This window comes from Schistocerca americana, chromosome X, assembly GCF_021461395.2.
Source record: "Schistocerca americana isolate TAMUIC-IGC-003095 chromosome X, iqSchAmer2.1, whole genome shotgun sequence".
Classification (NCBI taxonomy): Eukaryota; Metazoa; Arthropoda; class Insecta; order Orthoptera; family Acrididae; genus Schistocerca; species Schistocerca americana.
The window spans coordinates 213,714,522-213,786,610 of NC_060130.1; the positions used below are offsets into that span (position 1 = coordinate 213,714,522).

Genomic DNA, 72,089 nt, shown 5'->3' on the forward strand with positions numbered 1-72,089 from the left:
ATCAAAGCTTGACCACTCTCACGCTCTAAATAAAGTAACAACAACATCCATTAGATAATAAAAGTTAAATTCTTTTACATAAAACCAGTACAATTTCCTTCTTAACTTTGAATGTCACGGCCAGTAGCCTTGCAGCAGTGTGCTTTCTAATAGACAAATAAAGAAAAAAAGTAACTATTACGCACTAAACATCGTTCAATGTGTTTTGTGTGGAGGAAATGATGCTCTAATGCTTAACAGAAAATACTGATAATTTAAATTTATTATATCTTTTAAAAAAATGAAGTTACAGAGATGATATTTACAACATTCATCGTTTTAATGATGCTCTTTTATATGAAATGTCGATCGTTAAGATCGACCAAAGCGTTCAGATTTTAGCATTCAGGTCATTGTCACAAAATTGGTTAATTTCAGTTTAACAGTAAATACTAAACTATTATCGATATGATCAACATTCAAGTTTTATTGGGATCACCATGAAAATTTAAGAAAGATGGTAGATTAAAATTACTGTGGCTTCATCCCCTGAACTACTACGGAACTAAATAGTTTTCATAGTTTTTCCCTTTATGGCCGATCTTAGGTCCGCCATATTTAACACTGCTACACCTCTATGGGCACAAACAGCTCCTACAGGGTTTCCCTATGATGTAGGTTCTCGCCTGTCTCACTGGCACACTACAGCGCTGAGGCCTGATCAGCCTTGCCTCATTCAGCACAATAGACGCCTGTGAATTTCCCCATCTCGTGGCGAATCTGCGCTCTTTGTAGCACACGGTCCTGGACGACAGGATTCGTTTCACAATTCTTGGAAGGCTGTCTCTTTCGGCCATTTACTTAAATGAGAGCGAAATGTTCTTTAACTCACAATTCTTATCCCGAAATTAATATGCAGGGCAGTCAGAGACAGTCTGGAGAGCTTGTAAGGGTGTTGCAAGGTACGGTGTGCTGAGAAATAATTGTTAAGAAAAAAATTCGATGTGTTGAACGCTTTCCGATTTAATTAGCATACTAGACGCTAGCCAATCAGGCCGTCGTGCTGGCAAATAAAGCACCCCACCAGGCACAATTAATGTCAGTTGTTCTCATAGCGTAGATGATCAGCACACGAGTCTGCTGCCTTTGGCCTTGTTTCGCTCCTTACTACTGCCCCATGTCCAATTTTTGTGTCTCTCTCTTGTCTTGTTTTAGGAAACCAACCGAAGTACACATTTGGAGACCACCGTCTCTGGCGGGCCGCTTGAATTTACGCACGCAACGGCCTGATTGACCAACTTCAATGCTATTTAACTCGGAAGCAACGCAGTGTATCGAATTTTTTTCTTGACAATTATTCCTTAGCACAATATACCCTGCAACAAACTTCTCAGGCTATTTCTGACCACCCTGTATATGGTACGACTGATTTCAGCAGTGACAGGCTAATTTTGGACAGGATAATTTACTTTCTTGTTTTTTTAATTACATTAAAGTCCACTTATTTACATTATTGTACTTTTAATCTTGGCTAGAAATCCTATCATCAGGCTAACATCTTGTGATGAACTGTCAGAACGCTTGCGCCAGGTTTCATCTCATACCATAGTGTCATAACGAACTGTGTTTCCTAGAAAAAGGCTGAGTTTACAACTTATACTATCATCCAGATCGGTAATGTATACTTGAGTAATGTAGTTGAACAGTAATGGTACTAAAACACATCCGTGAGGCATATCCGAAATCTACTTTCACTGTTTTCCGGTGAGCAGTCCTTCGTCCTCTCACTCCTGCGCTCTGTCTCTCAAGAAATGATTCGCTCGGTAGCAAATGTGGATGGTTATCGTCAGACCAGTATTTAGGAAATATTACACTCGTGGAGCTAATAACTTTTTCTGCCCCTGCAACAACAAACTTAGGCAATTCTGTAAAACACTTTGCAGTATAATTGTAAACAGGTTATTTAAAATAGTTATATATTGTTTAAGGAATAAATAATAGAAAAGGGAAAATATTTTGTTCGGAGTAGAAATATAGGTCGCAGCATATCCAAATTTCAGGATTCAGAACCCGAACATATATTATTAACTACACACACATACACACAAAGCATAACTCAGTAGAAACAAAAAATCGATTAGTATATCAACAAAGAATGCTGATAATGCAAGAAGAAATCCATTGAACTACTGACAAACACGTTTATCACATTCTCGGTTTCACAGACAGGTCATTTTCTACTACAATTACACCTTCCAAAATGCTATCCCACATTGTAGCCATGAATGCGCTATCTTTAAAGCTAAGCTTTAGCAGTATTCTTGTTGCTTCTGATTTAATCACAGCTTTCTCTCTTTTCTCTTGAGAAATTCACTTAAATTTGCCACTCCCAAGAATTTGTCGCTCTGGGCCCTGGTCCATGTGGCCCGTGCCTAAATACGGGACTGGTTATTGTACATTAACCAATTTTCTTTGAATGATGTGGTTCTACCTCTGAATTAAATTTTTTTGTATTTGTGAGATCCACAGCCTCCAGATGTTTAATAAAAATAAACATTTTCCGTAGTAGGCTGTAATGCGATTTTTATTTAATCATGAAATTAGCTAATTTCGGTTACTCGTCACTAACAAGCACCTGTAAAGCGAACATGGAAGGACACTACATTGTCTCCATACATCACCGTGTATAAATAACACTTTACACATTTCACATCAAGATAAAACATTACTACATACATTTCTTACTTACATTTGTAACATCTGTACATCAGGCGCAGGCGCGCTTTTTTTTATAACACGAATTGTCGCGTGCTGTACTTTGTACACATATAAAGAGTAGCTGACTTCGTGTTACCAAGCTAAAAATGTATGAGCAAAATCACAGTTTAATCTTAGTTTAATTGAACAACGATAAAATAAACTTACATTTTACGAGCTGAATCGCTGTTTCATTAAACAGTATTAAAATAAACATTCATTATATCACTTTGCTGCCGCATACAAGTGTTACCCACAGTAATCGCCCACTCGAAGCATTAAACAGCGCAGTTGCATGAGATCCCAGCCAACCGCTTATTCGATTGCTAATTATCTCGTAGACAGCTGCCTCATTGTGGGAGTGCGCTGGTAGCTCGGAATGTGGCTCATTTTCTGGCACGATTTTGTAAATTTTTTCTCACGTAGCTCGCCGTTTATTTTGCATTACTGTTGCTCACTTGAAGGTATGACATCACAGCTTATCACAGCGTTAGCTGAAACAATAATGCAGAAATAGATAGAGATTCGCAATGTTATCTGTGGTTGACGCTCTTCGTACATAGGAGCGCCCGCTCGAGGGTTAAACATCATATTAACAAAAATATACATGAGGTACAAACAAACAATAGAAATAGAATACTCCATCAGCTGCTGGCGTGCCAGGTATAACGAGTGCCTTATATCGTAAGTCATCAGTGTCTGAAGGCTATTTCTAGACATACAGAAGCCAGAGCTGACTATTTGTACGGAAAGATAACCCACAGTAACAACCAATATACAATGCTTGAAAGGGTGCTAAGCAAATGTCACCTGTGCTATAAAATGGATCATCCGGTATTGGGAACATCAAGTACTTCATTACTTACAGTGTACGGTACTATCATAATATAAAATACATTAAAAACCATGGGATCGATTCAATTGTTGTTGTTATGGTCTTCAGTCCTGAGACTGGTTTGATGCAACTCTCCGTGCTACTCTATCCTGTGCAAGCTGTTTCATCTCCAAGTACCTACCGCAACCTACGTCCCTCTGAATCTGCTTAGTGTATTCATCTCTTGGTCTCCCTCTACGATTTTTACCCTCCACGCTGCCCTCCAATACTAAATTGGTGCTCCCTTGATACCTCAGAACATGTCCTACCAACCGATCCCTTCTTCTAGTCAAGTTGTGCCACAAACTTCTCCTCTCCCCAATCCTCAACAATACCTCCTCGTTAGTTATGTGATCTACCCATCTAATCTTCAGTATTCTTCTGTAGCACCACATTTCGAAAGCTTCTATTCTCTTCTTGTCCAAACTATTTATCGTCCACGTTTCACTTCCATACATGGCTACACTCCACACAGATACTTTCAGAAACGACTTCCTGACACTTAAATCTATACTCGATGTTAACAAATTTCTCTTCTTCAGAAACGCTTTCCTTGTCATTGCCAGTCTACATTTGATATCCTCTCTACTTCGACCGTCATCAGTTATTTTGCTCCCCAAATAGCAAACCTCCATTACTGCTTTAAGTGTCTCATTTCCTAATCTAATTCCCTCAGCATCACGCGACCTAATTCGACTACATTCCATTATCCTCATTTTTCTTTTGTTGATGTTCATCTTATATCCTCCTTTCAAGACACTATCCTTTCCGTTCAACTGCTCTTCCAGGTCCTTTGCTGTCTCTGACAGAATTACAACGTCATCGGCGAACCTCAAAGTTTTTATTTCTTCTCCATGGATTTTAATACCTACTCCGAATTGTTCTTTTGTTTCCTTCACTGCTTGCTCAATATACAGATTGAGTAACAGTGGGGAGAGGCTACAACCCTGTCTCACGCCCTTCCCAACCACTGCATCCCTTTCATGTCCCTCGACTCGTATAACGGCCATCTGGTCTCTGTACAAATGGTAAATAGCCTTTCGCTCCCTGTATTTTACCCCTGCCAGCTTCAGAATTTGAAAGAGAGTATTCCAGTCAACATTGTCAAAAGCTTTCTCTAAGTTAGAGAGAAACGTAGGCTCAAAAATGGCACTGAGCACTATGGGACTCAACATCTGAGGTCATCAGTCCCCTAAGTCTTAAACCTAAGGACATCACACACACCCATGCCCGAGGCAGGATTCGAACCTGCGACCGTAGCAGCAGCGCGGTTCCGGACTGGACCGCCTAGAACCGCTCGGTCACCATGGCCGGCTAGAAACGTAGGTTTGACATTTCTTAATCTAGCTTCTAAAATAAGTCGTAGGGTCAGTATTGCCTCACGTGTTCCCATATTTCTACTGAATCCAAACTGATCTTCCCCGAGGTCGGCTTCTACCAGTTTTTCCATTCGTCTGTAAAGAATTCGCGTTAGTATTTTGTAGATGCGACTTATTAAACTGATAGTTCAGTAATATTCATATCTGTCAACGCCTGCTTTCTTTGGGATTGGAATTATTATAATCTTCTTGAAGTCTGAGGGTATTTCGCCTGTCTCATACATTTTGCTCACCAGATGGTAGAGTTTTGTCAGGACTGGATCTCCCGAGGCTGTCAGTAGTTCTAATGGAATGTTATATACTCCCGGGGCCTTGTTTCGACTTAGGTCTTTCAGTGCTCTATCAAACTCTTCACGCAGTATCGTATCTCCCATTTCATCTTCATCTACGTCCTCTTCCATTTCTATAAAATTGCCCTCAAGTACATCGCCCTTGTATAGACCCTCTATATACTCCTTCCACCTTTCTGCTTTCCCTTCTTTGCTTAGAACTGGGCTCCCATCTGAACTCTTGATATTCATACAAGTCGTTCTCTTTTCTCCAAAGGTCTCTTTAATTTTCCGGTAGGCAGTATCTATCTTACCCCTAGTGAGATAAGTCTCTACGTCCTTACATTTGTCTTCTAGCCATGCTTGCTTAGCCATTTTGCACTTCCTGTCGATCTCATTTTTGAGACGTTTGTATTCCTTTTTGGCTGCTTCATTTACTGCATTTTTATATTTTCTCCTTCAGAATTTGAAAGAGAGTATTCCAGTCAACATTGTATCGATTCAATATAAAGAGAAATATCGTGGAAAATAAATAAATGAGGAGAAACGAACCCTCAGAACAGGAAGGGTTATGTGGGGACGTAAAAATCGCACTACAATCTACTACGGACCATGTTTACGTGTACTAAACTGAATGAAATGTTACTCGATAGCAGTGAATGAGAAGTATTTTCTTCTTAGAGAAGAAAAGGTCTCAGTTTTAGAGACGCGGGGCCATAGAAGAGGCATTGGGGAGACGTGACCATAGTCGGTGACGTGACTGTTGGTGTGTAGCATTGTTGTAGACATAGGACGGAGAGTCCGGCGGGTCTCCAGCGGGAGCGCCAGGGCGCGCGCGCCTCGCGCATCGTAAGTGCGCATTAGCGGCCCCGCTGCTCCACTTGGGCCTTTAAAACCGCCGGCAGCGGCTCACACCGGCAGTTCGCTCCGACGCTCCGCAGCAACCGACACAGTGAGTGTTCCGCCGCACGGACGGCCTTAGCCGTGCTTCTTTCGCTGCGTAACTTGTCCTTTAACAGTGTGTTCGGCAAAGTGTGTGTCTTCTTTCACTCTAGAGAAGTTCCTGTACCGTTTGTGATCGCGTGGGTCTGGTCTTTTCAGTAAAAAGTCAGCAGCAACAATCCGCTGAAGGGACTTCGCGTCCTAGTCGCGATCTGTTCAGATTGTGAGTTTGTAAAATGTGCGTTAGGCCTGTTTCTGGAATACCGTCAAAATCAGTGCTCGGTTTATATAACTTATATCAACATACGCGTAACAGCAGCAGAAGCTGATATTAGGAAGTGCTGAAATATTTCTGGTTGCGGTTTAGAGTAACAATGGATTTAGGGATGGGTGCTGTAAGATGATAACCTCTCTTGTTTACGGAACGTAGCGTCAACTCTCGAAACTCATAAATGACACGGTTCGACAGTTCTTATATAAGAAGTCAAGGAAAAAGGATAGTTGCATTATAATGCCCTGTAGACATCGAAGATTTCAAGAGATGGAATAGTAGATCGGATCAGGCAGGCGATATCAAGGAATTTAACTGTGCTCCTGTGAAACATTCGACTTTAGCTTTTTGGAGAAATGAGGAAAAACTAAATTAAGATGGTCGGGGCGCGGATTTGGATATTAATTCATGCGCACGGAAGTCCAGTGTCTTAACCACCGTGACGCTTCGTTTGCCGTATTACATGTGTCAGTTTACATATTTTATCCTTCCGTACTTTATGCTCCATAGCTATCGTATACTTCGTCTCGTTATTGTACAAAAGGATGTGGAGAGTTCTTCGCGAAACTTACACCCATGTCCGCACTGTGCGACTTTACAGGAAACGTATGATTGTTCCGAAAATAAGCAGAAACAGAGACAAAGAAGGCACACACAAGCTGATACGCATTGTCTATCAGCAAATGAAAACTTAACTGCTACTAATCATGCATACTGATGATTTTACATGCTTCGTGTTGCTTGTCTACTTAACAATACCCTTTGCAATTTTTACCGATACCAGCTAAATAACTTTATATTTTTTTTCTCTCTCCCAAGGTTTAGTCTAATAGCTAGATTTGATACGTTTCTTGCTCCTAGAGCGGCGATGTATAGCAATGATTAATTCAACGTCTGTGAAAAGTTATCTTCATTACAATACCATCTATACTACATGAAAACAATAAATCAGTGTTTCAGACAAAGTTGCTTACGTTCGGTAGTATTACATCTCTAGTAGTGTCACTTGTACATTCCGTGCAACACGATACGAATACAGCGCTTTTTGCCTTTTTGAAGAGAAACTGTTGCCAGAAAATTTCAACTGTAGTATCACTTTACACCTCAAAGCGCTGGTATCATAAGTTTTACGTACGAAGTTATTTGACTTCGTTATTGAGCTCCGTATACATGGTTCCATGTTCTCTTGTAGTTTGGTTATATTCACACAGCAAAGTTGTGAACTGTGCAGCATTGCCTATGGTATGAATATACTTCTAATATTTCATCATATGCTTCTCCAGTCCGAATGAGTTAATTTTTGGAAAATCGAACATTGTACAAGGTCTCTACAGAAAAGGGCAATGCGTTTATATTTTGCTAAGGCCAGGGCAAATATCAATGATCTTCCTTATCTTTAAATTGCATTTGTTTATTACGTGAATTGTTTCACCATGAACCATGTCCTTCGCGTGTTTTGAGTCCATGAGTGTCAAAATAAAGTGCCGGTAACTCTAAAATCTCAGGGCACTTCACCTGCTAATATTTTAAATTTGCTGACTCTGTGGAAGCATATACACTTCAATATCACCTGTGGATGTCTAGCTAGTATCTGTTATGGCGGCAGCGCATAGCACTCCGCACCCCTTGGCGTATGACCTGCGACTCAAATTCCACACTGATCTTCACGTGGAGTGATTTCAGTGGTGCAAGCCAAGAAAGACTATCTTGGTTTTTTACAATATAATCTTTGTGTTGCTTCGCTTTGTAAACTTAGTTAGTAATTTTAACTTTAATTCCCGGTTAACTCACATTTTAATTGATTATTTCCTGCCGCGCCTGGATTGGGCTACTCATTTTCTCTGTTAAATGCTAAAATCTAGCAGTGCTAGTTTTCTTTATGCTCTTTAGGCCATTCCTTGGTTTTCTGACACTCTTCCTTTAGTCTCTTCTACATTGCTTGAGTTTCCCTTTCGTCTGCACTACATTCCTTGAGTAATTCGTGCACGGCTTTTTCGATGCCTGAACAGACTGCGCGATTCTATGTCTAACAAATGACGAGAGATTTTAGCATTACATGTTACGTACCTGTGCTGCTGAATGTGCTGATTATCTAAATGCTTATATGAAACCCTACAGGCTTTACGTCTGCCAGATGACGGTGTTTTACTAAAGCTAATTGCAGAAATTAAGACTGAATCATACGGCAGCTTTTGGGCTAAGTATTATATCGTTTTTAAGACTTATAGAAGCTGTGGAGCACAAAAAGGGGAGGCCTTGTTTGAAGTGATTTACTTTTTCATTCACTCATCCTTGTGCCATTTACCAGGAAAATCGTAATTTTATCCCATTAGGCGTTTCATTAGGAACTGGGGATAAATGGATAAAACTGAAGCGAGAATGTTTTAAGTTTTATTAATGACAATAAAGTGAAAACGAGGATAAGATATGTTCATATATACTGGCTTATGGGCACGTTAAAATTAATATACATGTGCAGAATGCAGTACCAGCTATCTCTTGAAGATAGGAAAGATGTTAAGAGTTGAAGATGCGATTGGAGAAGAGAAACATTCTACCATATGATACGTTACTCTTTACAGACAGAAGCACTTGTGTGCGTCATCTCTTAGCTCAGAGATGCACCCTGTAGAAATGCAAAAAAACATCCAGTAATTTTTTCGGACGAATGAGGAAGGCCGTAAATGCCTAGAAGTCTGCTTGCCCTCACGAAGTGAGGATAACCTGACATACAGATATGTACGCACAGGGAACATCTCTTTTCAAATGGTTCAAATGGCTCTGAGCACTATGCGACTTAACTTCTGAGGTCATCAGCCGCCTAGAACTTAAAGCTAATTAAACCTAACAAACCTAAGGACATTATACACATCCATGCCCGAGGCAGGATTCGAACCTGCGACCGTAGCGGTCGCTCGGTTCCAGACTGTAGCTCCTAGAACCGCACGGCCAATCCGGCCGGCCATCTCTTTTCAACTTAAGCGGAGCCATGATTAGGTTATACTTTCAGGCACTCTGTGCTAGGACCTTGGCGTACACGAAACCTTCCACTAACGCTGAGGCAATTCCGTAGCTACTCAACGTAGTACAAATTAAAAAAAAAAGATAAATAAGGCAGACTCTACTTGAGGCGCGCGTATGTACAGTCCCACAGTTTCACCTGTGTTCACTTGATCGTTTCAATTAAAATGTACCATCGATTCGATTCCACAGCGTGGATTTTGCACTAGTTTAGCTCGGCAGGGACGAGACAGCAAACTGCTTGGCTTTGTATGAAACATCGTTTTGGTATTCGCTTGAATTGACAGCAGAAACTTAACCACACCTTCAAGGTCAGGGCTTGAATCCATTTCATTCCAAACATTAATCCAATCTTATAATCATGGTTTCGCCTGGTTCTATCCCCGCCAGTTGTAAGCTAATAATTCAGCAAACAACACACGTTTTCGTAAATAACTAAGAGATGGTGCTTCGATCTGTAGTATGTAGGATTAGTGCTAGATATCTAAGAGGATTAAAATGCCAGTAAGCTATAAACGGTAGTCCAACATACGTAATCAAACTGAATACTAGGGTAGGTAAAAGAATTCCTCAGTCCCTAGTCTCAATAGGAGGCACTGTAGATCTTCTTAACGAAGATTCAGTCCAAGTACCGTAAACGAGGCTAATTTAGATGCGTCTGTATCAGTTCTGAAGTGAAAACACGTGAAGGCGCCGATGCAGCATTGACCCACAGCAGTCCGGAACATGGGAGCGGTTCTCTTAGGAAACCTTGAAACCAGTTCCGGCGGCTGGACTCACGAAAGCTTTATTCCGATGGCAGCAGAGACTCTCGTTCCACATACCTAAGGATCGAGTTTTTGATGGTACAACCGCTAGCTCTCTCTCCGGAACACTGTCCAGATTTATACACTGTGTCCACCTGCGCCCCTTAACCTCTAATCCGAGTTACGTTATTGATGTCACATTGGGCACACTAATTTCTCGTACTTCCGTAGGTGCGTGGGAATGAATCTTGAATGCAACACATCAACTACGCGACTAATTTCGGAAGGTGACGGTTTTAGCAACTAACTTTATGTTGGAATTCAGTGTTCCAATGGAAGCAATTTCATCAGAGTTCTGTATCTCAGTTTTATCAGCATAGAGACAATTAACTGGTTACTTCCTTGCCTGCAATGAGGAACTATATGGAAACGGCGGAGATCTGAAGTAGGACTGAAATGTTTCATGTCTACATAACTATCTTTGTCACAGATGAATTTTGTTTTAAGGGTCACATCTACCGCTCACTTCACAGAGGATAGAGCCAGCAGCTTTGTAAACACGATACAGGACCTTTTTCCATTAAGGACGTATCCAGACAGACATCCTGTTTCTCAAAGCTGCTTTGGGGCGTCACAGACGTCGAATATACGGTTTTGACCCTCTATTGGAACTCTGATGCTTATTATGACTACTCGCCATGATAATCATCCAGACATCCAGAAAGAGAATGGTCGAGTTTGACGTCCCGTCAACGACGGGGGTCATTATAGACGGAGTACAGGTCCGAATTGGAGAATGATGAGGACAAATGTCAGCCGAGTCACTTCCAAAGGAATCATCGCGGCATTTACCTTGAGCGATTTAGGGTAATCATGAGAAACCTAATGGTTGATGGCGGAACTGGAATTTGAACCCCGCTCCTTCCAAATTTGAGATCAATGCCTTAACCACTGAGCCATCTCTCTCCGTAGCGTTGTAGACACGATTGTTTCACTTATTACATCGTGGAATCCACCTGTTGCCACACTCGTGGCAGAAGTCTGTGTGTGTGTGTGTGTGTGTGTGTGTGTGTGTGTAGCTGTGAAGAGATACTATTTCCACTGATCAGATGCTGATTAATTCGTATAGATAGCATCTGAAGACAATACGCGTGTGCTGCGCGTGATAGACGCAGCAGTACTCGACACGGTGAACTTCGGAGTCCATGCACTTTTCTAAAACTTTACTTTGATGCCCTCCAAGGTGCAGAGTGACAAATTACTCAAAGCATCGTCCTCCAATATTCGGTGGCTTAGCTCCCTCTTGCTCACATCTGTTCGTGGCCACTTCGTTACTATTCTTGTACTTCTCTGTTCTTGTACACTCAATTATTGACAAATTTTTTCCAGGTGTTTCCATATGCTACAAAATCAGAATTGTTGATACACTCCTAGCTTGTACCTTATTCATTTTTCAGACCATTACATGGGATTACGAGGCTAAAGTGGTACAAGATTTTACGAAATTTTTATCGCACCACGGGCATATCTATCGCGACTTAGCTACAGGCACTGTGCGTTTTTACCTAACTCTTTTGTGATACAGACTACACAATTTTTGGAAAGCCTAGGGAGAAAAGTAATTATGGGTAAGAAGAATTAGGTGGATGTGAATTACCACGTTTCCAGACAAACATTCGATTCTGTCGTCATCGTTATCCTCCAATACATTTCTCTGTAAGTTTGCTAACGTCCTATTAAATGTATTGCACTATACTGCATCCTCTGAGTGAAGCGATCTTGAACCTATACGCAACTAAATCCCCTAAGATACGGATCTCGAAAAATTTCGCCAGTCAGCTCTCTGACACATTTTTATGATGACAGTATCAACTGAGAGCACAAACAGCGTGATTTGTTAGAAAAATTAAAATATCATGAAACGTAAATCTTTTTTGTATGTTTTGGTAATGGAGTAGGTGAGGCAGAATCCACATGTCTTGCCGGGAATGTGTGATGAATGATCTGCTGAACATCACCCTATAAATAGGCGAAGACATCCACAGTATTGGCGACTAATCACTGGAGACTGTAACTACAGTACGATACGTAGGCGAACCGTCTGGATTGACCTATAGTGGAGTGTTCACATAAAACAAATAGTGGGTAAAGCAGATGCCAGGCTGAGATTCATGGGGGTAATCTTAAGGAAATGTGATTCGTCCACGAAATAAGTGGCATACAAAACATTTGGCGACCGATTTTTGAGTACTGTTTGACACTCTGAGACCCTTACCAAGTTAGATTAATAGAAGGGATGGAGAAGATACAAGGAAGGGAGGCGCATTTCTTCACGAGGTCGTTTAGTTGACGTGAGAGCGTTACGGAGATGCATAGCAAACTCTAGTGGCAGATGCAACAAGAGAAGTGGTGTGCGTTACGGAGAGGTTTACTGTTGAAATTCCGAGAGCGTAAGTTTACAGAAGAGTCAGACTACAAATTACTTCCTCCCGCATACGTCTTCTGACTGACGAGAAAATATTAGAAATGAGGACTTACACGGAGGTTTTTTGAGAATTGTTATTCCCGCGTACCGTTCGAGAATGGAACAGAGAAGGCGGTAAGAGATTGTGGTACGAAAGTACACGCTGTAAGGTGGCTTGCAGTGTGAGTGGCTTGTATCACTCACAGAACCCGGTTCTCTCCTTATTACTCCTGTTACTTTTCACGTTACTGTTACTTACGCTTCTCCAATTCCTTACTCTGACAGAAATCTCGACATCCGTCAGCAAAATTATCACTCTGGCTCTCCAGTTACGCATCCGTTTCGACTGATGGTAGAGACAATCACCCTCTGTCATTTATAAACACTAAAAATCCTTCAGTTCACTGTTACGCTCGATCGCTAACTGTCGTCTGACTGACCGACCTCGTGACAGGAATAAACAATGGCTCGCTGTGAACTTGACACGATCACCCAACCAAGGTTAGAGACTGGTGAGGCGATCGTAGTCGAATGACCACTCAGTACAGGTCCTCCATGATGCAATGCTGGGTACGGGCAGGTCCCTAACTTCCAGCACTGAAGGCTGTTGAGGTACAAGAAATTCCAGTCGCTGAGGCGGGGAGAGGCGGGGAGGTTTCTGGAAGCTCAGCTTGCACTTTCCGCCGGCCGCGGCGTTCCGGCTGCGCCGGCTGACCTAGAAGCGTCCGTTAATCCCGTCTCATATCGCTCCCATGACCTCGAAAGCCAATTGCGCCTCCGGAAGCTGGACGCTCTCTCTCCATACCCTTTGCGTTACGCGTATTGTTTCCTCCGCCGTTCAGATTGCAGTGACAATGAATGCGATAAACTTTACTACTGAGGTAAGCGTTGCACACCCGTGGAGGGGCCAAACACAGCAGAAAGGAGTCGAAGTCGAAGAACTACACGGCAGTAAACGATACTAGTAAAACGGCTTAATAGGAACCCACATTACATCATAACTAAATAACGAGCCTCTTATTTGTAGCTATAAACGTGTCCTTGCATTTAGCCTTTTAATGTTTCCCGACACAATAATGAAACATCGCTTTGCGGCGTGTGTAACCTAAGTGATAACGCAATGCAAAAAGCTACAAAAAATATTCCGTGTTTCCACTTTCCTTACGTCTAAAATTTAAAACATTACTATGCCATCACACGTTAACACACAGCACACTTTTTACACGATCGTATCCAGTATAATAGATTTTAACGTTAGGAATTTTCCCTGTTTTCGGCATTAACTCTAACCGAGCTATGTAGTCGAAACTATCACACTAAGTTTATTATTCGAACTTCAGCCGATTTCCTCATTACGCTTCCCAGGATTTGTGACTGACGGAAACCTAAGCACTGGGAGACAATGATATCCACAAGTAAATCATTTGCTGAACCAAAACCAGGTCTAATCTTTTTCTGACATTCAGCACTAGACAACTGCTGTCACGTTTCAGAGGAGCTTAACTCGATTTCTTTCGCTGCTCCCACTCTAGACTTTCTATAGCCTTCTCACTGTCGACTGTCTCTTCCACGAAACACTGGGACGTATTTCCCCGATTTTTATAAGTCGTGGGCGGCAACATTTCCACTCCGGCGGTCTCAATGCCCAACCGTTGACTTTGCCACACCAACTATGAATTTCGAAGGCTTTTGTTTCTGGAAGACATCTGCACCTGCAGCTCTTCTCAGTAGCTTCTTTTCATTTTTTTTGTAAATCAGTAACTTTTTAAGTAGAGAAAATTGATGATCGGTAACGATAACTCCGTGGGTGGTGGCTATCATTATTGAATAACATATTGGGGTAAACGATTTGTATTACTGATAAAATAATTCTTCTGGCTGATATTTTACTGTCTAGAGCTCTTTACTGTACTACACTCGATTTTACTTTGTTTTCACTTCAGGTTGACTAAAGTGTACAGCATCCAAGAAAGTCTTCAATATTTCACAACCGCTTCTAGATTTATTTCATTTGCTTCCATAATATGACAGATGACTCAGTTTTATCGATGAATTTGTACGAACTAAATTAACTTGTTGCTAGCGATAGATGGCCAATTAAGTTAAAGAATAAGATAACGCACAAAAATTTCCCAAGACACTGATATATTGCAGAGACATTGTCTGGGAATAGTGCGGAAATTATGGTTGTTTTCTACTCGGAAATGTGTTATATCACATATTAATGGGCCATTCTATGGATGATATTATTGTGCAGGATTAAAATAATGATAATGATGATTAAAAATAATAACAACACTAATACTAATAAAATAATAATCTTACGGATGAGTAATAGTTAATGTTGTTATGGGCTGTAAAGGAAAGCTGTCTCAGTCTTTGAAATATAAGCGTGCAGAGAAAAACTGGCACTGATTTCAGAAGTAATATTTCTCACTAGTCAACTATGTTGTCACTTGAATGAATAAAATTTACGGATGATAGGGAATGTGTTGAAAACTAGTCTTCCAGGTCCTTGCTCTATTTATTAGGCAACTATTCTGCAGAAGTAGGATTAGCACCGTAGAAACCATCAGGAAATCTGTCAAACAACTAAACTATCAATGACGTATATCACTAAGTTATCACACTTGCAGTATTTTCGAATGAAATTTTAGCTCTCGGCAGCATTTCAACAGTGTTCATTATTCTTATATTTCTTGATAGCTTAATCAACAACAGTGACTCACACCACTACTGTTTGGGAAGTAGTTCTATGCATTAATTTGTGAACGCTAGTGCATTGAGACGTCATTCCAGTAGTGTTTTCCTTTAAATTCTATTCAGCTTTCTTCTGTACACGCTTGTGCTGACAAAAGTCTGAAAGAATCGCACATTTCCCCAGTGAATATTCTCTTTCTCTCTCTCTCTCTCTCTCTCTCTCTCTCTCTCTCTCTCTCTCTCTTGTGTTAATCTACCTTGGTAAACATTCCATACTGAAAAATAATACAAAACACTCGGTTGGAAGCGAGGTTCTTAAGTGGTCTTCTGCGTTGAAGAAACCCACTTACGGAGAATTATTCGCACTCCGATTAATTTCAGCCTAGCATCTGCCTGCGCCACAAGTAGAACTATATTTGTATTACATCCTAAACTTCTCCGGATCGTCGTAAGTACCAAAAAAGGAAGAAAAAGAATTTCGACGAAAGTTTATCTGCGAGTAGCCATTATCAGAATGTAACAGATGTCTTGGTCTTGGAGAGTTGCTGCCTCAAACGTAAAAGTTTACCGGAACCGACATTAGCTTATACTGAAGCGATGGAGATGCTTTGCCGTCATGTTCCATCACGGAACAAAATATGTGCTGACAAGTAACAGCGTGAGAAACTGTGTCAACACTATAAAGTCGTCAGTCACTATCTGTTTGCCGGCGATTGCTGCGCAAACACTGTCTCCACGTACGCGTACACCATAATTACTCTACTACGCAAGAATTGGAGTTACACTCGTCTGGTGTGAGACGTTCCCTGGGGGCCGAACCGCTCAATATCCCTGGGTTCGGTGTGGGGAGGCGGTGGGGTGACTGGACTGCTGTAACCTTTTGTGGGGTTGTGTACCACTGCGGGCTACGGCGGGGACGAAGCCTCTCCGCCGTTTCTAGGTCCACAGTTCTATACAATATTAACTGTTTCGTGTGTAAAGATGTCAAGTATCAGTTACTTCAAAACAAGAGCGCAGTGGTTCCCTGCGTTTCGCACTTCTATGGACTCTTTTCCATCTATATATGAGCGAAGGAAAGTAAATTTCTGGATACTCTGCTCTCTGCGAAGCAAGTAGCTTGCTCCCTCGCATTTGTCACAACATAGGAGCCCATTATCTCCTGTAGTTCAGATTTCAACTTTTTATTAAATAATTCCAGAGTAGTTTTTCTTTCCTCGGATATTCATTCGCTTAGGTCACTTATAAGATATACTGTTTCACTGCCAAACATATTTATTTCAAAATTTCCTTTTTTTTAGATAATATGTGCGTTACAATTGGCTCAATCGTTCTGCCATATTTTGCACTGAGACAAACAGTAACAAAAGTAATTTTCTAAACTATCTACTGCCTGAAGTAATTGCTGATAGATGTGAGAAGACATCTCCAAAATTCTTAGGTGAAGTAACTACGAATGCCTTTGAAACTAATAATTCGCGCGTAGAAAATATTTGGAAAAGGTGAATCCTTTTTCTGCCAGCCTACCATGTTTGACGATTGATGGTTAAGGCGAAGCACTTGCAGCGCACAACGGTTGCTCGGTCTACTAGACGATCGCTGGCAGTTGCGATGCTGAGGGAGATACGTGATTTCTCGAGGATAACACACGCTATCCTGTAGTTGTAGGAAAGACTATTTGTTTTGAGGCTTACAACAACCATATACAGCAACTTTTGTCTTACTCTACCGTTCATGATGTTACAAGTTATAGTCATTTACCAAATGGGTTCCTATATGGGCTTCTAGACTCTATTGTAAACAGAGTTCATAGAGGGTCGTAGTTTTTGTCACCCCATTAGACCCAAAGAGTCAGAGCAGCACAACAGTGGCTTGCATTCTTTTGTCGATCACTTTCTTCTCTAAGACTGGATCTGGTGTTTGCGTGCGATGTTCGATTCCAAAATGTAAACTTAATCGCTAACTACAAAGGTGAAATACCTTGAAGTGGTTCTGAAGTCAAACAACGTTTGTCCGTTATTAGAAAGCAAATCAAAATACACATTTTTAAAAACGTTTATCTTTTACAGGATGCTGTATAGACCAAATTAAGAACTCTGCTTTCCCGTGTCTCATCTGTCTAAAGTACCGAGCCAAATCAACTCATAAGACCCTCACACTTCTAAGGAGTTAGAAAATTCCGTGACCAGTGACTCTATTAGAATACAGGAACGCTACAACGATTGCAAGAATTCTCCTATTCGAGTAAAGTAACATCGTTTGCTATAGAGCAGCTGAAGAGCAGATGTTGCTCTCCATTCCTTCCCACCCACAAAAAAGCTGTAGAATAGTGGGAAGTCTTAAGTACACGGATTGGTAATATATAAGAAATAAATCTATTCTGTGCTGCGTCTTTTTTTTATTTTTTTTTATTTAGCAAGGCAACTGGGATGTACAAAAAGTAAAATCTAGTGAATATTCAAACTTTACATAAACCATGCGGCGGGAATCACCGATTATAAACCAACACAAGTTTCAAAAAATCGGAAAGCTGTCTTCGGAACGGTCTCGTGAGATGAGAAAAGTGGTATTTATCCTATGCTTGCAAACAGATCGCTTAGGAGAATGTCCACCGTTAACAGTAACGCACTATTCGACTAGACCATGACTCAATGTCCATCGTCACTTCTACATTCCAGTATTAGCATTAAGGTGTCCCTCCTTTTTTTTTATACCAACTTGTATTCAGACTCGTTCGTTACATTAAAGCTGGATAAATATGAAAATACTACCCTGGTCCCATGTTGTAACAGTCAGTAAAGTGCCCCAGTGACTTTAGAATATGCAGTTAGATACCGCTCTGTCATAGCAAAATTAATCCGGCGAAAACGTATGGAAGCATAAGCAAGATCTGAAGCAGTGGACCTGTTCCTCTTAGACAGTGACTAGCTTTCTTCAGTTATGGGACTATTGTTTTAATCATTCTCATTGCGCTTGTAACTGTGGTGCGACTTTTATCCATTTCAAGCTGACCAATTTCTCTTCCACGTCCACAGTAAAGCAGCAGACGGCTATAGACGTTCTCCGACAGGATGGTTCAGCGGAAATCGTAATATTACACAGTAAACAATTACTTCCTTCTTGGACAATTCCCAGGCGTCACGGCATACAAACTAACTGAAACACATTTGCTCTGATAAATGAAGTCCAATAATATTGTTACGTGTACCCCTTGGGCATATCGCTGAAAAAAAATAACAACGGGCGTGGAAATTTCGTTGATCCATGACGGTTGTTGTGTATCGTAAGTACTAGTATGGGTACTTCTGAGCTCTTGCACGGCAGTCTACATGTATATGACTAGTCTGCAGTTCATACGTAAGTGCCTGGCAGAGGGTTCTTCGAACCACCTTCAGACTATTTTTCTACCGCTCCACTCCTTAACTGCGGGTAGGAAAAATGAACACTTAAATCTTTCTGTACGAGCTCTGATTTATTTTATTACGATGATCATTTCTCGCTTTTTAGGTTTGTGACAGTAGCATTCAGGGGAGGAAGATGGTACTTGAAATTTCGTGAACTTGCTGCAACGAAAAACGCCTTTGTTTTAATGATTGACACACCAGCTCACTTATCATATCCGTTACACTCTCTCCCCAGTTCGCAGTAATACGATACGAACTGGCATTCTCCGGAGTTTTTCGATGTATCTGGTAAGGATCCCATATTGCACAGCAGTGTTCTAGCAGGATGGACAAGAGTAGAGTAGGCACTCTCTTTAGCAGACGTGTTGCATCTTGTAAGCACTCCGTCTTCAGGCAACGAGTGGCCTACCGGGACCATCCGACCGCCATGCCATCCTCAAGGAGGATGCGGATAGAAGGGGCGTGGGGTCAGCACACCGCTCTCCCGATCGTTATGATGATATTCTTGAACGTGATTCAATTGGCATCACGAGGCTGAGTGCACCCAAAAAAATGGCAACAGAGCATGGCGGCTGGATGGTCACCCATCCAAGTGGCGGCCACGCCCAACAGCGCTTAACGTCGGTGATCTCACGGGGACCTGTGTATCCACTGCGTCAAGGCCGTTGCCACGCATCTTGGAAGTGTTCATCCAATAAAATACAGTCTTTGATTTGCTTTCCAAAACATGATGTGATCGTGCCAATTTAAGATTTTCCCAGGTATTTAGTTGACTTGACATCCTTTAGATTTGTCCTATTCCTTATTGTCATACAATTGCCACTTTTCGCACCAATATGGTGTCTAAGTCATTCTGTAATTGATTTAAATCTTCTGACAACGGTTGATGACAGCATCAGTCACATTTGTCACTAGTCTAAGCTTCAAACTCCGTAATAACAGGCCTCGGAGGGTCCAACGGAGCCGACCGACCGCCGTCTCATCCTCACCGACAAGTGTTGCTGGATGCGGATATGGAGTGGCACGTAGTGAGCATACCGTCCTCTCGGCTGTTGTAAGTTTTCGTCACCGGAGCGGCTACTTCTCAGTCAAATAGCTCCTCAATTCTGGACTCGCATTCGGAAGGACGACGGTTCAATCCCGCGTCCGGCCATCCTGATTTAGGTTTTCCGTGATTTCCCTAAATCGCTCCAGGCAAATGCCGGGATGGTTCCTTTGAAAGGGCAAGGCCGACTTCCTTCCCTAATCCTATGAGACCGATAACCTCGCAGTTTGGTCTCTTTCCCCAAAACAACCAACCAACCAGATCCTCAATTGGCCTCACGAGGGCTGTTGCTCCCGGATTGCCAACAGCTTTCGGCAGACTTAAACGGACACTCTCCCACCCCCCTCCGATGTGCTAGCAAAGCCTGACAGCGCTTAACTTTGGTGATCCGATAGAAACCGGTATTACCACAGTGTCAAAGCCGTTGACAATCTAAGCTTAGTCACTTGCTAAATATTTTACCAAATTTAGTTGAGTACGATACGAGAGCATACTGTAATGCAGAGTTGAACGTTTGCAGATGTTCGTGTGGACAGCAGTAGTGACGCTGATGCTGGCTGGCGCCGGGTGGGCGCTGGAGCAGCCAGGCGCGACCGCGGTGCCAGCCGTGACGGCGACCGCCGACCCCGCCAAGGCGGGCGCTGCTGCGGCGGCGCCGGCCACGGAAGACGCCTGGAGCTACGTGCAGACCTGCGCCGACCGGCCAGACGTCGCTACTTGCCTCGAGGAGAGCGCCGTGCTCGCCCTCAAGCAGCACCTCCCAGCCGGAGGTCAGTGGCGCTCTAAACTACACACCAGGAAAGGGAAGCAGTAGTTGAGAAGGTTGTAGCCTACACCTTATTAAATATCTAGGTGCATCGTTGGGAAGCGATTTATAGTGGAACGAGCATGTAAAGATTGTTGTAGGGAAGGCGAATGGACGACTTCTGTTAATTGCAGAATTTACGGAAAGTGTGCTTGTCAGTAAAGGATACAGTATATACACTACTGGCCAATAAAATTTCTACACCACGAAGGTGACTTGCTACAGACGCAAAATTTAACCGACAGGAAGAAGTTGCTGTGATATGCAAATGATTAGCTTTTCAGAGCATTCACACAAGGTTGGCGCCGGTGGCGACACCTACAACGTGCTGACATGAGGGAAGTTACCAACCGATTTCTCATACACAAACAGCAGTTGACCGGCATTGCCTGGTGAAACGTCGTTGTGATGCCTCGTGTAAGGAAGAGCAATGCGAACTATCACGTTTCCGACTTTGAGAAAGGTCGGATTGTAGCCTATCGCGATTGCGGTTTACCGTATTGCGACATTACTGCTCACGTTGGTCGAGATCCAATGACTGTTAGCAGAATATGGAGTCGGTGGGATCAGGAGGGTAATACGGAACGCTGTGCTGGATCCCAACGGCCTCGTGTCACTAGCAGTCGAGATGACAGGCATCTTATCCGCATGGCAGTAACGGATCGTGTAGCCACGTCTCGATCCCTGAGTCAACAGATGGGGACGTCTGCAAGACACCAACCATCTGCACGAACAGTTCGACGATGTTTGCAGCAGCATGGACCATCAGCTCGGAGACCATGGCTGCGGTTACCCTTGACGCTGCATCACAGTCAGGAGCGCCTGCGATGGTGTACTCGACGACGAACCTGGCTGCACGAATGGCAAAACATCATTTTTTTCGGATGAATCCAGGTTATGTTTACATTATCATGACGGTCGCATCCGTGTTTGGCGACATCGCGGTGAACGCGCGTTGGAAGCGTGTATCCGTCGTTGCCATACTGGCGTATCACCCGGCGTGATGGTATGGTATGGGTGCCATTGGTTACACGCTTCGGTCACCTCTTGTTCGCATTGACGGCTCTTTGAACAGTGGACGTTATATTTCAGATGTGTTACGACCCGTGGCTCTACCCTTCATACGATCCCTGCGAAACCCTACATTTCAGTAGGATAATGCACGACCGCATGTTGCAGATCTTGACGGGCCTTTCTGGATACAGAAAATGTTCGACTGCTGCCCTGGCCAGCACATTCTCCAGATCTCTCACCAATTGAAAACGTCTGGTCAATGGTGGCCGAGCAACTGGCTCGTCACAATACGCCAGTCACTACTCTTGATGAACTGTGGTATCGTGTTGAAGCTGCATGAGCAGCTGTACCTGTACACGCCATCCAAGCTCTGTTTGACTCAATGCCCAGGCGTATCAAGGCCGTTATTACGGCCAGAGGTGGTTGCTCTGGGTACTGATTTCTCAGGATCTATGCACCCAAATTGGGTGAAAATGTAATCACATTTATTCTTGGTGTAGCAATTTTAAGTGCCAGTAGGGTAGCTACAGCTACATATATACTCCACAAGCCACCGTATGGTGCTTGGCAGAGGGTACCCTGTACCACTACTGGTCTTTACTTTCCTGTCCCACCCGCAAATACAGTGAGAGGAAAACGACTGGCCACATGCTTCCGTACGAGCTCTAATCTCTCTAATATTACCTTCGTGGTCCTTAGAAGAAATGTACGTTGGCAGCAGTAGAGTCGTTCTGCAGTCAGCCTCAAATGCCGGTTCTCTAAATTTTCTCAGTAGTGCTACTCGAAAAGAACGTCGCCTTCAGTCCAGTGATTCCCATTTGAATTCCCGAAGCATCTGCGTAATACTTATGTGTTCTTCGAACCTACCGGTAACAAATCTAGCAACCAGCGACTGAACTGCTTCGATGTCTTCCTTTAATCCCACCCGGTGCGGATCCCAAGCACTCGAGTAGTACTCAACAATGGGTCGCACTAATGTCCTATATGTGATCCTTTCTACAGACTTTCCAAAAATTATCACAATAAGCCGAAGCTGACCGTTCGCCTTCTCTACTACAATCCATACATGCTAATTCCATCTCATACTGCTTTGCAACGTTACGCCTAGACATTTAATCGACGTGACTGTGTCAAGCGGCACACTACTACTGCTGTACTCGAACATTACGGGTTTAATTTTCATACTCATATTCGTTAACTTACATTTTTATACATTTAAAGCTACTTGCCGTCCACCACACCAACTAGAAATTTTATCCTAATGCATGATATTATGTAGAAGTATGCTTTTAAAAGCATTCTTCCGGTTCAAGACCCTTGTAACTTTATATCTATTTAGGCGCAAGCCTTCAGTTCCTTGTTTCCTCCTCGAACTCATACATTTCGTAACAAAATGTCTCGAGAATACTGTTTCATTTTTGCTTGGCTTGCAGATATGGACTGACAATTTCTCCTTGTCACTGGAACAAATGTAGAATAAGTCACACATTGCTAGCGCGAAGGGAACTGTGTCCTCATTGTATCTATGCAGAAATACCTCACAAAAAAGACTGATAAACTCACTCAACCGCAAGATATACGATCATAACTAAATACAGTCTACACGCTTATTTTCGTGACTGTCTCTCTTAATTCACTTCCCAGGTTTCCTTGGACGAAAGCCAGTTGGATCATCAGATAATATGACTGCCTAGTAATAACACACAGAGAGCAATGCCATGTTGTTAGAGGCAGTAACTTAGCGGTTCTCAGACATCATAGTTATCTGAAATGTTTACCTGACAACTGTTAGACAATAAAATAACCAGAAGTAGAGATACAGTCGAAAATTCCCCTGCTTCAATGTGTAGGAGCGCTCAGAAGTTACTAGGCTAGTAGGAAAACATGTGCATGGTCTTCATCTTTTTGTTAATTCGAAATGAATGTTTTGTGGGTTCATCACTACAGTGTACGTAATAGTACTAGCCAAAAACAGAGTGTGTAAAAGGTTTTGTGAGCCAAATAAACATGAAAAGACTTATTTTGATAGTAACTGTCTTAACAAAGTCATATTTATGAATCAGAATTTCCCATTTTTTCTGAGGAGTTGAGAGGTCATTCTCGTACTAGTACACTGTTATAGACTTTCGAAATAGGGGATGACAAAGCAGCTTGTCACATGTTTCTGGTGCTGTCTTGTGTGGACGAAGCCCGGTAATTAAGCACAGTGTCACGCTTACAGCTCTTTAACTTTTTTTGCCTCACTTTACTGGACAGCCTCTCCATAATGAATCAAATATCATAATGTTCTCTTCGACCTATTTCAGCGGAAATAAGCAGCGCAGCGAAGAGATGCAGACGATGTAGCTGATGCCACCAGTCTCGCTGTTTGGTCAGGAATCAGACCGTGAAGCAACCGGATTCGTGGTAACCGTTTCGTTTGAGAGATCTTAACGTAACGAAACCTAGGATGTTAATGATATCGTTAAATCGACCCGACAGTATTGTAGTTAGCTCTGCTTGAAACAACACCGCTCGACACCACTGTGGACTTTTGAAGCAACATGTCGTAGAAGGAGTAGTTTGTGACGTAAGATTGTCTCAGCACACGACTGCCAAATAATACCATTACGTTCACGTTTCTTAGAAAACAAAAGCTAGAAAAAGTTTACAGCTTAACATAATTTTGTCTGCTACCGTACAGCACTCCCATGTGTCGTCATGGGATACTGCACATACGGTTACAAAGTCTATGATGGAACAATGCTTGTGCTCTGTTGATGAAGGTTTGAAGTTCTAACCAGCCGATAACATCGCCGTCGGCTTGCGGTTGCAAGTAGTGGAGATGAATGGCAGACGTTGCGCCAAGGACTCATTTCAAACGCCGCTAGACTCGTCACGACAGTACATTTATGCGTCTCTAACGTAGGCAGCTGCACTACTACTATCTACAGAGTACAACTGATGTCATAGTCTCAGTTTACTAGGCACCACGATGGCGAAGAAGTCGGTCGGCTGGTTTGTGGGAAAACTGGGTCACGAGTGGAAGAGGGCGAAAACTTTGCCTCAGCGAGGTCCACATTCACGTGAAAGTTTGCATAACGTGAAAGTGCAGCCACAGGTGTTTTCTTTTTACTATTATTTGTGCAGGGGCCTCACACCCTCGTTTTGGAGGAGCGACTCCTCTCCTCCGAGAGAAAGAGCGCCAGTGTTTGTCAACCTCAGAGGAACGATAACCGGTTGTGTGGCTAGCAGGCTTTTTTGCTCGCTGTCGGTGGTGCGCAGCCAGTACTGCTCAGCCCGTCTTTTCAACCAGTTCTTCCGGTGTGCGCAACCACCTACACTCGTCTCGCCGACTGTTTTCACTCCCGTATGCAACTTTTTCCGTGGAAAATATTTCTGTATGCATTTTTTAAACTGGTATTCAACAGGACAAATCTCTTCTCTTAAGACTTGCCTAGAATCTTACCTTTTTTAAAAATTAAGTTAACTGGAATTTATGTTGCCGATTATTTGCCGTTGCAGAGTGGTCGATAATTTCTCAGCTGTCTATGCCTTTACGAATAATGCTTTATCCCTGACTATTGAGGTTCCGATCTTCAGCAGACCATTGTGAAGAAATGGGTCAAAGCATTTCAGGGACATGGTTCGGTGTAATCTGTCCGTTTAGTCCATATAGGGTTCATACGGCAACATAGAGGTAGTCTACTCACACTCGCTAGCACAATGGACTCGCTTTCGGGAGGACGACGGTTCAAACCCGCGTCCGGCCATCCACATTTAGGTTTTCCGTTCAAAAAATGGTTCAAATGGCTCTGAGCACTATGGGACATAACATCTATGGTCATCAGTCCCCTAGAACTTAGAACCACTTAAACCTAACTAACCTAAGGACATCGCACAACACCCAGTCATCACGAGGCAGAGAAAATCCCTGACCCCGCCGGGAATCGAGCCGGGAACCCGGGCACGGGAAGCGAGAACGCTACCGCACGACCACGAGCTGCGGACAAAGTTTTCCGTGATTTCCCTAAATCGCTCCAGGCAAATACGGGGATGGTCCCTGTGAAAGGACACGGCCAATTACCTTCCACATCCTTGACACAATCCGAGCTTGTCATCCGTCTCTAATGACCTCGATGTCGACGGGACGCTAAATCCAGTCTACCTTTTCCTTCTTCTCACTCGCTCCATACACGAACGAGATAGAAAGGAAATATCGAAGAATATCGTATAAATAGCGCTTTGCCACTGGCTGTAGTGAACGACAATCTTATATTCCACAGTGGATCCAAATTGGAAATTTGTGGTAAGGTCTTATGGGGTCAAACTGCTGAGATCATCGGTCCCTAAGCCTTCACTCTACTTAATCGAACTTAAACTAACTTATGCTATGGACAACACACACTCCCATGCCCGAGGGAGGACTCGAACCTCCGATGTGGGGAGCCGCACAGACCGTGACAAGACGCCTCAGATCGTGCGGCTACAGAGGATGCCTAACGTACGACCTAGCCGTGGTATTCGTCAATGCATTCAACTGACCTGGTCGGGAAGGAGCTTCATTAACACAATATTTCACTACCGTAAGATGGTAAACAGAACTGTCACTATTTCATAAAAATCATAACAGTAAAATCATCACAAAGAGACGATATCTATATCAGTTTCGTCACCTTATGTCCTTCCTCATCTTACAAGGGAGCAGCACGACTGGAGCGGCTAAAACCGAATAAAAATGATTTTAAAATGCAGAGATGTTTCTGTTATATCAGAAGTCAAAGACATTTAGCTGTAAAACTCTGCATTTTTTGTACAATCGATGTCTGAAGGTTAACAATCTCAAGACTACAGAAGCCCATGTTGCCGAAGAAATGGTTCAAATGGCTCTGAGCACTATGGGACTCAACTGCTGAGGTCATTAGTCCCCTAGAACTTAGAACTAGTTAAACCTAACTAGCCTAAGGACATCACAAACATCCATGCCCGAGGCAGGATTCGAACCTGCGACCATGTTGCCGAAGAAACAACAATATCGTTTAACAGACATGTATGGCCAGCGGCTTCACAACAGCCATAAATGGGGTGGTATTTGGCAAGAAGCTAAAAATATGTTTGAAATATGCCAGTTAAGACACGCAGCACTTAAAGAGTCATACTTTCCAGCAAAAAAAAGGAAGTTTCTATGTTATACGTTCCCCCCTTACTCGTCACGGTAGTACCAATGTGGAGAGTCAATGAAATTTTTAAAACACACCTTAATGGAACAGGTTGAACACTCGAGAAAGGCGACGTGTGGACATACTACTTATTTTTTGGTGGCTTCGCACTGTAGTAGTCCAATATCGAAAGCCAGGTCTGTGCCACGAACTGTTGTATTCCGCAATTTTTTTTAATCATTTCATTGAAATTCCACCTTTTGGCGTACTATTGCCATACTAAAGTGAACCAAATGTCTTAGCTAGAAGCGCGAGAAATAACTATTAGTAATGGATGTAGCAAACCTTGGATTCTCTAGTTTCCATACCTGAGATTACTATTTAATTTCAAACAATTAAATATGGATTTATTTCCGTAACATATATTAACAAGTTTGTGTATATCGTACAATAAAAATTTCAATCCAGTTTCACTGGACTTCTTTCTCTAGGGACACATTAAGACTGTAGCTTAGCGAACACTCGAGGTCTTAAAGAAATATCTGTTTTTTTAGATTGTAATTGTGTCTCAAGAACTGCAGCTTACTGTATTTTACTGGTTCCGTAGAATCAAAAACGTGGCACAATGTGTGCAGTAGAGTATACGGGAGACATTCTGAATATGTTTCAGAAACCTACAGTAGGAGAATCGCGCAGTTACGGATTGCTGTTTGAAATACGTCCGTCCCACTACATTTTGAGTACATAAAATTTTGTAATTAAAAGCAGACTTTCATAATGTATATTCCCTAATTTCACGGGTTATACGAATCAGAAACAACAAGGAAGTTAGGCTGCTTTACTAAAGATTCAGAATACTTTTTCCGGACAGCGTTGTAAATGTTAAAGGCGTAGGACTTGGAGTGCTTCGATAAGACGCTACAGTCAGAAAACTAGCCGAGAACAGATTAAACAAAATGACGGTTTTTGTCAAAGCCATCAGTCTAACGTACCAGTAACTCAATAATATTCTTTATAGTTAAAATATCTAGAGGAATATTCCAGCAGCGGGCTTTACGCTATTTTATACGGTTGTAATGGTGGCTATCCGGTATATTTCTATAGGCCTCACCCAAGCAAACTGCAACAAGTGTATTTTGTAGCACTCTCTGGACATTCGATGTCACGGTCTGATAAATGGTAAAACAGCATGTTTAGGTTAATGTCTGTTACTACGCGACAGGGTGCATCTACGAAAGTAGGTATCGAGGAAACTTAGATGTAAAACACAACTAGTACTTTGGTGTCGATGAGCGTAAGTTGCAGAGCAGCATATCGCTATCTGAGCAACACCTAACTCTGTTCCGTGTTAATGGACTACCGGTGTTCTTTTTCCGCCGGTGCACCGAGCTGTAAGTGCAGCTTGCGAGCAGTTTCCTGTTACGGAAGGCAGTCCCTCCCAGTACGGCACGTCGGCCACGGAAGTGCTCCTGAGAGCGCCTTCTAGATTACAGGGACAGTCAAAGAGGTTAGCTTTCTTCTTCGTGTTGACACGCAGACTCTTCCGACTTCACACTTTGTAAGTACGTGTCCTTCCGACTCATAACCATGTCACTGTGCACCGTGTGTAGCGAGAATGACTTGCTTCTCTCTGAACAGCAGCCCACGGGGACAATGCGTCAGCGTAAAATGTTCGTGAAACGTGGCAACTTGTGCTGTTTTTCTGCAGGCTATTCGTCTGAGCGCCTACAGCGTAATGGCGTGTATTCTGTTTCATTCAAAGTCTGTTGTTGCCATAAACATTTTATGCCTGTGTAATGAGCCTCGTAGCGGTGGTGCCATAAGAAAAACTTTTCCAACTTTATAGCATGAATGAAAGTGGAAAACCTACCGCTTTACTGTAGAGACGAAAGTCTCACTGCGAAATGGATCGTTTATAAGCTGACTATATTTCCTCTTACAATAATGTGGACAGCAATTAAGTTTAAAATGAGGTGACAGAATGTTTAAGACAATAGACTCACGTTCGAAAGAGACGGGCTGAAAATCACCGCCCGGTCATCCATATTTAGGTTTTCCATGCTTTTCCTAAATTACTTGAGATAAATGGTAGGATGGTTCCTTTGCAATGGGCGCGACGGATATCTTGCACCAAATATTTGACTTCGTGATAACTTTAGAATGCGATAACCATACAGCGGATAATGTGGAGTGAGTATGTCCTTTGATTCAGAAGGGCAATAATCTGAAGGGAAGCGCAGAATGTTATAGGTATGGTGCTAGATGCCTGTTGAGAATAAAGACGTTACTGAAAACAATGATATCAGAGGAGAGCATTTACAATAGTTGTTCTGTCAAATTTCATTTGCTTCGATGCAGTACAAAATTCCACACTCTTACTTCCCGTATACTGACAAAGTATAAGACAGTCACTCATTTGTTTCTCTCTCACAGTAGATCGATATTAGCACAGGGTGGCGACAATTATACCACCTAGTCCTCCGAAGCTAAACACTTTTGAGCACTAAGGATGCTGTATCAGCTGTTCTAATATGATTCCCTAAAAAATAAACCACTTCCCGAGCAACATTAAACAGGTCGAATAGCAGTTTCAAGAACATTACGTCTAACAGAGTATGGAGAACAGAGTACGGAGAACTGTACTACTTTGTTCTTATTCGAAGCATGTTCCTTTTGTCGACTATGTGACACGTTTCATCTACTGCTTTGAGAAAATCACGGACAAAATTTGACCATTCTCAGTCATTCGACAATTAGTTTTGCTGGTGGCACATTCAGATTTTGATTATTGGCATAGTTGCAGGCTTGCCAAGCCGCTGTCGTATAGCCGTCTATTAACGGCAGCCAAAATTTTAGCACCCTGTTGTACATCTCTTCTAGTTATTTTCATCATCTTACGACTTCGTTTGTAACCTGCACACAAAGCAAAAGCAGGCAACAAATCCAACATTTGGCTCTCTCTGTATTGATTCTCCTGTTTAAATTCAGCAACAAGCATTTGACGTTCTGCACTCGCCGATCACAAATTCTAAATATTTCCTAAATTCTAAAAAAAAAAAAAAAATTATTTACCTTTGTCAGTGATAATATGAATACCATAAAAAGTGTTCTTCAGTGATGTAACTAGCATGCTCAAAATTTTAAGAAATAGGTATGAAATGATAATGTGTGTACATACGTGAATAATTCTACCCAACCGTTGAAGCGAAATCATTATAAATGGGAAACAGGCTCATCAAGTAAAGTAATTATGACCCGTCTTTAGAGGGACCGCGGCCATTCGGAGCTGATTTAGGTAGGTCATCCATGGACCACCGTAGAGGGTACGACGTACTGTTCGGCTGGTGAGCCGTGGTTGGAAATTGAATCTAAGTAATATTAGGTATTTACACGTGGCCCAGGCTTCTTCACATTTTGAGGGAAATGATTCAGATAGGATCATCCATTCAGTAAGATGGGAGCATCTGGTCTCGCCGTACGACAATACCTGAGTTGATGGTGTATTGCGCAGGCTTTGAGTCAAAAGCAGAAAACAACAAGTGTAGTCCAGCAGTGACTGGACACTCCGTTATGTAAGTATTTTACGTTTGCAATTTACATGCAACCTCTTTCTTATTTCTGGCCTGTGCTCCTCCCCTCATATTGCAGAGGGCAATATCCGCTAGGCGATAGACTTTATTGTAAGACATTGGGGACGGAAATACCAGTAGTCGTTTACATGCTTTGTTTAAAGAATTGTCATCGAATATCTTGCACAGACATGGAAAATAGCTTATAACTAAGCGCTGTGTGTTCCTTATTTGGAATAGAGATAATTCAGAAATAAATTAGAATGAAAAAAATTATATGTCTGTAGCCAGCAGGTAGTAAGATGTGTAGGATAAAAATGTCATACAGTTTCTATCGGAAATGAAATGAATTGGAATAATGCGGTATTCTACTGCGTGATACTCAACGTATTCCCCGAGGGGTCTGTTGCTCAATTGACTGTGAACACTTCTTTGATATCCTCGCGATGCAGATTGAGAGAATAGAAGAGCTTCCACGATCTGTTGTATCTGTCGTTTATCAAATACGAGTCAGCGTCGCACCAGTTAGTCAAAGATTTAGAATTATTTAAGTGACTGTGCAGGAAATCCGTGTTTGTAATGCAGGGGCCCCGAGCTGAGATGAGATAGGTGACGATGAGAAGATGGCGCAGCGGGCGCGCGGCTGATTCATGTGGGAGCCGCGACTGAGGGCCGTGACCCAGAGAACACGCACCCCGACCGTTACCCGCCAGCCACTCTCCCACAGGCGGGATACCATCACGAGCATCACGCGCATCGCTCTTCCCCGCTCTCCGCTGCCCAGTCGATAGCGGGAAGTTAGGGCCGTAAATCTTGATCAGCAAGCAATGGATCTGGGTGTGTGGGTGTCACGAGGAGGTATCTAGCCTAATCTCTTCTGTACTTGGCCCAAAACATTCTGTAACACAGTCGTAACAAGGCATATTGCAAGCTGTAGCACATTTAGTCTGTGTTGGTATGAGACATAACTATTATTTGTGATCCAACTGATCGACGGTTTGTGCGCATCACCATTCGACACCGTCGAGCTACTACAATGAGGTGACAAAGGCCATGGGATAGCGAAATGTATACATAAAGATGGCGGCATTATCGCGTGCATAAGGTGTAAAAGGGCAGTGCATTGGCGGTGCTGTTATTTGTACTCAGGTGATGCACCGAAAAGGATTCCGATGTATCATGACCGCAAGACGGAAATTAACAGACTGAACGCAGAATGGAAGTTAGAACTAGAGGCATGGGACATTCCATTTCGGAACGTTCGGGAATTCAATATTCAGAGATCCACAGTGTCGAGAGTGGACCGAGAATACCACATTACCTCTCCACGGACAACGCAGTGGCCGACGGCATTCACTCAACGACCGAGGCAGCGTTTGCGTAGAGTTGTCAGTGCTAACAGAGAAGCAACAACGCGTGAAATAACCGCAGAAATCAATGTGGGACGTACGACGAACGTATGCGCTAGGAAGGTGAGGGGAAATCTGGCGTTAATGGGTTATGGCAGCAGACAACTGACGCGAGTGCCTTCGTAAACAGCACGACACTTCCTACAGCGCCTCTCCTGGCCGCTCGTAAGCATATTGGTTGGACCGTAGGCGACTGGAAAATCGTGGCCTGGTCAGATGAGGCCTGATTTCGGTTGCGAAGAGCTGGTACTGGAGTTCAAGTGTGGCGCGGACCCCACGAAGTCATGGACCCAAGTTGTCAACAAGGCACTATGCGAGCTGGTGATGGCTCCATAATGCCGTGAGCTGTGATTACATGAATGGACTGGGTCCTCTAGTCCAACTGAACCGATCATTGACTGTAAATGGTTATGTTCGGCTACTTGGAGACCATTTGCAGTGGATAACAGTGCGCCATGTCACCAGGCCATGACTGTTCGCGATTGGTTTGAAGAAGATTCTGGACAGTTCTGAATTGGCCACCCAGGCCGCCCGATATGAATCCTATCGAATATTTATGGGACGTAATCGAGAGGTCAGTTCGTGCACAAAAATCAGCAAAAAAAAAAAACAAAAAAAAAGTGTGTGATATCTTATGGGACTTAACTGCTAAGGTCATCAGTCCCTAAGCTTACACACTATTTAACCTAAATTATCCTTAGGACAAACACACACACCCATGCCCGAGGGATGACTCGAACCTCCGCTGGGATCAGCCGTACAGTCCATGACAGCAGCGCCTCAGACAGCTCGGCTAATCCCGCGCGGCTCAAAAATCCACCACGGCAACACTTTCGTAATTATGGATGGCTATAGAGCCTACAAGGCTCAATATTTCTGCGGGTAACTTCCAACGATTTGTTGAGTCTATGCGACGTCTGGTTGCTTTACGACGCTGGGAGAATGACGGTCGGACATGATATTAGGAATATCCATAACTTTTGTCACCTCAGTGTATTTTTCTGACGCATGCTGGTCAGCAGAGATTAATTGAAGCTTTTGAAAATTCCATTGTGTAACTCATTTAGCAGTTTACCAGGTCACACCAGATTTGTACATAAAGGTATATCGAACAGCATCATTCTGTTTACAGGTAACTGTCGGAATTTTTCAAATGGTTCAAATGGCTCTGAGCACTATGGGACTCAACTTCTGAGGTCATAAGTCCCCTAGAACTTAGAACTAGTTAAACCTAACTAACCTAAGGACATCACACACATCCATGCCCGAGGCAGGATTCGAACCTGCGACTGCAGCGGTCTCGCGGTTCCAGACTGCAGCGCCTAGAACCGCTCGGCCACTTCGGCCGATGTCGGAATTGTTCTGACTGAGAAAAGCGGCGCAAATATTCCCATTTCATACTTGATATTACATTCTGTGATTTCCCTCAGCGACATAACGCAAGCGAGTGAACAATTTCGGGACATGGGCATCGCTAGAAAATATCAGGTGGTAGATACTTCGTCTATGCTGAACACGTACGTGATGATGTACGTGGTAGCAATGCAGGCTGTCTGGCAGACAAAAGGAGCGCAACACCGAACACGCGTGCTGTGTCCGGCTTGGAACGTTGTCTGGCAGGCGCTCCTGGCCGCACGCATTCGAGGACGGCCGCTGCTGACAATGGGGCCACGCACAGCTTCTCATTATGGACACACCCCGTTATTTGCATACCGGACTCTTACATCCGGACCTGTGACATGTATTTCCTCGCGAGCTAATGCAATGCGGAAAGCGACTGAATGACAGAAGTGTGTAGGGATTGGTACATCAAGTTCCTTTTTGGGGGTTCGCTTAAGAGTTTAGAAATTTGAAGATGTACCGTATAAAATGAACGACACTCTTTAATAAATCGTGCAGTCTTATATCTTTCCTTTAACGCGACCCGTGCAGATACCATTATTAACAACCGCGGTACTTACTACCAAGATGAAGCTTGCCAAAACTGAATAACTCCATGGCACGATCTGTCTTCTTGCAGTACACATAGACATGCAACGTACACATACATTTCATCCTTTTCTTTTGCTTAAAGTCAATTTTTTATTGTTAATGACTTCACGTACGTTTTACAGTAACATTCTATGCGACTGGATTTGTGATACCCCGTCGGAAAGGGCACAGTTCGTGGTAGTTCCTGGAAAGTCATCGAGTAAAACAGAGGTAATATCTGGCGTTCCTCAAGGAAGTATTATAAGCCGTCTGCTGTTCCTGATCCTCACAAAATATTTAGGAGAATATCTGAGTAGTCTTCTTAGATTGTATGCAGATGATGCTGTCATTTACAGTCTTATAAAGCCATCAGATGATCAAAGCAAATTGCAAAACGATTTAGACAAGATTTCTGTATTGTGCAAAAACGGAAATTGACTCTAAATTATGAAAAGTGTGAAGTCATCCGACTATTGGACATTATATAACCTGTAGAAAATCAGTCCTCGATTTCCACTGAATCTAACTCTAAGACATATGTATTTGGATATTACTTTGGTACGTCACTGCTTTACAAACATCGTTGTAATTCATTCGGCTGTTGGCGAATATATGAAAACAACCCAGCAACTAAAGTATAAAAACTGGTTTCACTGTTCATAAAGTGAAGCCAAAGTCTACTGTTATCAATTCGTAATACGAAGTGATAAGAAGGAGAGACGAGAACAGGAGTTCAAGAGGAATATAAATGCTTTTTTCCATCTTTCTTGTATAGAGAGCAACAGGTGGCGAACAGTTGGGCAAGTATTGTGTCACTCTTGACGGATATATTAATGCAGGAAACACATGACAGAATCTTTAAACTAAGCTATCCACAATATCTTGGTGTCATGAAAGTCAATTCCACGATTGTCAATGTCTGTTGTGAAAGAATAAACTTTCTCTTTAAACATAGGAGTGAGTCTAAAAACAATTCACCCTTTACCAGAGACACTCCAAATATGAAAGCCTTTTCCAGTAAACATTTTAGGACAGACTACATTCACTCATACAGAGAATTTAGGAATTTCGGAATTTAGGATTTCGTGCATCGTGTAATAGGTATCCATTCAAACGAATCTATGGCAACTGCCTTGCCACAATGGATACACCGGTTCCCGTGAGATCACCGAAATTAAGCGCTGTCGGGCGTGGCCGGCACTTGGATGGGTGACCATCCAGCCACCATGGGCTGTTTCCATTTTTCGGGGTGCACTCAGCCTCGTGATGCCAATTGAGGAGCTACTCGACCGAATAGTAGCGGCTCCGGTCAAAGAAAACCATCATAACGACCAGGAGAGCGGTGTGCTGACCACACGCCCCTCCTATCCGCATCCTCAACTGAGGATGACACGGCGGTCGGATGGTCCCGGTGGGCCACTTGTGGCCTGAAGGCGGAGTGCAAACGAATCTGATTTTCATGTCATCAGTTCTATCGATCATATGTAATACAATATTTGCGATTGATGTCTTACCATAAAATGCCAATTGAGCCATGTAGTTTAAACAACGCTGATCTCGCTGCATGAGAATGTGATACACATTTATACACTTTCAGCCGGCCGAAGTGGCCGTGCGGTTAAAGGCGCTGCAGTCTGGAACCGCAAGACCGCTGCGGTCGCAGGTTCGAATCCTGCCTCGGGCATGGATGTTTGTGATGTCCTTAGGTTAGTTAGGTTTAACTAGTTCTAAGTTCTAGGGGACTAATGACCTCAGCAGTTGAGTCCCATAGTGCTCAGAGCCATTTGAACCATTTATACACTTTCCACAGCATCGTATTTTATACAGACTGTCCGTCAATCATCGGATCTATCGTTCTTAAGTACTGTATGTTCATTATTTTCCTGTTTTTCTTCGCCGGAGATGAGATTAATACATACTATATAGGTTGCTATAAAGCTCATTTTTCGTAAATAGAGGAACAACTCAATGTGCTTCTATCAGAAGCACGAACACGGGTCAGAGTTACTCCACCTTCAGGCGCATACGTCATTTGACTGGACTATTCCGAGACTCCTACTTTCTGTATAATAACGCCGGTGCTGGCGATGACGTGCGGTTTGTATTCAATTTCCAGGTGCCCGCAGCGACTCAGAAGAGGAAGACGACGATGACCACGGCCTGCTGGACCTGTTGTCGCTGGGCATGTCGAGGCTCTTCCAGGACGGCGACGAGGAAGCTGGCCTGTCCAAGGAGGACGACGAAGAGGAGGGCAGCGAGCAAGAAGAATCCCAGGAGGCCGGCAGGCAGATCGACGAAGGTACGCAGTGGTTTCAGTCTGTGTAGGTGCCAAGATACCAGTGTAGGATCCATTCCCACGAACGTTGTAAATCATGAACTCGACGTTCATTGTTTCGATAACACGTTGCCTTTGTCTAATTAACCTTCTTCGGTAGAAACTATGATAGAAACTATGACTCTGAAACCAATGAAAAACTGTTCCCATTGGCTCGTATCACGATCCTGCCAAAGGGAATATTTTATGAGCTTAATACTCCTCGGTGATGATTCTGCCCTTGTGTGTATAAGAGCACCACACCGAGAGAATCCCAGAAACGTTAGCCATGACTCTTCCAGACAGAAGAATTTTTGGATTCTTTGTCTCACATTGTTCAGAATATACCATCATCAATGTCGTGTAATGATAAATACATGTTTATGTTTGATTTACTGTTATGAAATGTTGGAGAAATTCGATAGAATTATGTTTAAATAATCCTAAACACCCTTGAGCGATGTTCATTTCATTGTGTTTCCGATCAGCTGTTCGAAGACGCGACACTTTTCGGCTGCGAAGAATTGTCATTCCAAAGTGGTCGTGAAACATGTGGAGTAGATGACCTATTAACGCATTTTAAATGCCAGCGAGATCGTGTACTACTCTATAATCAAATAGAGCGTTGTGAATTTTTGTTCCAATCTCGTCAGCCGTTCACATTTTTGGACAGCCTGACCGTCGTCATATTCAATGAATGCACGGCCACTCTTAAATTCAGTCATCATCATCAGTTCTGCTATATTAGCAGGTTCTTTGCGTCTCCATCTCATGCGGTCCATTGATTCCATCTCAATGTCGGTATGTATGCTGCCCTCCATCACATTATCCAAGATTTTAAATCTCTACTTCCGTCGCCTCCTCTTCCCTTCCACATATCTCTACTTCCGTCGGCTCCTCTTTCCTTCTACAACCCTTCTAAGACTATTTTTATAAGCCCCTCTTTCATTCTTAATATATGTTCAAACCAGTTTCGTTTCCTTCTTTTTATTACATCCAGCAATTGTCTTTGTTCTCCGACTCTTCACAGTACCTCTTCATTTTGCACTCTGTCTTTCTAGCTTACTCTTTCCATCCTCCGGCATGTCCACGTTTTAAAGGCCTCCAGCATGGCTATATCTTTCGCTCTCATTGTCCCTGTTTTAGGATCATACAGGAGGGCACTTCGTACAAAACATTTTATTAACCTTTTCCTTAAAACTGTGTCCACATTCCTGCAGAAAATTCTCCTTTTCTTATAAAATACCTCTTTCACCATTGATATTCTGGTTTTAATTTCTATTCTGCTCTTCCAGTGGGTTTCTATCCTGCTTCAAAGGTATTTAAAGCTTTGCACATGTTCTAATACTTCTCCATTCATCATTATCTCTACCTTTGTATTTCCTCCCAGCGTATTACTTTTATTTTCTTCCTATTTATTTTCATTTCATAAATGTTCCCTTTAACTTCAGTAGTCCTCAATTTAATCTAAAATGGTTCAAATGGCTCTGAGCACTATGGGGCTTAACATCTGAGGTCATCAGTCCCCTAGAACTTACAACTACTTAAACCTAACTAATCTAAGGACATCACACACATCCATGCCCGAGGCAGGATTCGAACCTGCCACCGTAGCGGTCGCGCGGTTCCAGACTGAAGCGCCTAGAACCGCTCGGCCACCAGTGGCCGGCTCACTTTAATCGTATGAAATGAAGGGCAATAATTCTTTAATGTGTAATATATTTCGTTCTTCAGATTATTTGAGGTCAAACCTCTGCAAATGACGTACTATGTAATGGAACTTTACCCCTTTGTAACGATCACATTAACAGTAGATTGCTCGAAAGTTCAGCATACACAAGGAACCTTACTGGTAAAGAGTTGTACATTCCACAATCGTAGTATTTCGGCTACAATCAGATCGTCACTGGGACAGTCCTTACCCTTTTGCGTAAAGCAATTGAAGCTGGTGCTGAAGAAAAGCGAATAAAACCGGTCGCATTCTTTTTTTCAGCCCGAGGCAAGAAGAAGAAGAAGAAGGAGGCGCTGATGAAGCTCTTCATGCTGGGCATGCTCATCAAGTCGAAGATCAGCTTGCTGATGGGCGCGCTCGGCACGATCCTGCAGCTGAAATTCCTGGGCCTGGCCGTGCTGAACCTGCTGGTTGGGCTGTTCCGGCTGTGGCTCGAGTGGCTGAACAAGAAGACGCCGCAGAAGGTGATCTACTACGAGCACGCGCAGCACCAGCACCACTACGAGCACGAGCACCACTACGACGACGAGAACAAGGGCGGCTGGTCCGGGCTCTGGAGCCGCAGCATCGACGGACAGCCCGCCGACGCGCACGCCATGGCCTACTCGGCGCACCAGCCCGCCTCCGGCAACTGAGCTCCGCTGCCACCACACTGCCCACGGCGCATCGGAAGGCCGAACAAATAAACCCCTAACAATCTTTACTAAACTCACGGTTATCGTATAGTTTCCCTTTAGTCGTCGCGTCACGTCACGACCCCGTTGCTGAACACAAGACAGCACTCACCTTCCGCGTCCGAGGGAGCATCACAGATTACATTATCAGTGACAGCACTGATACATTAAGGAGAAACAGCTCCAGTACCTCAGTCTCCAACATTTACGTATCATTATAGCAGTATCGCCAGTATAAAACTCCACAAATACTTCCAAAGGATTATGTTTATTTATTTATTTATTTATTACATTCAGTCAAGTATTCCAAGAACGAATATTTTTAACACTTAACAACGAGCTTTAAGCTTCATTCATTTTGTGATATATTTATGAAGCATGAGTGGAATGATTATACACTAATGTGAAAGTTAATCATTCTTATTTATTTTTAATGTACAAAATAATTTATTGCTTGTATGAATGCATTTTAATAAAAAAATTTGAAAATATAAATTTTCTTTCAAAAAATTAAGTTGTTGAATCCTAATAACGTTAGGCGCCCCACCCTATAACTTTCAACTCATTTCCCTGCTTTCAAAACTGAATTACTTTTACATCTACAGCTATAATCTGAAAAACATTATGAAGAGCATGGTTGACGGTACCACATACTAAAGTTTGTTCAAAACTGCTAAGGTCATCTGTCCCTAAGCTTACACATTACTTAACGTAAAGTATCCTAAGGACAAACACACACGCCCATGCCCGAGGGAGGACTCTAACCTCCGCCAGGCCCAGCCGCACAGTCCATGACTGCAGCGCCTAAGACCGCTCGGCTAATCCCGCGCGGCTACTAAAGTTTCTTGCTGTTTCATTCGCATATGGATTGCAGAGACTATGATGTTCAAATGCCTCTGTACGTGTTGTAGTAGGTCAAATTTTTTTCTTCCCAGATCCTACTGGAGCGATACGTACGGGATTGTAGAATATTCCTAAATTCCTAACTTAATTCTGTTCTTACTTACTTACCTTTCTTTCCGTGTGCGACGGAGGAACGTAATCTCTTCTTCAAAAACTGCAGCTTTAATTGCCTTGTCATTGCATAAAACTAGATCTACCGCTGTGTAAGTAAATTCCACCCTTGGGCAAATGAGCATATATTCAGTCTTTCGTGTTTCCCCGCATTCACACTGGCCATCTTAACCGTTTTTACTTTACATTTTACGACTCCTGATTCTTAATCTATTCAGTGCTCACTATACTGTAATTGCTACCTTTGCAAGATTTCGTTTTTGAGGTGTGGGTTTGTATTTTGCAGAGAGTCCAAAAATAAAGATGCATGGCTGGTCTCAGGTCGACCTTCTAGCGGTGCTATCAGTTGGATTATGCTCTTCCTCGATTTAAGACGATTTGGAGACGCCTCCAATACTGGTGTTGAATATTCTCTGGCTGCAAGATGGTAGATGGCTCTGAGCACTATGGGGCTTAACATCTGAGGTCATCAGTCCCCTAGAACTTACAACTACTTAAACCTAACTAACCTAAGGACATCACACACATCCATGCCCGAGGCAGGATTCGAACCTGCAACCGTAGCGGTCGCGCGGTTCCAGACTGAAGCGCCTAGAACCGCCCGGCCACACCGGCCGGCTCTGGCTGCAAAACAGAGTCTCACTGCTGATAGTCGAAGAAATTCAGGCTGAGCTCTCCTTGTTGATCCAGTCAGTTTCTAACAATATTGTTTCTTGCACATACTTTTCCTTTAAACTCAGTGCTGTGTTTCTTTTTTTAAATGACAGTGGACAGTCTAGAATGACTCCGAATTATTCTGGGTTGGTGCAGTGGTGTCGTCTAACTCTTCTCCATTCTATTTCCAGATGTCTTGCGGCTTCTCTATTACACAGGTGGAATGCACATACACTGGTCCACAGTAGATTTTTTGCAGAAACCAAATAAGAGCGCCTTTATACATTTCAGTGCTCTGAACACGAATATCATGATTAAAACACTTTCCTAACTCAGTCGCACCGAATGAATGGGTATACTGCTACAATAAACTATAAGATACGTACATTAACTGAACTTACCTCGTTTATTCGCACCATTTCTTTGCCTTACACTTTCGGGTGCTGTCCAGAGCATTTCTTTGTAGCGCCCAGGCTTGTTTTTGAGCTGTCTATGAAGAGTCTCCACTTATTTGGTTTCTATGTAACGTACAGGTAATCCAACAAACCGTCAACGCAATGCAGAATGTAATGTAGCCTTCAGTACTGAAGTAACAATCAAGCTTTTCTGAGTCTCCCGAAACATCGACACATGTGCTGTGTAATCGAGAAGGTCCACTGCTGCAGCCATGAGGCCAAGAGTTCAGCTCAGATCACTGAGTTCACTGTGTAATTTTATGTGGTTCTCCAGATGACAATGTTGGTGTAAATATAGGGTCAGGGTCACTGGCTAATGACTGCATTTCTTCGACTGTATGTGTCAGTTCAGCATTATCGCTACCGCTGCTTGATGATGCTACCTGTGGGGGAACACGAACTGGTAAACCCTCACCATGAACAACAGGGTGTATGGCAGATGAGATGTCAGGGTACTGAATATCCTCCTTCCTCTTGGTATAGATTCCTTTTCTTGAGAAAGTTAGCATACAAAAATAGCAATCCAATGCATGATTGGTGGGTTCACGCCAAATAGCAGCCAAATGAAACATGATGGAGACGTTTTTACGATGCATCCAAGCATGCAGTGTAGACGAACACGAGATGCAACACACGTGTAGAGCCCACGATTTATCTTGACACCCGAAAAACAAGGCGTTTGCTTCAGTCAAGCGTTGCCTTCTTGAACCACAAATAACATGTGCACAAATTTAACAAAAGTTATCAGGTTTGTTACTGCGGGTGCAAGGCATTTTTGTGAAAGCATACATGTGCATAACAACACAATTCTTCAATTTCAACACTTCACCTCACGTACATTCAATGTCAACCTCCATGACACTCGTTCTAGTAACAAGTGAACTGAAACAGCGTAAGAGCACGTGGCCTTGACAAACAACAATTAAATCGTGTCTGGATTCTACATCAACAATGCTCACGTGACTGGATACTGTGCACTTGAGTCACAGTGTAAAGCAGTGTTGCCAGATTAGACTGGAAGCTTCCACCTCACTCACTAACAGAAGAGGAACCTTTGTCACAACGCTTTTTCAAGTAGTTTTTATAATGTCCCATAAGTGTGACTGTGGAATGAAAACATGTTATTTACATTTAACCCTGAGCTAGAGACAATTTTGTCCTCGATATTTGCGTTTAGTGAATCTAAATCTATACAGAACAGCTACTTACGTTTCAGTAAAACTAAAACGTGAAAACTTATGGATCAGTGATATTTGAGGTTTTTTCTAGATTGGGTCTCAGATGGTTTTCCTCACAGTAGTTCCCTAAGGTTTCCAAAGCTTATGTCATTTTTCTTCCAACTCCTGAAATGTTCTTCATTGAGCAGCAGTAGCGCTGTCATTTGCATATACGAATCTTTCTATTTTCGGCTGGTGTGGCTGATCATTTGTGTACATATTGTACACCAAAGAGAAATGGCGAACACACAAAATTGGTCCTTTTCAAGACCAAAAATTGTTACGACTTTATTAAATATTTAAGGATTCTCAAGAGTAAAGAAATTTTACTGGTTCCTTAAACTTTGTAAGCAAGCTTTCGCAGGGTAATTGGGGTCCATTTTCAAGCGCCCGCCAGTTGAAGTAATACTCCCCCACGAATCAGACAAGCCAGCCATCATTTGTGCTCCCTCTGTATGTGTTCAAAAGGCCTGGTAGTCCTATTTGGAAAGGGTCCCACACGCGTAAGTAATACTTTAGGATATATCACACGGGTGTTTTGGCTGGCTCTGAGCACTATGGGACTTAACTTCTTTGGTCACCAGTCCCCTAGAACTTAGAACTACTTAAACCTAACTAACCTAAGGACATCACACACATCCATGCCCGAGGCAGGATTCGAACCTGCGACCGTAGCAGTCCCGCGGTTCCGGACTGCGCGCCTAGAACCACTAGACCACCGCGGCCGGCAGGGTGTTTTGTTAGCAGTCTCCTCTGACGACTGATTTTATTTTCCCAGTATTCTACCAATGAACCAAGGTCTGCAACTTGCTTTACCTACGACTATGTCTGTGTAAAAATTCCATTTCATATCCCTATAACTTTTTACAGCCATGTATGCGTTATTATTCACTTTTGCTTTTTGTGAGGTGCAAAATTTTATATTTCTGAAGAATTAAAGTATGTTACCAACCTTTGCACCACTTATAAATCTTATCAAGACCTAAGGAAACATTTGTGAATCTACTTCTTCAGACAGTACTTCATCACAGATAACTGCATCATTTACGAACAGATTGAGGTTACTATTAATATTGTTTATCACGTCATTAATATACTGCATGAACAGCAGAGGTCCCAAAATACTTCCCTGGGGCACACGCCTGAAGTTACTTCTACAACTGTTGATGACTCTCCATCCAAAATAACATGCTGCGTCATCCCTTCCAACAAATCGTCAATCCCATTAATTTAACTTTATACCTCATATGGTCGTACTTTCGTTATTAAACTTCTCGATTGTCATGAAATACTGCATGTACATTACTGTCTTGATCCATAGCTTCAAGGATGGTATTTGAGAATAGGTCGAGTTGGGTTTCGTCCGACCTATGTTCTCCGCATCCATGCTGATTGAAATGGAGGAGATCACCCTGAGATCCCTGAATACGTTTGAGCTCAGAATTTTTTTCTACAATCTTCAGCAGACGAAGTGGTAGAAGTGTTTCATTAGAATCTCATTATATTATCTGCATCTTGCGGCGTGTTCCACAATAAATAAGGTATTCCGCAGTATGTCCTACTATGTCAGAGTTAAAATGAGACCCACACACGGGAAATGTGCGTTGAGGGCAGATCAGAGAATCTTGCCTTATCGCCGTGTACAAAGCCCTCGTGGGAGTGATTTGACCTTATCTTCCTCTGACCTTTAATGAGACACTGTGCACACTATCTGATCAAAAGTATCCGCACCTATTAGTGGACATTCATCGTGTGTGTGTACACCCGTCGCCTTTGAGATGCCCAGAAACTCTACTGGGGACACTTTCAGTTAGGTGTCCGAATGTCTATGGAGGAATGACAGTTCGTCCTTCCTCAAGAGCCATAACCAGAGAAGGTAGTGATGTTAGCAGTTGGGGTCTGGAGCAAGGTCGACACTCTAACGCATCCCAAAGATGTTCCAGTGGGTCCAGGTCGGGAATGATACCGTCCACGAACTATTGCCTTACCTCACAGATGCTGCTTTATAACAGGTGCATTGTCTTTGTGATACACACAGTTACCACCTCCGAAGTGTTCCTGCACTGCATATGATGTATACACTGTTGTAACATGTGTTCATACCTTCTGCATTTCGTAATTTGTTAAGAGCAGTAATACTCTGTACTTCACTGATGGCGCGCCAAGTCCTCCAAACACCCATCAAACTCGAACCCTTCCATCGGACAGCTACAGAGCATACCGTGATTCATTACTCCAAATCACCCGTTTCCAATCATCCAGGTTCGTTGGCGTCGCTCTTTAGACAATCTAAAGAGTTGCTTAGCAATGACTACAGAAATTTGTGGCTTACGAGAAGCATCTCAACAATTGTACTCCACTCTTTTTATCTCGCTACGCAACGTCATTGTGCTGGCTCGACTGCTGGTAGCACTTTGGAGCTCAAGAGTGATTTCTTTATTGATACCTTGCGATTCTGTACAACTGCCCTCCACAATGCTCGACGGTTCTGCCCGTCAGTACGTGAGGTCCGCTTGGTCTTGGTTTAGCTGCAGTTGTTCCTTCGCATTTCCACTCTATAATCTTATCATCAACAGTCGAAGAAGCTCTAGAAGGATTTAAATGTTCCTCATGTATTTGTTATTTAGGTGATATCTAATGAGTAGTCCACGTTTGAGGTTACAGAGCTCTCCTGACGTTCTCATTCTGCTGCTGCTGCTCCGCTACCGACAATACTCCCCGCCTCCTTTTATACTGACTGGCCCGTCTCTCGTGACATGTAGTGGTCAATTCTGCATTACATAGGGGTGTACGTATCTGTGTCGTGTGGATAACTGTGATGATTGCCTATTCAATGCAGTGTCGTGTTTAAGTTATAATGGCTGAAAGGATGTAGGTAACATGAAAGCCTCCTGCTGTTACTTAGCCTCCTCCTATTGGAGAACAACAAGTCCTCCCGCTGAGGTTAATGTCTCCATCCAACTGACGGACAACCGTCAAGAGCATCGGATGCTCACACTCCACGAGACACAGTAGAGAAGATGGGAATTAATCCCAGAACACTGCCAGCATATTCGGTCATCTCTGGTCCTCTACATGGATACTCTGCATATCACATTTAAGTGCCTGGCAGAGGGTTCATCGAACCACCTTCACAATTCTCTATTATTCCAATCTCGTATATAGCGAGCGGAAAGAACGAACACCTATATTTTTCCGTACGAGCTCTGATTTGCCTTATTTTATCGTGGTGATCGTTTCTCCCTATGTTGGTCGGCGTCAACAAAATATTTTCGCATTCGGAGGAGAAAGTTGATGATTGGAATTTCGTGAGAAGATTCCGTCGCAACGAAAAACGCGTTTCTTTTGAAGATGTCCAGCCCATATCCTGTATCATTTCTGTGACACTCTCTCCCATATTTCTCGATAATACAAAACGTGCTGCCCTTCTTTGAACTTTTTCGAAGCACTCAGTCAGTCCTATTTGGGAAGGATCCCACACCGCGCAGCACTAATCTAAAAGAGGACGGACAAGCGTAGTGTAGGTATTATCCTTAGTAGATATGTTACATTTTCTAAGTGTCTTGCCAATAAAACGCAGTCTTTGGTTAGCCTTCCCCACAACATTTCCTGTGTTTTCCTTCCAATTTAAGTTTTTCATAATTATAATACCTAGGTATTTAGCTGAATTTACGACTTTTGGATTTGACTGATTTATCGTGTAACCGAATTTTAACGAATTCCTTTCAGCACCCACGTGGATGAACGCACACTTTTCGTTATTTAGGGTCAACTGCTAATTTTCGCACCATTCAGATATCTTTTCTAAATCGTTTTGCAATTTGCTTTGATCTTCTGATGACTTTATTGGTCGATAAACGACAGCGCCATCTGAAAACAACCTAAGACGGCTGCTCAGACTGTCTCCCAAATCGTTTATATAGATAAGGAACAGCAAAAGGCCTATAACGCTACCTTGAGGAACGCCAGAAATCACTTCTGTTTTACTCTATGACTTTCCGTCAATTAATACGAACTGTGACCTCTCTGACAGGAAATCACAAATCCAGTCACATAACTGAGACGATATTCCATAAGCACGCAATTTCACTACGAGCCGCTTGTGTGGTACAGCGTCAAAAGCTTTCCGGAAATCCAGAAATACGGAATGGATCTGAAATCCCTTGTCAATAGCGTATGTTAGCGACTTGCTATATCGAAGAAGTAAATTATTGTCTGCCATTATTCAACGTGGAATTTATTGGCAACGACCTATGAGGTTTTGAAAATGAAAGATAGGAGCACTCTGTTTGCTGACATCGACACTCAACGTTGACGAATACACTTACTCGTACAAAGACTGCACACCGCTGTTCCCACAAGACATACCTAATATTACACATCAATGTACTCGGTTAAAAGAATTAAAAGCTTGAATATTGTGCATGAAGATTTTCGGACATTTCTACATTTCGTGTTTCACTCACTTGACCAAAGGGACACTTCTAATCTCATAACTCCCTTTTCCTATGTGGTTGCAAAAGCGCAATTAATGTGAGATAAGCCCCATGAAACTAGTGGCAGGAAACTCGAGATCTCGAGCGTTGCAAATCTTACAAAATTCGACAGCATCTTAATTATATTAATTTCCTGGTATTATCTAATTACCTTAGGAAATTCGCTAAACTCTTTCTGAGCCAACATTTAGTTAATGCACACCATGAACCACTATACTTACAAACCATTGTATATCGACAGGTGTCGAGTGTTTGGTGATAACATCCCTGTTATGAGGTGAATACGCTCTTACGAGGCAATAATAAAAGCTAGAATAATAAATGTAGACTCTTTTCCAAACAGAAAAAGACACTAAGGGATTCGCATCAACTTATGCCTGGAAATTAATAGTTTTCATGATATATACCCTTCATCTCTCTATCTCTCTCACTCTCTCTCTCATACTGTTTGCTTCTTTTCTCTACGCGTTCACTTTGTAGTGAACACAGAGATGTGAATCTATGTATCGGTCCACTATTCGTATCAGGAACGAACTGAAATTGAATTCACACGGAAAGATAAACACGGCACAACACAATTACAGGATCAGTTTTTTGAAACCCAGTAATTGTCTCCCATTTTGACGCAAAAGTTTGAAATTTGATTCAAAGGAGCCTACAGCCTTTCTCTGTAATGGTGCAAAAGTGTGGTGCCATGCGATGTCGCCATCGAGCTCGGTGGTGCTTCAAAGAGCAAGGCGCCGACAGATGCGAAAAAAAAGGCCACACCTCAGAAGTTCATGTGAGGTATAAGATAGGCCCACTGAAACCACCCCTTTCCTTGGGGCGCTGATGCCCACACATTTCGTGGCCGCGAAGGGCAGATCGCACTTGTACTTTTTGACACTGCTGTCACCACTCGGACGAGTGAACCTTTCTCGAAGGTTGTCGTGGGGCTGCAGCCCAGTTGAAAGTTATCTGACCCCTCTGTAGTGTAGCAGGACTGCAATTTTTGCTCTTGTTTGCAGGGTGGAACCTCTAGGGACCTTAGAAAATCCATTCGACGAAATGATCTGAAGCAGCAAAGAGCGTTTATGTTTTTTCTGCCCTCCTGTTTCGCAGCTTCATGCAGCGTGACCGTGGAAGGTTGCGACATTGATACCTATGTGAATGAAATGGCAAAGGGTACCTGTAAAAGGCTTCAGTTGAGCAACACCCTCGGTGCCACCCACACATTTGTTGGGCACTTTAATAATGTCGCTGTACAGAGACAGCTATTAATTGCTTCCTAGGAGGCGGTGTGACCGACAACCATTTCGCCACACCTGAGCTGAGTGGTGCTGCATTGCAGAACTAGCGCCTGCTGGCCGCATGCAGAATCTAAGAAGGGATGTCGAAAGAGGCGTCTGTCACGCTTGCGACAAGGAATCAGTGAATGAATGTCTCTGCATAAGATCATTTTCAAAGTGCCCAACAAAAGTCGATAGGTGACACCGAGGGTATTGCCAAACTGGTTGGCCTTAGAGGGAGGCTTTGCCGTTTTATTCACGCACATGTCAATTTCGCAGCCCTCCGTGATTATGCCACAGGAGGGCGCGAAGCAGGAGGGCTGAGAGAGCATACACGCCCTTTACTGCTTGAGATCACGTTCAAATTTCGTTGAATGGTTTTGATAGGTCTCTAGTGGTTTCACCCAGTACAGCATAGCAAAAAAACCTAGCTCTGTATTCCTGCAGGAGGCTTCGAACCATTACGCTCCTGAATGCCATGCTCCCTTGCGCCGTGTACCCCAAGGGAGTGTTATAGAGCAGTTACCGTTCACGATACATATGAATGATCTGGTGGGTAGCGTTATAAAGTCTGAGAGTTTTTTCACGGATAATGCTGTTGTATACAGGAAGGTCACAACACCAGGAAATGTTAGTGAAATGCAGGACGATCTGCAGAGCATCAGCGATTTATACAGGCAGTAGCAGTTAACCCTCAACATGAAAATATGTAGCGTACTGCTCATAAATAGGCAGAAAGACCCATCATTTTTCCACTGCACGAATGGTTATCAATCACTGGCAGCAGCAACCGCAGTAATACACGTGATAATTTACATTGCTGCAGAAACAAAAAACTGAAACACGGGAAAGTGGAGGAAGAAACTAAATGAAACTACACAGGGTGTTATTTCTGTGTTTACAAAACCGAGTCAAATTTGTAAAGAACTCAGCAGTAAGAGCCCGCTTATCAGTATGACGTTGCACTCCCTCTGGACAGGATATATGTTCTGATTTGGTTGGTAGGGGTGTCATAAAGCCGTTGTATTTTCTAATGTGGCCAGGTGGTCCACAACTGTTGTACCTTGGCCTTTATAACACTGGGACGGCGTTGACACCCAGATTGGCACCACGCGTGCTCTGTCAGGGGATCTTGGGTACCACAGGAGTACCTCAACATCAGACACAGTTAAAAGAGAAACGTCCCGTGTGTGGACGCGAGACGTCTGTGACATATCGTTGTTCCATCAGGCCGCGTGATTTGAGGCGTCTTGTCTCGGACTGTGCGGCCCCTCCCGCCGGAGGTTCGAGTCCTCCCTCGGGCATGGGTGTGTGTGTTGTTCTTAGTGTAAGTTAATTTAAGTAGGGTGTAAATCTAGGGACCCATGACCTCAGAAGTTTGGTCCCTTAGGAATTCACACACAGTTGAACATTTTTGTTCCATCAGAGTTCCCTTAATTACTACCAACCGTGACGTGAAGTAAAGCTCGATGATTCCACACACCATGAATCCAAGAGTAGCAGCGCTGTGCCTCTGCAAAACATTTGAAGAATAAGAATTCTGCGCAGGACGGCACCATGCTTGCCGACAATGATAATCCGGGGTAACGTAGAAGCGTGAACACAATATGACACGATTCATGAGCAATCCATGCTTCCCTGTCACGACCCAACTCCAAATGAAGCCGATACTTTTGTGGTGTTAACGACAGCCACACATGGGACGGCAGTCCCCTAGTCCATCTTCTGCTGAGCTCCGACCAAAGGTACAGGATGATATAGGATATTGCAGAAGGTTCGTTACTTTTTCTCGGATGGCAGGCGCATATGTGAAAGGGTTACAATATGCTTGGTACACAATGCAGCGACCTTCCCTCATTGTCGTCAGATATGATCGACTGGGACATTGATGATTAGTATGTCTGCCATCAAGTTCCCAGACAGTCCTACGTAAGGCCACCGTCACATCCAAATGTCCTACAGATCTTCATATTGCACGATTCGACCATCCAGCCAAATGGACCCACAATGAAGCCACTTACAAAGTCTTCCAAGTGCTGATAACGCTGTCTTATACGAGTATGCAGCATCTCCCTGTCGCTCATAGTGATAAGCCAACGTCTGGCACTACTAGCGTCCCTCGTATTCCCTACCAGGCCTGGTAACAACATGAAACACGAACACTACCAATGCCCTCAGGTATCCATTCTAAAAATGGTTCAAATGGCTCTGAGCACTATGGGACTCAACTTCTGAGATCATCAGTCCCCTAGAACTTACAAGGGAACCTCCCCATCGCTCCCCCCTCAGATTTAGTTATAAGTTGGCACAGTGGATAGGCCTTGAAAAACTGAACACAGATCAATCGAGAAAAGAGGAAGAAGTTGTGTGGAACTATGAAAAAAATAAGCAAAATATACAAACTGAGTAATCCATGCGCATGATAGGCAACATCAAGGAGAGCGTGAGTTCAGGAGCGCCGTGGTCCCGTGGTTAGCGTGAGCAGCTGCGGAACGAGATGTCCGTGGTTCAAGTCTTCCCTCAAGTGAAAAGTTTACTTTCATTATTTTCGCAAAGTTATGATCTGTCCGTTCGTTCATTGACGTCTCTGTTCACTGTAATAAGTTTAGTGTCTGTGTTTTGCGACCGCACCGCAAAACCGTGCGATTAGTAGACGAAAGGACGTGCCTCTCCAATGGGAAACGAAAACATTCGATCGCAAGGTCATAGGTCAACTGATTCCTCCACAGGAAAACACGTTTGATATATTCTATACGACACTGGTGACGGCATGTGCATCACATGACAGGAATATGTTGTCGACCCACCTAACTTGTACACTTGGCGAATGGGAAAAAAGATTGTCCTACCTTGCCCGATTTAGGTTTTCTTGTGGATGTGATAATCACTCCCAAAAAGTGATGAAAACATAAGAGTTTGTCTCATAAACTGCAACAAATGAATGCAACAGTTTCACAGTCGCACAGTTCTCCCTGTGCTCTGTCAAAACATATGTTTTTAGCGTTTTCAAATTTTTCCGTGTGTAGACCGTCAAACCCTGCATATGTCCAAGCAAATCTGAACATGTCCTGGAATTTTGGAGAGCGAAGTTCATTATGTGTGAGTGCCTGAACTTTGATAATTGTCTGAAAATAAAAAAATAAATTTTTCACTCGAGGGTAGACTTAAACCAAGGACCTCTCGATCCGCAGCTGCTCACGCCAACCACGGGACCACGGCGCTCCTGCGCTCACGCTCTCCTTAATGTTGCCTATCTTGCGCATGGACTACTCAGTTTGTATATTTTGCTTATTTTTTTCATAGTTCCACACAACTTCTTCCTGTTTTCTCGATTGATCTTTGTTCAGTTTTTCAAGTTCTATCCACTGTGTCAACTTACAACTAAATCTGAGGGGGGTGCGATGGGGAGGTTTCCTTGTTAGAACTACTTAATCCTAACTAACCTAAGGACATCACACACATCCATGCCCGAAGCAGGATTCGAACCTGCGACCGTAGCGGTCTCGCGTTTCCAGATTGTAGCGCCTAGAACCGCACGGCCACACCGGCCGGCGTATCCATTCTACCTGTCACAGAAAGTTTCTGTTCTAACCTGTTACATACCCGTTAATGATGTGTACGTGAAGAAGTTACATTGACATACAACCATGTTTTCCGCGTGTTTCACTTTTTTTGTCGGGCAGTGTTGGTCCAGAGTCACTTGAAGTGGAACAACAGGCCGGCCGCGGTGGCCGAGCGGTTCTAGGCGCTCCAGTCCGGAACCACGCGGCTGCTACGATCGCAGGCTGGAATCCTGCCTCGGGCATCGATGTGTGTGGTGTCCTTAGGTTAGTTAGGTTTAAGTAGTTCTACGGGACTGATGACCTCAGATGTTAAGTCCCATAGTGCTTAGAGCCATTTGAACCATTTTTTTTTATCAACCACCTAGTAGTAGGAAAAGCAAATGGCACACTAGGATGCATTGGATTGGTGGCAGATAGTGCAAGGGAGCCCCTGTATAGTTCATGGGGAGGTTTACTGCAAATACACCTTTCAAATTTGCCGCCGGATATTTTTTGTAAATCCCACGATGTTTAATTGATACGATTGTTGGACATCTTCAGGAGGCGGCAGTTAATGTTGTCACAGCTGCAAGACACGACTGATGATAATCGTGCGACGGAAGTTTATCACTCCATGAGCAGGAAGTAAGCCTGTGCGAGAAACCGCTCATACATTCAAAAACAAAAAGTGCACACCGCGAAGGAGTTATCCCAGTGAAACGGATGTCGGTAGAGATGATGTACTTATAGAGACAAACAAATAATCACAATTTTAAAAACTTGGATGATTTATTCAAGAGAAACGGCTTTGCAAATTGAGCAAGTCAATAATGCGTTGGTCCACCTCTGGCCCTTATGCAATCAGTTATTCGACTTGGCATTGATTGACAGAATTGTTGGATATCCTCCTGAGAGATACCGTGACAAATTATTTCCAAATGGCGTATTAAATCGTCAAAATCCCAAGATGGATCGAGGGCCGTGTCCATAATGTTCAGAGCATTTTCAAGTGGGGAGAGATCCAGAGACCTTACTGACCAAGATGAGGTTTGGCAGCACGAAGACAAGCAGTAGAAACTCTCAACATGTGCAGGTGGGCATTATCTCGCTAAAATATAAGCCCAGGACGGCTTGCCATGAGGGCAACAATCCGGGGGTAGAATATCGTCGAAGTACTGCTGTGCTGTAATGGAGACGCGGATGGCAACCAAAGGGACACTGCTATTAAAAGAAATGGCATCCCAGACTATCACTTCTGGTTGACAGTCAAGTTGGTATCCCACCGCTGTCTGGGGTGTCTCCTGACAGGTCTTCGGCCTGGAATCTCATTGATTGGAGTAGAATTGTCTTCCGTGGGAGTCATGCGCCACTTCTTTTCATAGCAGGATCTCTTTGGTAGTCATCCGCGGCATCCATACAACATAGCTGTAAGTCGACGATATTCTATGCCGTGTTTTGTATCCCTTCGTAGCAGGCCATCCTGGGCTTACGTTTCAGCAAGGTAATCCCCCCCCCCCCCCTCCCACACACACACCATGCGAGAGTTTCCACTGCTTGCCTTCGTGCTTAAAAAGCGCTGCCTTGGCCAGCAAGGTCGCCGGATCTCTCCCAACTGAGAAAGTTTGGAGTATTATAGGCCGGGCCCTCCAACCATCTCGGGATTTTGACCATCTAACGCGCCAATTGAACATAATTTGCCACGATATTCAGTAGGAGGAGATCCAGGAAATCTATCAATCAATGCTAAGCCGAATAACTGCTTGCATAAGCGCAAGAAATTGACCAGCGTGTTATTGATTTGCTCAATTTGTAAAGCTCTTTCTCTTGAACAAATCATCCAATTTGTATGTAACTGCACTCATTTATTTGTCTGTACGTGTGCATCATATCTTTCGATTTCCGTCCCAATTGGATAATTCCTTCGTGGTGAGTCGTTTGCTTTCTTTCTTTTTTATCTTAGAGTGTAGTTGGTTGAAAGTAGTGCTCATAGTGCCCCCTGTTGGGAGCCGCAGAGAGGCCTTCCACGTGTGGGCTGTGGGCAATGACAGTGCTGCAGAACGCTCCTCTAATTAAAAGCTTAATTTAATCTCCGAAACGCGCCGCGTCCGGTCATGACTCTCAAGTTATTGTTTCTTAATTCAACGGTAGCCATTGCTGGAGTCCAAGCAGCGCTTAATTGAAAAGTTGCGTTCCTATTAATAAGCTTGTCCGCCATACGAATATGTATGGCCTCTTTAAAAACGCAATCGCAGATCGATGATGTTGCGGAAAAAACTTCAGTCTTCCAGTAAAACATACGATGCTCCATGTTGAGGCAATGTTCCGCTACCGCTGGTTTATCAGGTTGGCCAAGGCGTTTATTATAACTATGCTGAACAAAATATTCTTGCGTAGTTCTACTTGTCTGCCCAACATACACTATGCGATCAAAAGTATCCGGACACCTGGCTGAAAATGACTTACAAGTTCGTGGCGCCAGCCGGTAATGCTGGAATTCAACATGGTGTTGACCCACCCTTAGCCTTGATGACAGCTTCTACTATAGCAGGCATACGTTCAATCGGATGCTGGAAGGTCTCTTGGGGAATGACAGCCCATTCTTCACGGAGTGCTGCACTGAGGAGAGGTATCGATGTCGATCGGTGAGGCTTGGCACGAAGTCAGGGTTCCAAAATATCCGAAAGGTGTTCTATAGCATTCAGATCAAGACTCTGTGCAGGCCAGTTCATTACAGGGATGTTATTGTCGTGTAACCACTCCGTCACAGGCCGTGCATTATGAACAGGTGCTCTATCGTGTTGAAAGATGCAATTGAACTGCTCTTCATTAGTGGGAAGCAAGACGGTGCTTAAAACGTCAATGTAGGCCCGTGCTGTGATAGTGCCACGCAAAAGAACAAGGGGTACAAGCCCTCTCCATGAAAAACACGACACCATAACACCACCGCCTTCGAATTTTACTGCTGACACTACACACGCTGACAGATGCCGTTCACCGGGCATTCGCCATACTCGCACCCTGCCATCGGACCGCCACATTGTGTACCGTGATTCGCCACTCCACACAACTTTTTTCCACTGTTCAATCGTCCAATGTTTACGCTCCTTACACCAAGCGAGACGTCGTTTGGCATTTCCAGGCGTCATGTTTGGCTTATGGGCAGCCGCTCGGCCATGAAACCCAAGTTTTCTCACCTCCCACCTAACTGTCATAGAGCCCGCATCTCGTGGTCGTGCGGTAGCGTTCTCGCTTCCCAGGCCCGGGTTCCCGGGTTCGATTCCCGGCGGGGTCAGGGATTTTTCTCTGCCTCGTGATGGCTGGGTGTTGTGTGATGTCCTTAGGTTAGTTAGGTTTAAGTAGTTCTAAGTTCTAGGGGACTGATGACCTAAGATGTTAAGTCCCATAGTGCTCAGAGCCATTCGAACTGTCATAGTACTTGCAATGGATGCTGATGCAGTTTGGAATTCCTGTGTGATGGACTTGATAGATGTCTGCCTATTACACATTACAACCCTATTCAACTGTCGGCGGTCTCGGCCAGTCAACATACGAGGACGGCCTGCAGGTTTTTGTGCTGTACGTGTCCCTTCACGTTTCTACTTCACTACCACATCGGAAACAGTGGACCTAGGGATGTTTATGAGTGTGGAAATCTCGCGTACAGACGAATGACACAAGTGACACCCAATCACCTGAATACGTTCGAAGTCCATGAGTTCCGCAGAGCGCCCCATTCTGCTCTCTGACGATGTCTAATGACTACTGAGGTCACTGATATCGAGTACCTGGCAGTAGGTGGCAGCGCAATGCACCTAATATGAAAACGTATGTTTTTGGGGGTATCCGGGTACTTTTGATCACATAGTGTAAGATATGCTTCATTAGCATGGGATCTTATATAGGCCACGTTGTCTAAGGCCGAGATCGTCTTTGACTGAACTGACAAATTCCTTAGTTTTACTGGTGGACGAAAAACACTCTTAATGTCGTATTTCTTGAGTATTCTCTCTGTTCTTGAAGATGTGCCCTCTAAATACGTCAAGAACGCCGTTACAGTGAGTGCCTCCGCATCTTCATTTACATCCGTACATTTAACTTGCTTTGAACAGAATGCATTGTGTATCTGTCTGTCAGAATAGTCGTTCTGTTGGAACACCGTTCTTAAGTGTTGTAGCTTACCAGGTAGAATGTCGGTATCTGAAACCACAAATGCTCTCTAAACCAGAGAGTGTAAGGCACTACCGCGTTGTGAAGGATGGTGACAGCTGGTGACATGCAGATATAACTCTATTAATTCTATGTGAGTCGGTTTGCAGTAGACACTATGTCCCATTGAACTGTTAACTTTTCTTCTAACCACGTCCTCCAGGAACTATTATACGCCGTCCTTTTCCACTTCCGCGCTGAACTGAATAATCGGATTGAGCGAGGAGGAATATAGATAATGTCTAAATTCCCTGGGACTACAGCACAAATGTATCGTCTACGTACTTTCAGATACAGGAAGGCTGGCGACTTACCGACTGCAGTGCTTTTTCCTCAAAGTCTTTCATAAAATAGTGGACCACCACGGGAGACAGAGGACTTCCCTTGGCAACATCGTCCACTTGGTCAAAATAATGGTTATTAAATAAGAAATAAGTTGAAGTATCCATATGTTTAAACGATACCACGATGCCTTTCTCAAACGTGCTGCTGATAAGTTCTAAAGAGTCCTGTAGAGGTACTTTCGTAAATAAAGATACAACATCACAGTTAACTAAATGATCCGATGGTTGTAGTTTGTCTTCAGATGTATTAAGAAGTCCTCTGAGTTTTAGAAATGACGGTCACATTTGCTTACAAGGGGTCCCAGTAGCAAAATAAGCTGTTTGGCCAGGAAATAAGTAGGCACTCCAATGTTGTTCACTATTGGGCAAAGAGGAGATAAGTGACTACAAGTGTTTTGGCACATGTATACATCTCAGGATGCTAATGGGATACTTCAGGCACATGAAACACGTTACCATGAATGTAAAGCAAGAACTAATTCTGGTACAAAGTACAAACAAAGTACATACATACAGTGACCGTAAGATGATCCTAACGAAAAGAAAATGGTGCTTGAAAATTAGTATGGAAAATGTCTCATAATTGTGTAATCAATAAGGAGCATTTCAAAATTTGAATGGTATTGAATGGTGGCATTCAACTGTCATTAACTTTCAATTCATGGGAACTATTTGAATAACACATACTGCCGCTGTTCAATTTGAAACATCTCGCTTCATTATCCTAGCATTGAAACTCGACAGGGATGCTAGTCTGGAATTTGATTCAACTTTGATAGTTGTAAATTAAATAATGCAAAAGTTTACCTTAATTCAGCTAGACTAGGGTATTAACGTTTACAGCCTATAGTTCGTTATACACGCAAGGTACTATCATGGTGTTAAAAATGATGAATTCGGATGCATGCTCAGCCCACAGAAATGTAGATAATTAGCACCCACTGTCATGATAGATTGCTCAAAGCAGAACGAACCTATGAAATCAGAGTCGATAGATGTCCGTATAGAATTTGAATCTTCAGAAAATTTACACAACGCCATTGCAGCACACATATTAATACTACATGACCATGTGTTTAATTGCCGGCCGAAGTGGCCGTGCGGTTAAAGGCGCTGCAGTCTGGAACCGCAAGACCGCTACGGTCGCAGGTTCGAATCCTGCCTCGGGCATGGATGTTTGTGATGTCCTTAGGTTAGTTAGGTTTAACTAGTTCTAAGTTCTAGGGGACTAATGACCACAGCAGTTGAGTCCCATAGTGCTCAGAGCCATGTGTTTAATTATTCACCACTCATAGGAATGGGGCAGCAAACTACGTTAATAAATGCATGTTTCATTGCATCTGAAGCATATCACGATGATGCCTCAAAGTTCAAACACCAATATAGACACTCAAGCATTCTGCAATGGATGTGGACGGTTTGTATTTAAGGATACTGCTTTCATCATATTCTGAAACGCAGTATGTGTTGTTACAACGTTCTCCACAAACGTTGCACCACCGAAACTATTCAGAGACGTGAAGTGTGCCAAGGCATGAAAAATTGTATTATTGATAATATGTAAATACCATGGAATACACTGGTATGATCCCAGGATAACTTACAAAGATACATTGACATCTTTTCGAATATTTGATCTTATAGATAGAGTCGTGTATGTATAAAGCAGTGAGGACGCTATGTGGTAATGTGATATCCTACATAAGCTGTGCAGATCAACCTGGTGCTCCACTGCTGAAACTTTACGCACTTCAGTAATTGGAATAGTCCATTCTACTGTGGCATATGGTACTCCTGTATAGCTCAGTGGCACACATACACAGACGCTCGAAGCACAGCTCAACAACTTAATGAGAATTATTAGTGGTACACTAAGATAGTACACTAAGATCAACCCTTGTGGAATGGCTGTCTATATTGAGCCATATTCTGCCACCTGTACCCTGACGCAAAGAAGCTCTTCTCCTTGAGTTTAAACGTGTACAAGGCAACCCGTAACTCTCAATACATCAAGACGCACATGTGTCATTTCAACTTAAGAGACTTATGGGAACGAGTCTGGGCAGTTGATTGCCCTCCACATGCCCAGAACTTGTCCTGCGTCAGAAAGAAACACCCTACCTTCGACCAAACGAGCAGAGCACGGACAGCGATCAACAGAATATGCACCAATCACGGCAGAACCATGGACTCTCTTCATGCATGGGGTAAGGCTGCATCTTCAAAATGCAATTGTGGAACAGCTAGGCAAACCGTTTGTCACATTGTTAGGGCATATTGTAGAACTTTCGGCGATTTCCTGATGGCAACGAACAACACAGTAGATTATACTAAAAATGTAAATGTCTGTCTGTAAATTGCATGTGTTATTGTTTATATTATATTTAATATTGCGCTTAAAAACCATATGCCAAATAAATAAGAAATGTGTAATCCTGTTCAACACTTTTTTTGTACTCAGAAGTCTCACCTGCTTATACACCTACCGCCCCTTTACACAGAGTGGTTTCAAATTGGAACATATACATATACTGTATATGACTGGGCCTGGGAATCAAAGAAAGTATTAAACACACACACACACACACACACAAACAAACAAACACACGCAGTATGCTTTTCAATTTAACTCCTTTGGTACTATATGCTTCCCATGAGTATTTCTTTAAAAGATTAAAATCTTGAGTATGTTAGTGTTGCCATTCTATTTTGGATATAGTAGCTGCAATGTTATAGTTGTTTTTCTTTTTATAATACAGCTGGTGCAATGCTACAATTGTCAGTGTTTGATACAGCTGTTGCAATATTAGAGAGAAAGATAGAGAGACTTTTTAAAATGGGAAACGAAATAGAATATATGACACTAAAAGCTAACAATACTGACCTGGATGACTAATAGAAGGGAAAAGAACACTGTTGAAATTGTGTATATACATTTCACACACATAACAATATTTACAATCCACACACACATAGCACGCAATCAACTCACACACGTACATAGTATGTGCACACGCATATATACATACCTATTGACACTATTATAAATGCGACATACTATTTACCATACACTCACACGTATATTTACAAATAAATACCCCCTCTCCCTCTCTCTATCAACCATGTGAATAGTGCAAGTATGGCAGGGTCGGATTCCATCCTCACAAATGACCCACTCATTGTTGTGAGACGACAGGCTGATTTTCTGCTCTGATGCAGAATGTACCTCATGGGACCATGACTGAATATTAACTTAGCGCACCATATCAGAAGAGCTGGTGAAGCACCGCAAGAAAACCACACAAATATTCCAAGAAATCGTCAACCATAAGAGCCATTGACGCCACACATGGCAGACTCTTTGCCCACCACTGGGTGCCTCCTATCACTGCACAGTATGGGTACATTTTAGATCTAAGACCTAAAACGTTCTCAGTCTGTGACCCATGCGCCTCTGCGTCTATATCTATCTTCATACTCCGCAAACCACTGTATGGTGCATGGCAAAGGATACATTGTATCAATACTAGTCGTTTCCTTCCTGTTCCATTCACAAATAGAGTGAGGGAAAAGTGGCTGTCTGTATTTCTCCACGTGAGCCCTAATTTCTCTTATCTTACCTTCATGGTCTCTCCGTGAAATGTGTGTTGGCAGCAGTAGAATCGTTCTGCTGTCATGGTTCTCTAAATTTTCTCAGCATGTTTCATAAAAAGAACGCCGTCTTCCCTCCAGGAAATCTCATTTGAGTTCCCGAAGCATAGCCATAACACATCTACATCTACAGGGTGTTACAAAAAGGTACGGCCAAACTTTCAGGAAACATTCCTCACACACAAAAAAAGAAAATATGTTATGTGGACATGTGTCCGGAAACGCTTACTTTCCATGTTAGAGCATATTTTATTACTTCTCTTCAAATCACATTAATGATGGAATGGAAACACACAGCAACAGAACGTACCAGCGTGACTTCAAACACTTTGTTACAGGAAATGTTCAAAATGTCCTCCGTTAGCGAGGATACATGCATCAACTCTCCGTCGCATGGAATCCCTGATGCGCTGATGCAGCCCTGGAGAATGGCGTATTGTATCACAGCCGTCCACAATACGAGCACGAAGAGTCTCTACATTTGGTACCGGGGTTGCGTAGACAAGAGCTTTCAAATGCCCCCATAAATGAAAGTCAAGAGGGTTGAGGTCAGGAGAGCGTGGAGGCCATGGAATTGGTCCGAACTACCAATCCATCGGCCACCGAATCTGTTATTGAGAAGCGTACGAACACTTCGACTGAAATGTGCAGGAGCTCCTTCGTGCATGAACCACATGTTGAGTCGTACTTGTTAAGGCACATGTTCTAGCAGCACAGGTAGAGTATCCCGTATGAAATCATGATAACGTGCTCCAGTGAGCGTAGGTGGAAGAACATGGGGCCCAATCAAGACATCACCAACAATGCCTGCCCAAACGTTCACAGAAAACCTGTGTTGATAACGTGATTGCACAATTGCGTGCGGATTGTCGTCAGCCCACACATGTTGATTGTGAAACTATACAATTTGATCACGTTGGAATGAAGCCTCATCCGCAAAGAGAACATTTGCACTGAAATGAGGATTGACACATTGTCGGATGAACCATTCGCAGAAGTGTACCCGTGGAGGCCAATCAGCTGCTGATAGTGCCTGCACACGCTGTACATGGTACGGAAACAACTGGTTCTCCCGTAGCACTCTCCATACAGTGACGTGGTCAACGTTACCTTGTACAGCAGCAACTTCTCTGACGCTGACATTAGGGTTATCGTCAACTGCACGAAGAATTGCCTCGTCCATTGCAGGTGTCCTCGTCGTTCTAGGTCTTCCCCAGTCGCGAGTCATAGGCCGGAATGTTCCGTGCTCCCTAAGACGCCGATCAATTGCTTCGAACGTCTTCCTGTCGGGGCACCTTCGTTCTGGAAATCTGTCTCGATACAAACGTACCGCGCCACGGCTATTTCCCCGTGCTAATCCATACGTCAAATGGGCATCTACCAACTTCGCATTTGTAAACATTGCACTGACTGCAAAACCACGTTCGTGATGAACACTACCCTGTTGATGCTACGTACTGATGTGCTTGATGCTAGTACTGTAGAGCAATGAGTCGCATGTCAACACAAGCACCGAAGTCAACATTACCTTCCTTCAATTGGGCCAACTGGCGGTGAATCGAGGAAGTACAGTACATACTGACGAAGCTAAAATGAGCTCTGACATGGAAATTAAGCGTTTCCGGACACATGTCCACATAACATCTTTTCTTTATTTGTGTGTGAGGATTTTTTCCTGAAAGTTTGGCCGTACCTTTTTGTAACACCCTGTGTATTTACGTCATACGCTGCACTCCATTTAATGGTGTGTGACGGAGGGTACTTACGTACCACTGACTGAACCCTCCAACCCTGTTCCTCTGGCGAATAGCACGTGGAAAGAATGATTGTCGGTAAACCTCTGTATTGGCTCTAATTTCTCGAATTTGCTCCTCGTGGTCATTACGCGAGACATACGTGGGGGAAAAAAATGTTGTCCGACTCTTCCTGGAAAGTAAGTGCTCTCTCGAAATTTCAAAAGTTAATCTCTCCGTGATGCACAACGCCACTCTTGTAAGGTCTGCCAATGGAATTTGTTGAGAATCTCCGTAACGTTCTCGCGCCGGATAAACGATCCCGTGACAAAACGCGCCGCTCTTCGTTGGATCTTCTCGTTCTCTTCTATCAGTCCTACATGGTACGGATTCGAGATGGATGAACAATACTCAGGAATCTGTCGAACAAGCGCCTTGAATATAAGCCACTTCCTTCGTGGATAAGTTACATTCCATTAAGATTTTCATATGATTCTGAGTCTGGCATCTTCTTTTCCCACTATTTGCTTTATGTGGTCATTCCACTTAAGGTCGCTCTGGGTAGTTAATCCTAGATATTTTAGAGTAGATACTGTTTCCAGTGGTTCTTCATCAGTAGTGTAGCTGTACTGTAGCGGCTTCCTTTTTCTATGTATGCGTAGATGTTACATTTATATAGGTTCAGAGTCAACTGCCAGGGCCTACACCATTCATGAGATCTCTGGAGATCATTTTGCAAATCGTTACAATCTTCTGGCGTTGCTACTTTGGCATATACAACTGCATCGTCTGCGAACAGTCTTAAAGAGCATCTGACACTTTTCACTAGACCATTTAGATACACGGTTGTTCTTATTATAGAAGTTTATTTCCCCAGATCGTACAAAAACACACAATGGTTACTAGTTTCAGCGAAATTAAATCATCATCTTCACATTATTTGTACTTTTTTTACAGGGCCAATCCATTTCGTCGTCTGTTCACATTAATTCTATAACAAGAAGAACAACCATGTTTAGATTGTGAGATCGCCTCAAATACAGCTGACAATGTCAGGTTATCATCATTTATATACATTGTAAACAGTAACTTTCCTATCATACTTCCTTGGGGTACCCCGGAAATAATCTCTGCATCTGTCGATTTTGTTCCATTAGAGCGACGTGTTGAGTTCTGTCTGCAAGCAAGTCTTTAGTCCAGTCGCAAATCTGCTGCGATATTCGATAAGATCGTAATTTTTTCGCTAGACGGCAGATCGGGACGGTGTCAGATGCCTTCCTGAAGTCAAGGAACACAGCACCAACCTTAGCGCCGTTGTCTACGGCGCTGTGGATCTCATGGAGGAACAGAGCGGGCTGAGTTTTGCATGATCTCTGTTTACGGCATCCAAGTTGATTTTTGTAGAGGTGGTTTTCATTCTCCAAAAAGCTTCATAATTCTTGAGGGTAAAACATGATCCATAATTCTACAACAGATCGACGTCAACGATATAGGTCTATAATTGTGCGCATCTGTCCTACGGCCCTTCTTAAAAACGGGAATGATCTGCTCTTTCTTAGCAGTAGCTAGGTAACCTTGGCTGCTCAAGCGATCTAGATAAATTACTGCTAGAAGGGGAGCAAGTTCTTTCGCATAATCTTTATAGAATCTTATAGGTATCTCATGTGGTCTTGATGCCTTTTCACAACTAATCGATTGTAGTTGTTTTTCTATTCCCCGATCGGTTATCTCAATATCTGCCATTTCGATGCTCGTACGACGATCGAAAGGAGGCACCGTGTTACGATTTTCTTTGTCAGATAGGGTTTCACTTCTCTTGACTCTGAGGTGAAGTTTTCTTTGTTTACGTAGGAGTTTTCTAACCCGGCTATTAAACCATGGTTGGTCTTTTCCATCCCTAAGGACCTTACTCGGAACGTATATGTCTTGGCCATATTGCACGATGCCTTTTAATTTTCTTCCAATTGTTCTCCACATCTTCGTCATCATCACCGAATATTTTATGCTGACTGCTCAGATAGTCTGAAATTTGTATCCTGTCACCCTTGCTAAGCAAAAATTTCTTCCTACCTTTCTTAACATTCTTTGTAGCACCCGTAGTCTAAAATGCTATCACAGCCTTATGATCGCTGATACCTTCTTTTACGTTAATGATTCGGTAAGATCAGGGTTGTTTGATGCCAGGAGGTCTAAGACGCTACCCTTACGAGTTGGTTCTCTATCTGCTCGAAGTAATTTTAGCAGAAGACGCCCAGGACAATGTCACACGAATCGCTGTCTCTGGCACCAGTTTTGATAACATGACACTCTCAATCTATACCTGGTAAGTTGAAGTCACCCCCTATTACAATGGCATGATAAGGAATATTAGTAACGGTATTCTGCCTGTTCTGTCTGAAACGCTGTACCACTAGAACTCCTGATCCAGGCGGTCTATAAAAGCATCCGATTATCCTTTTTGGCCGATCTTTGATCACCCAGATTAATTCACGATCGGAATCCGTGATAACCTTGCTAAATTTTATCTAATTCTTTACTGAAATAAACACGCCGCCACCATTGGCGACTACCCTAGCCTTACGATAAATATTCGAATCTGAACTTAGGATTTCGTTGTCATTAACATCATGTTTCAACCAACTTTCCGTTCCTCATACTATCTGTGCATTTGACCGTCAGTAAACGATACTAATTCTGGAATCTTTCCTTGGATGCTCCAGCAGTTTACTAAAGTCACATTAATGTTTTCTATCTCTGATCTGGAACGACAACATTCTCTGAGGACGTTGTAGCTAATTTACCAGTCAAATCATCCTTGATCCCAAGGGAGGGTTCCTCTAAGCTAAAAAAGCCTCACATGCGCGTCACACGTACTCCGCCACCCTAGTATCCGCTTCCTGTGTGTATTGCACACCTGACGATATTAAGGGGAACCCTCCGATCCTGCACCCGAAGCGGAGGTCGATAAATTCGCCTCTGATACCGTCGAAGAGACGTCTGAGTCTCCGGTTTAGACCTTCCGCTCTGCTCCAAACCTGAGAACAGCGATCAACCCTGAACACGATGTTACAAACAGACAGCTTAGCCTGCACCCGGGGTGCGTTACTAGTTGCCTTCACCAAATCAGCCATGCGCCGAAAGGAGCCGAGGATGCCCTCAGAACCCAGGCCGCAGGCGTCATTCGTGCCGACATGTGCCAGTATATGCAGCCGGCTACACCCAGTGAGCTCGATAGCCGTCGGCAGGGCCTCCACATCACGGACGAGACACCCCGGCAAACATACCGAGTCCATACCGACTTCTTTCCCGCCTTGTCTGTTATTTCCCTGAGAGGCTCCCTCACCAACATAACATTATAACTTCCGCTGACAAGCCACGACTGGTTCGGGAAAATCGGTCGCTAGAGGTGTCGCAGGTCTCATCACCAGCGCCACGAAGTCGCCGCAACTTTAAGCATTATCCAGAAACATGTCGAGGTAGCCTACGCAGCTTCCAGCTGTTTGCGGACAGCAGCCAATTGTCCTTGTGTCCGCTCGGAACAAACACAGTCCCTAGCCATATCGTAGTGTGCAAAAAATAGTTACAAGATCTCAGATGGCGCTACTGAGTTTAGAATGTACGCAAAATATAACGAGGAGAATAAAGAAACACTAAAAACTGCTTTTCAGATTTCTCGTTATACCGTGAGACGGTAAGCTCTTAAACAGAAGTAAATTTCTCAACTGAAGTTGACGTATCTACAGTTACCTGTTACTACAAACCGCGATTACCCAAAAGCTACTGCACGAGATAAGTATGCAGACTATAACGCACTGATCTAAACTATATGCTGTATACCAGCACGAGCGTGACGTGGCGGTCTGACGGCGGAAAAATTACACTAGAAAGCCGCCTTAAACAAGGATATACACCAACATTGAAGCAAAAACAAAAATTTAGAGAATTTGCTAACCACTAGTCCACACAGTAAATGTGGCTCTGAGCACTATGGGACTTAACATATTAGGTCATCAGTCCCCTAGAACTTAGAACTACTTAAACCTAACTAACCTAAGGACATCACACAACACCCAGCCATCACGAGGCAGAGAAAATCCCTGACCCCGCCGGGAATCGAACCCGGGAACCCGGGCGTGGGAAGCGAGAACTCTACCGCACGACCACGAGATGCGGGCCCACACAGTAAAGTACACAGGTATAGTTCACTACTATGCAGAATCCCGAGGAAAAAAACAGAAACTAAACTAAATTACTGCTTATCAGACAACGGTTGCTTCTGCTACCGTTACTGGCGCGTCCGCTCGGCTCGGCGTCTGCCAGAACACTGACTCATACTCCTGTTTTGATGGAACCTGCCAATAACAAATCCAGCAGTCCACTTCTGAATTGTTTTAATGGTTTCCTGTAATCCAGCCTGGTGAGGATCCCTAATGCTCTAACAACACTAAAGAATGGGGCGCACCAGTGCTCTATATGCAGACTCCTTTGCGGATGAATCACACTTTCCTAAAATTCACTCAATAAACCGAAGTCAACCATTTGCCTTCCCTACTACCGTCCTTACGTACTCTTTCCATTTCATGTCGCTTTGGAGCGTTATGGCTGTATATTTAATCGAATGTGACTGTGTCAGGCAGCACACTGCGAATGCTATATTCAAACATTACAGAATTGTTTTTCATACCCATCTGCATTAACTTACGTTCCTCTACATTTAGAGCAACCTGCCATCCATCAAACCAACTAGAAATTTTGCCTAAGTCATTCAGTATACACCTCCAGTCATTCAGTGATGACATCTTCTTGTGTCCTCGTACCTATGTTAACAGTCTGCAGTGGGGCACCATATCAGACGCTTTCTGGAAATCTAGGAATATGAAATCTGTCTGTTGTCCTTCATCCATTGTTTGGTTTGCAGTGTATCATGTGGAAAAGAGTAAGCTGAGTTTCACACCAGTGATGCATTGTAAATCTGCGCTGATTTGTGAACAGAAGGAAATGTATTATATTCGAACTGAGAATATGTTCAAGAATTCTGCAGCAAACCGATGTTGAGGGGAGCGTCCTTTTATTTTCCTTATCTACAGGAGTCACCAGCGCTTTTTTCCAATTACTTTGGACTTTGCACTGGGCAAAAGATTCGCGATCAATTCAAGCTAAGTAAGGAGTTAGTTTCGCAGAGTATCTTCTGTGAAACTGAATTGGGATTCCATCTAAATATGATTACTTATTTGTTTTCAACTCTTTCAGTTGATTTTCTACGCCAGGGATTACTATGTCCTGCATATGCGAGTCTGTGTGACAATCAAATGACGGTGTGTCTGTACGATCATTCTGCACGAATGATTTCTTAAAAGTGAAATGTTAAACTTCAGCTTTCCTTTCGCTCTCTTCTATAGGCACATTGAACTGGTCAAAGAGAGACTGAATAAAAGACTTCGATACGCTGAGCGATTTTACGTGGGTTCAAATGGCTCTGAGGACTATGGGACTTAACTTCTGAGGCCATCAGTCCCCAAGAACTTAGAACTACTTAAACCTAACTAACCTAAGGACATCACACACACCCATGCCCGCGGCAGGATTCGAACCTGCGACTGTAGCGATCGCGCGGTTCCAGACTGTAGCGCCTGGAACCGCTTGGCCACCCCGGCTTTTACGTAGGACCAGAATATTCACAGGTTCTCGGCAAGATCTTTTGCTAAGGTATGATGATGGTAGTCATTGTATGCTTCGCGCATCGATCTTTTTACAGATGCACGAATTCTACCAACTTCTCTGTCGTTATTTTTGTGCACCTGTCTCTGTTTCCTCATCATTTTCCGAAACTTCTTATTTACCCTCAATGGGTCTTTTCCGTCCTCAATCCCCGTACGCGGCATATGCACTACTGCCCTTTAAAATTGCTCACCAAGAAGAAATGCAGATGATAAATGGGTATTCATTGGACAAATATATTATACTAGAACTGACATGTGATTACATTTTCATACAATTTGGGTGCATAGATCCTGAGAAATCAGGACCCTGAACAATCACGTCTGGCCGTAATAACGGCCCTGATACGCCTGGGCATTGAGTCAAACAGAGCTTGGATGGCGTGTACAGCTACCGCTGCCCGTGCAGCTTCAACACGATACCACAGTTCATCAAGAGTAGTGACTGGCGTATTGTGACGAGCCAGTTGCTCGGCCACCATTCACCAGACGTTTTCAATTGGTGAGAGATCTGGAGAATGTGCTGGCCAGGGCAGCAGTCGAACATTTTCTGTATCCATGCTGCTGCAAACGTCGTCGAACTGTTCGTGCAGATGGTTGTTGTCTTGCAAACGTCCCCATCTGTTGACTCAGGGATCGAGACGTGGCTGCACGATACGTTACACCCATGCGGATAAGATGCCTGTCATCTCGACTGCTTGTGATACGAGGCCATTGGGATCCAGCACGGCGTTCCGTATTACCCTCCTGAGCCCACCGATTCCATATTCTGCTAACAGTCATTGGATCTCGACCAACGCGAGCAGCAATGTCGCGATACGATAAGCCGCAATCGCGATAGGCTACAATCCGACCTTTATCAAAGTCGGAAATGTGATGGTACGCATTTCTCCTCCTTACACGAGGCATCACAACAACGTTTCACCAGGCAACGCCAGTCAACTGCTGTTTGTGTATGAGAAATCGGTTGGAAACTTTCCTCATGTCAGCACGTTGTAGGTGTAGCCACCGGCGCCAACCTTGTGTGAATGCTCTGAAAAGTTAATCATTTGCTTATCACAGCATCTTCTTCCTGTCAGTTAAATTCCGCGTCTGTAGCAAGTCATCTTCGTGGTGTAGCAATTTTAATGGCCAGTAGTGTACTTTTCCAGGGTGCGACTTACAATTCGTTTAAACTTTGTGCCTATTTCTTCTATGTCCATTGTCTTTCATTAAACCAATAACCTTGCTGTTTGGAGGTGCAATTCCAGAAGGATTATCGGCCACAAACCAGACATGTAGGATGCATCGGGGTGGCAGGTTATTACTTCCTGTGGATCGCAACCCCTCCTCCAATATATGTAGCTGTCCGTACTCATATAAAGTAATACTGAGTCTACAAAATGAGTTTTTACAAACTTATAATGAAACTGTTACATTTGGAGTTGGGGTAAGTCCAGTGTATGAAAACCAACATAAACAGGTTTCATTAACTCTACCGAAGCCTTAGCCATTTCCAGAGCTGAAGATGTGGCCCATTTAAAATTTCACCTGGGGATATAATTTTTTGTGCCATAACGCCCATCCCATGTTGTTCTGTAGATTGGCTGGTTGATTTGTGGGAGGAGACAAAACAGTGAGGCCATCGGTCCCATTGGATTAGGGAAAGATGGGGAAGGAAGTCAGCCGTGGCCTTTCAAAGGAACAATCCAGGAATTTGCCTGAAGCGATTTAGGGAAATCACGCAAAACCTAAATCAGTATGGCCAGACGCGGGTTTGAACCGGCGTCCTCCAGAATGCGAATGCAGTGTGTTAACCACTGCGCCACTTCGCTCGGTTGGCTCTTCTGTGAATTTTGCTGCGCTGTCTAACATTTTCCATTGTTTTGCTGAAAACTGCATTATTCATAAGATTGTAAAAATCTTTCTGAAAATCGTATGTCGTTGAACCCTGCTTAGTAGTGTTTATGTCAATATAGTTTTCAAACAGCGTGACTGGTCGAATTTAGTAGCATGGCTGATCCTAATTAGTTCCGTCGCCAAACAATGACGTTGAAGAAGGTTTCTATACTCCAGCACATTTTTTTCAACCCCAGCAACTTCGATATGCTTAACAAATCTCAGTGCTCCTCACATAGTGGCATATTGCAGTGCTCGTCCTGCAAACTATCAGGATGTGCTATGTCCGCCTCTCCACATAGAATAATCAACTGCCACATTTGAGAATTCATCTCATCTGACAATTTCATCATCGGATAGCCATCGAAACCCTACAAGAGACAGAGACTCTTGCAACTCATGTCTGTATAAATTGTTTATACGAGGGCTATCCACAAAGTACATTACGTTTTGGAATTAAAAATAAATAAAGTATTGGAAATTTTTTTTATTATATACAGATGAAAGCCACACTTAAATACTACTTTTCTACATAGTTGCCATTTAAAGTAAGGCACTTATCGTAGCGGTGGACGAGCTTGGAAATTCCTTCGTCGTAAAATTCGGCCGCCTGCGCCTTCAACCACGTGGTTACCTCTTTTGGGACAGAAAAGGTGTGATTTTTGTGGATTTCCTGTAAAGAGGCACTACAATAGACTCTAAAAGGTATTGCCAAACTCTGCACAACCTCAGAAGAGCAATACAAAACAAGCGCAGGGGAAAGTTGGGCTCAAAGATCTTGCTGATTCACGACAACGCCCGGGCCTACACGGCAAATGCCACTCGTGAAGTTCTCGAATCTTTTAAGTGGGAGTTATTTCCTCATCCGCCGTACAGTCCCGACCTGGCACCGAGCGACTTCCACTTATTCCCAGCAATGAAGAAGTGGTTGGCTATGCAGCGTTTTGATGACGACCCACAGCTTCAAGAAGAGGTAACCACGTGGTTGAAGGCGCAGGCGGCCGAATTTTACGACGAAGGAATTTCCAAGTTCGTCCATCGCTACTATTAGTGCCTTAATTTAAATGACAACTATGTAGAAAAGTAGTATTTAAGTGTGGCTTTCATCTGTATATCATAAAAAAATTTCCAATACGATACTTATTTTTAATTCCAAAACGTAATGTACTTTGTGGATAGCCCTCGTATACAAATATAAGAATGTTTTGTGGAACTTTTTTGTGGCCGACTGGTTCTAGGCGCCTCAGTCCGGAACCGCGCTGCTGCTACGGTCGCAGGTTCGAATCCTGCTTTGGGCATGGATGTGTGTGATGTCCTTAGGTTAGTTAGGTTTAAGCACAGGGCTATTACAAATGATTGAAGCGATTTCATAAATTCACTGTAGCTCCGTTCATTGACATATGGTCACGACACACTACAGATATGTAGAAAAACTCATAAAGTTTTGTTCGGCTGAAGCCGCACTTCAGGTTTCTGCCGCCAGAGCGCTCGAGAGCGCAGTGAGACAAAATGGCGACAAGAGCCGAGAAAGCGTATGTCGTGCTTGAAATGCACCCACATCAGTCAGTCATAACAGTGCAACGACACTTCAGGACGAAGTTCAACAAAGATCCACCAACTGCTAACTCCATTCGGCGATGGTATGCGCAGTTTAAAGCTTCTGGATGCCTCTGTAAGGGGAAATCAACGGGTCGACCTGCAGTGAGCGAAGAAACGGTTGAACGTGTGCGGGCAAGTTTCACGCGTAGCCCACGGAAGTCGACGAATAAAGCAAGCAGGGAGCTAAACGTACCACAGCCAACGGTTTGGAAAATCTTACGGAAAAGGCTAAAGCAGAAGCCTTACCGTTTACAATTGCTACAAGCCCTGACACCCGATGACAAAGTCAAACGCTTTGAATTTTCGGCGCGGTTGCAACAGCTCATGGAAGAGGATGCGTTCAGTGCGAAACTTGTTTTCAGTGATGAAGCAACATTTTTTCTTAATGGTGAAGTGAACAGACACAATGTGCGAATCTGGGCGGTAGAGAATCCACACGCATTCATTCAGCAAATTCGCAATTCACCAAAAGTTAACGTGTTTTGTGCAATCTCACGGTTTAAAGTTTACGGCCCCTTTTTCTTCTGCGAAAAAAATGTTACAGGATACGTGTATCTGGACATATTGGAAAATTGGCTCATGCCACAACTGGAGACCGACAGCGCCGACTTCATCTTTCAACACGATGGTGCTCCACCGCGCTTCCATCATGATGTTCGGCATTTCTTAAACAGGAGATGGAAAAACCGATGGATCGGTCGTGGTGGAGATCATGATCAGCAATTCATGTCATGGCCTCCACGCTCTCCTGACGTAACCCCATGTGACTTCTTTCTGTGGGGTTATGTGAAAGATTCAGTGTCTAAACCTCTACCAAGAAACGTACCAGAACTGCGAGCTCGCATCAACGATGCTTTCGAACTCATTGATGGGGACATGCTGCGCCGAGTGTGGGAGGAACTTGATTATCAGCTTGATGTCTGCCGAATCACTAAAGGGGCACATATCGAACATTTGTGAATGCCTAAAAAAACTTTTTGAGTTTTTGTATATGTGTTCAAAGCATTGTGAAAATATCTCAAATAATAAAGTTATTGTAGAGCTGTGAAAGCGCTTCAATCATTTGTAATAACCCTGTAGTTCTAAGTTCAAGGGGACTGATGACCTCAGATGTTAAGTACCATAGTTCTCAGAGCCATTTTTTGCTTAGAGCCATTTGAACAATTTGTTGAGGGATAATAGTTTGAGAAAGAAGGTGCTACCTAAGACAGCAGGCTGAGTGGCGTGTGATGCAGTAATGTGTTTATGCATGCCACACGCTGCAGTCTGCGCCGATCACCTTCCATCAAGACTAACTAACATGATAAACACATGCATCGTCCCGGAACGAGGGAGAACATCAGACCTTGTACACCTACCGGAGCACGTCATCGTGCGTTATGAGAAAATTCATTCTGTTCGTCAAGATCTTGTCAGATTCTTTTCTTTTAGCAACATTAATTTCAAGTTCTTCAAGATATCTACCCTTGTTTGCTCTGTGGAAAATCTCCGTTTTGTTGTCAATACTAGTGATTTGATGGTTAGCGCTTAGATCTTCTTAGTTAAAGGTAAGCAAAGGATTGGAGACTGAGGATCAATGGCTTGACGACTAATTCCAAGACTTTCATCCTCAGTTCCCCAGGGTGGAGGGACTATAAACTTCTTCCTTTCCTATCTTCTTTCCTCTTCTTCATTCTAAACTATATTTTTGTATTTGTTTTCCAAAATTTAAACTTCATGTAAATTTTTGTTAAATGGTTTGGGAAAGCTGCCATAAAGAAAAGAAAAGAAAGGTAAATAGTAAACAAAGATAACCAAGTAGAAGGAAACAAAATAAAAGAGACAAAAACAAAACACGATCA

General features: G+C 43.3%; 1 protein-coding gene across 1 annotated transcript; it reads left to right on the forward strand.

Moving 5' to 3' along the window:
- Positions 1–20,368: 20,368 nt before the first annotated feature.
- On the forward strand, positions 20,369–38,900 carry LOC124555925. Its single transcript, XM_047129979.1, has 3 exons — positions 20,369–20,618; positions 35,871–36,053; positions 38,062–38,900. The coding sequence occupies exons 1-3, from the start codon at positions 20,369–20,371 to the stop codon at positions 38,433–38,435; spliced, it is 807 nt and encodes a 268-aa protein (XP_046985935.1). The 3' UTR covers positions 38,436–38,900.
- Positions 38,901–72,089: the final 33,189 nt, after the last annotated feature.

Bases quoted from the DNA above. Each gene is read 5' to 3' on its own strand.
- LOC124555925 (XM_047129979.1), top strand. From the start codon at position 20,369: ATGTTCGTGTGGACAGCAGTAGTGACGCTGATGCTGGCTGGCGCCGGG. The intron at 20,619-35,870 runs GTCAGTGGCGCT...TTCAATTTCCAG, and splicing joins GCAGCACCTCCCAGCCGGAG to GTGCCCGCAGCGACTCAGAA. The intron at 36,054-38,061 runs GTACGCAGTGGT...TCTTTTTTTCAG, and splicing joins CGGCAGGCAGATCGACGAAG to CCCGAGGCAAGAAGAAGAAG.